General features: G+C 39.7%; 1 protein-coding gene and 3 pseudogenes across 1 annotated transcript; all 4 read right to left on the bottom strand.

The window, feature by feature from the left end:
• Positions 1-2320: 2320 nt before the first annotated feature.
• On the bottom strand, positions 2321-3250 carry LOC113250185 (olfactory receptor 7A17-like; annotated as a pseudogene).
• An 11307-nt stretch (positions 3251-14557) lies between these two features.
• Positions 14558-15511, bottom strand: LOC125283798 (olfactory receptor-like protein OLF4; annotated as a pseudogene).
• Positions 15512-41852: 26341 nt separating this feature from the next.
• Positions 41853-42785, bottom strand: LOC125283770 (olfactory receptor 7A10-like). The gene has a single exon (XM_048226963.1). The coding sequence runs from the start codon at positions 42783-42785 to the stop codon at positions 41853-41855; it is 933 nt and encodes a 310-aa protein (XP_048082920.1).
• A 15056-nt stretch (positions 42786-57841) lies between these two features.
• On the bottom strand, positions 57842-58694 carry LOC125280918 (olfactory receptor 7A10-like; annotated as a pseudogene).
• Positions 58695-72089: the final 13395 nt, after the last annotated feature.

Raw genomic sequence — 72089 nt, 5'->3', positions numbered from 1 at the left:
AGAAATTGCCCTAACTTGGAGATATTTGGCCTCATCAGATGGTACCGCAATTTCCCGGTGCATAAATGTCAATATGGTTCTAATTTTGAGGCCTTTGAGGCATTAAGATAGGAAAAGTAATTCATTATTAAAATTAAGTCACCCAAAATTTTTTTTGTAAAGATTTATTTGCTTGAGAGAGAGTTGGGAGGAGCGGCAGAGGGAGTGAGATAGAAACTCAAGCAGACTCTGTGGTGAGTGTGGAGCCTGACTCGGGGTCAGTCCCAGGATGCTGAGATCTCGACCTGAGCCAAAATCAAGAGTCCGACACTCACTGACAGTGCCACCCAGGTGCCCCACCGTAAAAATTTTGTAAATTAAGTCACTCATTCTACTTTAAATCTTTCTGTCAAAATTTGTACATTTTTTCTATTTCATATTCACGCAAACATTCCTTTTCATTTCAATATTCTGCAACTTTCTCTCAAGTTTTCTTTCAACAACATTGTTGGGATTATAAACCAGTGTGTGAGTGTGTGCACACATGTGTGAGCCTGATTATTTGAAAGAAAGATGTGCACGAGTGCACACACTCACATACACACACACACACTCCTCACTCCCAAGTGTTTTCTTTGGACTTGACAAGGTGTATCCAACACTTTATTTATTCCTTGCAGCATTCATTTCAAGTTCCACATTGTCTTCAGAAATAAGGTAATGGATGTCCAGGTGAATTACATATTTAACAATAACATAAAAATGTAGGTAAAACTTCCTGTGCCTCTTCTCAAGTTCTTACAAAGAGACCCGTACAGTATGTATGCTTGATTCAAGTATGACCCCTTTAATTCAGCAAAATGAATGCTTAATATATGTGCAGCTATTGTATGTAATCACATAATAAGTATGCAATTATACTCCAAAAATTAGTGAGAATTTAAATTCTGGTGGTGTATGACTCATGTCGGACCAAAAGCACATGTAGCTGAGTCCCACCTGACAGGGATCAGAGAAACGTCTTATAATCGGGAAGAAGGCGAAGTGTCACATATGGGTATAGAAATAGCGAAATTCAATTAAGGCAATTTACATTTGGTAAATTATTTTTCTCATAAACTGTAAGATTAACCTTCATATATAAATGGAGTCAAATGTATTAGTTGAAGAAAGCAGTGGACTACAGCTCCACACAACACCATGGATGACCTTTAGAAGCATGAGAGACTATGGACTCTGAGAAACAAACTGAGGGCTTCAGAGGGGAGGGGGGTAGGGGAATGGGATAGGCTGGTGATGGGTAGTAAGGAGGGCACGTATTGCATGGTGCACTGGGTGTTATACGCAACTAATGAATCATCGAACTTTACATCGGAAACCAGAGATGTACTGTATGGTGACTAACATAATGTAATAAAAAAATTAAAATAAAAAAAGACAATGTAGAGACTGTTAAATAGCACAGGATGCATCAGAACAACAGCCCACCAGGCAATCTCTTTCAACAATAAAGGCGTTATATGAAGACACGTGTTTTCAGAATGGCTTATGTACAGTCTTAGGAAATGGATACAATTATAAAAGAGACCAGAACTGAGAACAGGAAGACAGTTCAGTGATAAAACATACAAGACACTAAGCAAACCTTCACCTCAGTGAATATCCCCCTCAGTTGTGGACACCAGTGTTCCATGCTTCAGTTAAGAGACGCACAGCATGAACTGTGATGTAAACACAGAGAAAAGAAAAAGAAATATTTTGGAGCCCAAGACTTAAAGGGAACAGTGTTAGAGTCCACATTATCAGGCAGAGGACTGAAGGTAGTAACGTAAAAAGATGGACAGACTCTAGGTGAAAACTGGGATTTTGTATTTTCATCTATAATAAAGTCATGTGAAGGGCTTAGTGGCCAAGTGTAGATTCTTCCATATGAAGAATACAACTCATGAATATTCCTTTGGGAAATCTAGGGAAAATTTATTTGGCATGATACAAACCATTTGAAATGAAAAGATTTTTAAGAAATCCAACTTGCCCCATGTAAGATATGAAATTTCCAGCCATTTGTGCCCATGTAACTTATGAAATTTCCAGGGTGGGGAAAATACTGGATTAAAACAGATAAGGGGAAACTGTCAATATATCAGAGAGAAGAGAAGTTTAATAAAGTGAATTACATAAATGTACAGAGAAGTTAAATTCAAATGAATAGAAATGCCAGAAAATATATAGAAAGAGCAGATTCTACCTCCACAGCCTGATCGAAGAATGGCAGGTCCAGGCTCTGAGGCTGTGAGCCCTGCAATCATGGGCACTTCTTCAACCCCAGGACGATGGGCCCTCACATCACTGGAACCCCAATGATTCTTTTCAGAGCCCTCTTTATGTCTCTGTTCCTCAGGCTGTAGATGAAGGGGTTCAGCATGGGGGTGACCACCGTGTACATCACCGAGGCCACTGCACTTGCATGGGAGCTCTGGGTAGCAGCAGAGCTAAGGTACACTCCTAAGCCTGTACAAAAAAATGAGACAACGGAGAGGTGAGATGCACAGGTGGAAAATGCTTTGTACTTGCCCTGAGCTGATGACATCCTATGTATGGAGGAACCTATCTTAGAGTAAGAGTAAAGGATCCCAGCCAGAGGACCACCACCCAACAGCACAATTAGAAAATACATCACCATGTCATTAAGAAAGGTGTCAGAACAGGCAAGTTGAATCATCTGATTGGGTTCACAGAAAAAATGGGGGATTTCCACCTCTGTGCAGAAGGACAGCTGTAACACCATTAAGCTCTGTAACAAGGAATTAAGAACACTCATGATCCAGGACACCAGAACCAGCAGTCCACAGAGCCAGGGGTTAATGATGACCGTGTAGTGCAGGGGGTGACACATGGCCACAAAGCGGTCATAGGCCATCACACTCAGGAAAAAGTCATCAGAGCTTGAAAAGAGTAGGAAAAAGTATATCTGAGTGATACAACCTTCATAGGTTATGAGTTTGCTCTGAGTCTGGATGTTCCACAGCATCTTGGGGACGGTGGTGGAGGTGAAACAGATGTCGACAAAGGACAGGTTGGCCAGGAAGAAGTACATGGGGGTGTGGAGGTGGGAGTCAGAGCTGACGGCCAGGATGATGAGCAGGTTTCCAAACACAGTGATCAGGTACATGGAGAGGAAAAGCCCAAATAGCAGGGGCTGCAGTTTGGGGTCCTCTGATAATCCCAGAAGAAGAAACTCTGAAATTCATGTGTCATTGTCTGTTTCCATGTGGTGGTGGAGACTACAAAGAAAGAAAAAAAATAGCATGATAATTTTTCATTTTTTAAATTTTCATTTAAATCCCAGTTAGTTAATATACAGTGTAATATTTCTTTCAGGTGGTCAGTATAGTGACTCAACACTCCATACAACACCCAGCGCTCGTCACAAGTGTCCTTCTTCATCCCCATCACCTATTTCACCCATCCCCCCCACCCACCTATCCTCTGGTAACCAGCAGTGTGTTTTCTGTAGTTAATAGTCTGTTTCTTCATTTGTCTCTCTTTCTCTCATTTTTTCCCCTTTGCTTCTTTGTTTTGTTTCTTTAATTCCACATATGACAGAAATCACGGTATTTGTTTTTCTCTGACTGACTTCGGTGGCTTAGCATAATACACTCTAGCTCCACCCACGTCAGTGCAAATGGCATGATTTCATTTTGCTTCATGAATGATATTCCACAGTATGTGTATGTGTGTGTGTGTATATATACATACACACAAACATATATACAATAACCATACACACACACACACACACACACACACACACACACACACATATCACAATTTTTTATCCATTCATCCATCTATGGTACTTGGGCTGTTTCCAGAGTTTGGCTATTGTAGGTAATGCTGCTAAAAAGATTTGGGTGCATGTATCCCTTTGAATTAGTATTTTTGTAGTCTTTGGGTGACTACATAGCAGTGCAATTGCTGGATCATAAAGCAGTTCTAGCGATAGGCCAGTGATGGGTAGTAAGGAGGGCATGTATTGCATGGTGGCCTGGGTGTTATACACAACTAATGAATCATTGAACTTTACATCAAAAACCAGGGATGTACTGTATGGTGACTAACATAATAAAAAAATATTATTATATAAAAAAATAAAGCAGTTCTATTTTTAACTTTTTGAGGAAACTCCACACTGTTTTCCAGAGTGCCTGCACCAGGCTTTCCCACCAACAGGGCCAGAGTGTTCCCCTTCTCCACACCCTCACCAAAAAATGTTGTTTCTTGTGTTGTTGATTTTAGCCATTCTGACAGGTGTGAGGAGATACTGCATTGTACTTTTGATTTGTGGCAACTGGGCATTATTAACAGAGTGATGGGCTACCATTTCTATTTTGTTATCAAGAAAGAAAAATACATTTTTTAGTATTGATCTGATCTAAGGGAAGTTACCTGACACCTCTGATTAGGAATTCCTGTCCATTCAGCCCTTTCCCTAAGAGGGCAGGTATTACAGTTTAAATGAGAAAAGCTTTCCTGCATTTGAGGAATATATGTTGAGTACTGACATCTTCTAGAGAGAGAGTATAGGACTCTGAGATAGAAAAGTCCATACATCCTTTGGGTAAATACCTAGGTGTTCAGTAGCCAAAATCTGGGAACAACCCAGTGGCCATGAATAGATGAATGGATATAGAAGATATGATATATATGTGATATATATATATCTATATATATATCTATATATATATGAATAGTACTCATTCATAACACAAAATGAAATCATAGGGTAGTTCTATTTTTAACTCTTTGAGGAACCTACATAAGGTTTTCCAGAGGGGCTACACCAGTTGGCATTCCCACCAACATTGCAAGAGGTTTCCCCTTTCTCTGCATCCTCGGCAACACCTGTTGCTTCCTGTGTTGTTAATTTTAGCCATTCTGACAGGTGTGAGGTGATATCTCATTGTACTTTTGGTGTGTATTTCCCAGATAATGAATGATGTTGAGCATCTTTTCATGTGTCTGTTGGCCATCTGTGTATCCTCGGAAAAGTATCTATTCATGTCTTCTGCCCATTTCTAGCTGGATTATTTGTTTTTTGGGGTGTTGAGTTTGATAAGTTCTTTATAGATTTTGGATACTAATCCTTTATCAGATATGTCACTTGCAAATATCTTCTCTCATTCTGAAGGTTGCACTACTAGGTATTTACCCAGGGGACACAAAAATACTAATTTGAGGGGTTACAGGCACCCTGATATTTATAGCAGCAATGTCAACAACAGCCAACCTCTGGAGAGAGCCCAAATGTCCATGACTGATGAATGGATACAGATGTGGATACACAATGCAATATTACTCAGCCATCGAAAGGAATGAAGTCTTGCCATTTGCAATGATGTGGACAGAGTGTGTTATGCTGAGTGAAATAAGTCAAGCAGAGAAGGGCAAACACCATATGATTTCACTCATATGTGGAATTTAAGAAACAAAAAAATGAAAACAGTTGGGGGAAAAAGAGAGGCAAACCAGGAAAAAGAATCTTAACTATGAACAAACTGAGGGTTGCTGGAGGGAGGTGGTGGGGGCTGGGTGAAAATAATGATGGGGATGAAGAAGGGCACTTGCGGTGATGAGCACCTGGTGTTGTCTGTAAGTGTGGAATCACTAAATTCTACCCCCGGAACTAATATTGCACTGTATGTTAGGCAATTGAGATTTAAATAAAAACTTGGAGAAAAGAAGGAAAATCTAACAATCTAATTGTGAAGAAAGTACATCTTTTAAAAATTTTTTTATTATGTTATGTTAGTCACCATACAGTATATCTTTAGTTTTTGATGTAGTGTTCCGTGATTCATTGTTTGCATATAACACCCAGTGCTCCATGCAATACGTGCCCTCCTTAATACCCATCACCAGGCTAGCCCATTCCCCCACCATCCCCCTCTGAAACCCTCAGTTTCTTTCCCCGAGTCCATAGTCTCTCGTGGTTCATTCCCCCTTCTGTTTAACCCCCCTTCATTCTTCCCTTCCTTCTCCTATCGATCTCCCTGTTACTCCTTATGTTCCACAAATGAGTGAAACCATATGATAATTGTCTTTCTCTGCTTGACTTATTTCACTTGGCATAATCTCCTCCAGTTCCATCCATGTTGCTGCAAATGTTGGGTAATCATTCTTTCTGAAGGCTGAGTAATATTCCATTGTATATATGAACCACATCTTCTTTATCCATTTGTCTGTTGAAAGGCATCTCAGCTCCTTCCACAGTTTAGCTATTGTGGACAATGCTGCTATGAACATTGGGGTGTATATGGCCCTTCTCTTCACTACATCTGTATCTTTGGGGTAAATACCCAGTAGTGCAATTCCTGGGTCATAGGGTAGCTCTATTTTTAACTTTTTGAGGGACCTCCACACTGTCTTCCAAAGTGGCTGTACCAACTTGCATTCCCAACAACAGTGTAAGAGGGATCCATTGTCTCCACATCCTCTCCAACATTTGTTGTTTCTTGCCTTGCGGGGATAGCAATTCTCATATCAGACAGATTGGATTTTAAACTAAAGTCTGTAGTTAGAGTTACAGAAGGACACTGTATTACTCTTAAAGGGTGTATCCAACAAGTGGATATGACAATTATAAATATCTATGCCCCCAACAGGGTAGCAGCCAGATACACAAGCCAACTCTTAACCAGAATAAAGAGACATATAGATAATAATACGTTAATAATAGGGGACCTCAACACTCTGCTCTCCGCAATAGATCATCTAAGCAGAAAATCAACAAAGAAACAAGAGCTTTGAATGATCCACTGGACCAGATGGACCTCATAGATAGATACAGAACACTATACCCCAGAACAACAGAATACTCACTCTTTTCAAATTCACATGGAACTTTCTCCAGAATAGACCATATACTGGGTCACAAAACAGGTCTCAACTGATACCAAAAGACTGAAGGAAGTACACATTAAAAATTTTAAAAATCATGTTAGATGGTGACAGCTATTGTGAAGGAAAATAAAAAGTCAGTATAAAGAAGAGTGGGTGGTGAGTGTGCTAAGTTTTAATAGGAGATTAGGAAGTCCTACAAAGAAGGTGACATTTTAACAGATGCTTCAAGAAAGACTGAGCAGGAGGCAGGAGGATATCTGGGGGAGGTGTGTGCCCTGCAGGGAAAGCAGAGCAAAGACCCTGCAGAAGGCACTTACTAAAGATCTGCAGATCTCAACATGCAGTCAGTGCAGTGAGGGAATGAGCAAGAGGGAGAGAGGAGAGGTGGTGGCAAAGAATGTTGAGGACCGAGGCGGCTTTCCTGCCACTGATGGGACTTCAAGACACAGGGAGTCCTTCCTTCACATGGTGTTCTTTGCATCTTATTAACTTTGTTCCTAGTTTCTGGGAATGGAAATAGATCCCTTCCTTATTTAAATCTGTTGGTTAATTAACATTCAGGCATTTAAGGGTCACATACTGGAGTAGATGACCTTGGGTACCATTGATCTGAGGACTGCTCATGCCCCCCCCCCACACACAGAGTGCACTATGATTTCCTGACACTGCATTGCTACCATGCTTTTCTCGCTCTCAACCACAATAACATTGAAATAAATGATACAAGGCAAGCTGTCAATATCAGATTTCCTTTACCCCCAAGACTCTGTGAATAGTACTTAAATTCTACTTGGTAGACCTCCCAAGGACATGGAAACATGGGATTCCATTTTAATATGATCATCTTGTGTCCTGTATTTAAAGAAACATAAGAAAGCAGTTCCAGAAACACAGGACAGAAATAGACACAAGGGGTAAAGGACATCTAATAAGCTCAGGTGGTCCCTGAGAGACTGATGAGCAGAAATCTTCCCTGGTCCTGGCAGCATTCCAGCCCCAGTCCACATCCCCTGATGCCCACAATAATTAACAAAGCAGGAAAAAATAATGTATCTAAACAAGAAAGGAGTGGTATCTTTATGTTGTCAAGACATTTTACTGATTGAATATCCCTCTAAAAAAATGTGCAAAGGGAATAAACCTGCAATCTACAACAGAAAATATACAATGTATGACAATAGAAGGGGAGTTTTAAAGATGAAATAATGAAACACCTTCCAAATGATGTTAAATGCAAAACTTTTGAAATCAGAAATCCAGGTTTAGAATGTCAGATCTACCACATAGAAGCTGTTTGAACCTGGGAGAGACAACCAATCTGTTCCAAATATGAAAATCCATAGTCAAGCAGTGGGGATAGCAGCACCCGTCCTCCTAGGGTGGATGTTACTGTCAGTATATGCAGAAGCTTACGGTACGGTTCCTTCCTGTGTGTAAATATGTGATTCTCACTGGTGAAGGGATTTGGCTGAGTTTTTTCTCCTACCTCACAACTGTCTTCATCCTTTCCACGCATCTTGGTCATGAAGTATTATAAAGTAAAACTAGTTAATGTACTCCTTTTTGCATATTAAATACAATTTTTTATGTGAATACGCACTGTGAGAGAAGATGCTGAGAAACTAATGTCTCAAGAACTGCTTTTATAAGGAAATAGTTACCTGCATGGGTCTGGGTCTTTCTGTAAAAACAGAATGTGCTGAAAAATACTACATCTTAAACAGTTCACTGCACACATCTCCAAGCCAAATACTCTGATTTCCTGCTCCCCTTAGCTGCAAAACTCCTTGGATATGTTCTAATTTCACTGGACCCACTTTAGGTCTCCCATTTCCTTCCTCCTTCTCCTCTAACTGGTCTTCCATTCCCACCACATATTCTCAACAATGATGCCTGTATTGCTGAGACCAATGGACACTTCTCTTTTGAACACATTATATAAATAATTATATATGAGTCTATCTAGTCTCAGATAACTTCAGGAAAAGTTCTCAGCTTCCATTCTCTCTGATCCTTTCCTAAAATACCTTCTGAGCTCTCAGACTCACCTGGGTGGGGTCTATAAGATGAAAGTCTCTGTGAGGAGGTCTCAATTCCTTCCTGGATAGTTGATGTTGGAGACCAAAGCTGTTCCCAGAGAGGACAGCAGGAAGCAGTGAAGCATGGGTCCCCCAGCCAGACTTAGGAACACAAAAGCAACAACCATGCCTTTTTTGCACAAGGATGCAACATGGCAATGGACTGCAGTGGAGGGGATATTTACAGTTCCCTGTGTCTGCTCACTAGGCGCTGCTTCCATTGTTACTCCCACCGCAGAGCACTTCATTCCCCGTGGGCCACTGATGTGGACAGAGAGGAAAATTTTCCTGCTGAGACTCTGGTCCTGGGAGACCAAATTAGAAATTAGGTGAATCCAGTTTTGTATTCCTCATTCTCATGAATTAGTCTGACTTCCAGAGGTCTAACCTCCTTGCACTTTCCCTCAACCTTGATATGATATTGAATATATTTAGTTGAGGGTTTACTTTACCCTTTATAGCTTTGGGGTGATGTTAATAAATGAGCCATGTCTTCCTCTTCGTGTGTGTGTGTGTGTGTGTTTTCCATTGGCAGATTTCTTTCTTTCTTTCTTTCTTTCTTTCTTTCTTTCTTTCTTTCTTTCTTCTTTCTTTTTATTAATAATAATTTTTTATTATGTTATATTAGTCACCATACAATACATCCTTAGTTTTTGATATAGTGTTCCATAATTCACTGTTTGTGTATAACACCCAGTGCTCCATGCAATATGTGCCCTTCTTAATACCCATCACCAGCCTATCCCAATGCACGCCCCCTCCCCTCTGAAGCCCTCAGTTTGTTTCCCAGAGTCCGTAGTCTCTCATGGTTCATTCCCCCTTCTGTTTCCCCCCCTCCATTCCTCCCTTCCTTCTCCTACCAATCTTCCTGCTATTTCTTATATTCCATAAATGAGTGAAACCATGATAATTGTCTTTCTCTGCTTGACTTATTTCACTTAGCATAATCTCCTCTGGTCCCCTCCATGTTGCTGCAAATTTTGGGTAATCCTTCCTTCTGATGGCTGAGTAATATTCCATTGTATATATGGACCACATCTTCTTAATCCAGTGATTTGTTGAGGGGCATCTCAGCTCCTTCCACAATTTCGCTATTGTGCACAATACTGCTATGAACATTGGGGTGCATATGGCCCTTTTCTTCACTCCGTCTGTATCTTTGGGGTAAATACCCAGCAGTGTAATTGCTTGGTCATAAGGTAGCTCAATTTTTAACTTTTTAAGGGACATCCACACTGCTTTCCAAAGTGGCTGTGCCAACTTGCATTCCCACCAACAGTGTAAGAGGGATCCCCTTTCTCCACATCCTCTCCAACATTTGCTGTTTCTTGTCTTGTCAGTTTCCGTCATTCTCACTGGTGTAAGGTGGTATCTCAATGTGGTTTTGGTTTGAATTTCCCTAATGGCTAATGATTTTGAACATTTTTTCATGTGTCTGTTATCCATTTGTATGTCTTCATTGGAAAAGTGTCTGTTCATATCTTCTGCCCATTTTTTGATTTGATTATTTGTTTTCATGTATTGAGTTTGAGAAGTTCTTTGTAGATCTTGGATACCAGTCATTTTTCTGTAGCGTCATTTTCAAATATCTTCTCCCATTCCATGTGCTCACTCTTAGTTGTTTTGACTGTTTCCTTGGCTGTGCAGAAGCTTTTTATTTTGATTGAATTAGTGAATTGGAAGATGGGATGGTAGAAGAGAAAGCTAAAACAGAAATTTGCATGGTGCACTGGGTGTTATACACATCTAATGAATCATCGAACTTTACATCAGAAACCAGGGATGTACTGTATGGTGACTAACATAATATAATAAAAGAACATTAAAATAAAAAAAAATAAAATGAAACAGAAATTTGGCTCAAGAAATCCAATCTCAAGAACGTAGATTAAGGGAGATTACTGACTCAATGAAAACTTCCAATGTCAGAATCATCAGCATCCCTAAGGGGTGGAGAAAGAGAAAGGTCTAGAAGAGATATTTGAATAAATTGTAGCTGAGAACTTCCCTCATCTGGCAAAGGAAACAAGCATTCATGTCCAAGAGGCAGAGAGGACCCCTTCCAAGATCAATGAGAACAGACCTACACCACGTCACATCATAGTGCAATTCACAAATATTAGATCCAAGGATACAGTCTTGAAAACAGCCAGGGGGAAGAAAATCCTCATGTACAGAGGGAGGAAAATCAGAATAATGTCAGACCTGTCTACAGAAACCTGGTGAGCCAGGAAAGGTTGGCAAGGTATTTTCAGAGCTCTAACTGAGAAGAACATGCAGCCAAGGATCCTTTATCCAGCAAGGCTGGTATTCAGAACTGATGGAGAGACAACTAACTTCCAGGACTGGCAGAAACTGGAAGAATATGTGACCACCACACCAGCCCTACAAGAAATATTAAGGGGGTTCTATAAAAGTAAAAAGACCCCAAGAGTGATACAGAACAGAAACTTACAATCTATAGAAACAAAGACTTCACAGACAACATGACATCACTAAAATCATATCTCTCAATAATCACTCTCAATGTGAATGCTCCCATAAAATGCCACAGGGTTGCAGATTGGGTAAAAAGACATGACCCATTCATTTGCTGTCTACAAGAGACTCATTTTGAACCTAAAGATATATCCAGACTGAAAGTGAAGGGATGGAAAAGCATTTTTCATGCCAATGGACCTCAAAAGAAAGCTGGGGTAGCAATTCTCATATCAGACAGATTGGATTTTAAACTAAAGACTGTTGTTAGAGATACAGAAGGACACTATATTATTCTTAAAGGATGTATCCAACAAGTGGATATGACAGTTATAAATATATATGCCCCCAACAGGGGAGCTGCAAGATACACAAGCCAACTCTTAAGCAGAACAAAGAGACATATAGATAATAATACATTAATAATAAGGGACCTCAACACTCTGCTCTCAGCAATAGACAGATCATCTAAGCAGAAAATCAACAAAGAAACAAGAGCTTTGTATGATATACTGGACCAGATGGACCTCATAGATATATACAGAATACTACACACCAGAACAACAGAATACTCATTCTTTTCAAATGCACATGGAACTTTCTCCAGAATAGACCATATACTGGGTCACAAAACAGGTCTCAACAGATACCAAAAGACTGAGATTATCCCCCGCATATTCTCAGACCACAATGCATTGAAACTGGAACTCAATCACAAGGAAAAATTTGGAAGAAACTCAAACACATGGAAACTAAGAGCCATTCTCCTCAAGAATGATTGGGTAAACCAGGGAATGAAAAAGGAGATTAAGCAATTTTTGGAGACCAGTGAAATTGAAAACACATCGGTCCAAAACCTATGGGATACTGCAAAGGCGGTCCTAAGGGGAAAATACATAGCCATCCAAGCCTCACTCAAAAGAATAGAAAAACCTAAAATGCAGTTTTTATATTATCACTTCTAGAAGCTGGAGCTGGAACAGAAGAACACGCCTAACCCATGCACGAGAAGGCAGTTGATCAAGATTAGAGCAGAGATCAATGAATTAGAAACTAGGAGCACAGTAGAGCAGATCAACAGAACTAGAAGCTGGTTCTTTGAAAGAATAAAAAAGATCGATAAGCCACTGGCCAGACGTATTCAAAAGAATAGAGAAAGGACCCAAATTAATAAAATTATGAATGAAAGGGGAGAGATAATGACCAAAACCAATGAAATAAGAAGGAACTTTTATCATTAGAAACATTATATCATTAGATATATTAGATACTTTTATCAACAGCTTTATGCCAATAAATTAAACAACCTGGAAGAAATGGATGCCTTCCTGGAAAAGTTTATACTACCAAGACTGAAACAGGAAGAAATTGATTATTTAAACAGACCAATTAATTATGAAGAGATTGAAGCAGTGATCAAAAACCTCCCCAAAAACAAGAGTCCAGGGCCTGACAGATTCCCCCGGGTATTCTACCAAACATTCAAAGAAATAATACCTATTCTCCTGAAGCTGTTCCAAAAAATAGAAACAGAAGGAAAACTACCAAACTCATTCTATGAGGCCAGTATTACCTTGATCCCCAAACCAGGCAAAGACCCCATCAAAAAGGAGACTTACAGACCGATATCCCTGATGAATATACACACCAAAATTCTCAACAAGATCCTAGCTAATAGGATCCAAAAGTACATTAAAAGGATTATCCATCAAGACTAAGTGGGATTCATCCCTAGGATGCAATGGTGGTTCAACATTTGCAAATCGATCAGTGTGACAGATCACATAAACAAGAAAAGAGTCAAGAACCATATGATTCTCTCAATAGATGCAGAAAAAGCATTTGACAAAATACAGCAGCCTTTCTTGATTAAAACCCTTCAGAGTGTAGGGATAGAGGGTATATTCCTCAATCATAGAAACCATCTATGAAAAGCCTACAGCAAATATCATTCTCAATGGGGAAAAGCTGGAAGCCTTTCCCTTAAGATCACGAACACGACAAGGATGCCCACTCTCGCCATTATTATTCAACATATAACTAAGAAGTCCTTGCAACAGCAATCAGACAACAAAAAGGGATAAAATGTATCCAAAGCTGTGATCACAAAGACAGTATGGTACTGGCACAAAAACAGACACATAGACCAATGGAACAGAATAGAGAACCCAGAAATGGACCCTTGACTTTATTGACAACTAATCTTTGACAAAGCAGGAAAAAACATCCAGTGGAAAAAAGACAGTCTCTTTGATAGATGGTGCTGGGAAAATTGGACAGCTACATGCAAAAGAATGAAACTTGACCACTCTCACACCATATGCAAAGATAAACTCCAAAAGGATGAAAGACCTCGATGTGAGACAGGAATCCATCAAAATCCTAGAGGAGAACATAGGCTTCAAACTCTTTGACATCAGCCACGGCAACTTCTTTCATGACACATCTCCAAAGGCAGAGAAACAAAAGAAAAAAATGAACTTGTGGAGATATGTGTTTTATTATCACTTTTTTTTGCCAGGGACTATGGCAGTCATGATAGACACAAGCTATGTAACAAAAGGATCCCAATGTGTAGAAAAGTCCCCATAATCAGCTATATCAGCCAGTACGTCAAAGTCTGCATTCTCAGGAAAAGCAGTGAAGGTAGTGATATACAAAGGAATGCTGTTCACGAAAGGGAAGCACAGCGGTCTCAGATTGTTCTCTGTTATAAACTTACATAAATAGCTGTGGTGGCCAAGAGTAGATTTTCATAGGAGTAGTATTCAGTCAAACAAAAGAAAAAATACTCACTATGATACATTTTATTTGAGAATAAATTATTCTTAGTAGGTCCATGTAGTCCTTTGAAATAAGCAAGAATATCCAAATATTTCATATGCAGGGTTAGGAATAACATTGAGAGAGTAGGGAAATGACAAAGGGAAAATCTCTTGGGTATCAGAGATATAACAAAGCTTAATCAATGGAGTTATGTATTTTGTAGGAGAGGTCAAAATAAAAAAAAATAGAAATGTCAGGAAAAAAATTAGAAGAGGCACACTCCACTTCTACAATCTTATCAAAGAATCATACATTTGGTTCAGGCTTTGTGCCCTGCAATCGTGGGCACGTCTTCAACCCAGGACTATTGTCCCTTTCAGAGCTGCCATCCCAGAGAATCTCATTAGAGCCTCCTTTATGTCTCTGTTCCTCAGGCTATAGACAAAGGGGTTCAGCATGGGAGTGACCACCGTGTACACCACCGAGGCCACTGCACTTGTGTGGGAGGTCTAGGGAGCAGCAGAGCTAAGGTACACTCCTAGGCTTGTACAATAAAATAAGGAGACAACCGAGAGGTGAGACGCACAGGTGGAAAATGCTTTGTACTTGCCCTGAGCTGATGAGATCCCACATACAGAGGAAACTATCTTAGAGTAAGAGTAAAGGATCCCAATGAAGGGACCACCAGCCAGCAACATAGCTATAAAATACATCACCATGTTATTAAGAAAGGTATCAGAGCAGGCAAGGTGGATCATCTGATTGAGTTCACAGAAAAAGTGGGGGATTTCCACCTCTGTACAGAAGGACAGCCGCAACACCAGTAAGCTTTCTAACAAGGAATTCAGAATGCTCATGATCCAGGACATCAGAACCAACAGTCTACAGAGCCGGGGGTTCATGATGACCATGTAGTGCAGGGAGTGACAGATGGCCACAAAGCAGTCATAGGCCATCACAGTCAGGAGAAAGATGTCTAATCCTGCAAACAGTACAAAAAAGTATATCTGGCATAGGCAGCCTTCATAAGTGATGACATTGCTCTGAACCTGGATGTTCCACAGCATCTTGGGGATGGTGGTGGAGGTGAAACAGATGTCTACAAAGGACAGGTTGGCCAGGAAGAAGTACATGGGGGTGTGGAGGTGGGAGTCAGAGCTGACAGCCAGGATGATGAGCAGGTTTCCACACACAGTGATCAGGTACATGGAGAGGAAAAGCCCAAATATAAGGGGCTGCAGTTCTGGTTCTTCTGATAAGCCGAGAAGAAGAAATTCTGAAATTTGTGTATCATTTCCTGGTTGCATGTGGGGGAGGTCACTACCAGGGAACAAAAACTAACATGACTATTTTTCTCAATAATGAATGTTACTAATATCATTGTAATTCTACAATTTTTATTTTACATTCAAAAAGTCAATATCAATAGTTTTTGTATGGAATGTGTCACCTGTCTGGATCCCCCATGCTTGTTCTGAATAGGAATGTGCATCCCACACTTGGCCTTTTCCCCAAGTACTCATGTATTCTATGCTTTTAATGAGAAATCCTGTCACATGTTTGAGGAATAAACTTGAGTACCTACTTACCTCCAGGAAAAGAGTATAGGTGTCAGAAAACAAGTGTCTGCACATTCAGTGATGGAGAAGATAACCAAATAAAAGATCAGAGAGAATATCAGAAGGTGACAGGTGCAATGAAGGAAAAGCTCGTAAAAGGAAAGAGTGCATGGAGGTTATTTTTTACTGGGTGCTGGGGTAGGCTACACACATTTACACAGAGGCCTCAAGGAGGAGACAGCAGGAGACACAAGGTTATCTGGGTAAATGTGTTCCCATCAGAGGGAAAAACCAGTGCAAGTCTTTGAGAGAAGACTTGAGAGCTTTTATTTTAATTTTTAATTTTTTTCTTCTTCACTCATTTGTGAATTACCATTTCCTTTTTCTAATTTTTTATTTAAATTCAATTATCCAAGATATAGAACATCATTACTTTTTGAAATAATGTTTAATGATTCATTAGTTAATATTTAAAACTTGAGTATGGTTGACACACAATGTTACATTAGTTTTGGGTGTACAACACAGTGACTCAAGAGTTTAAACATTATGCCGTGCTCGTGACCTGAGGAGCTGCCATCTGTCACCACACAACACTATGAGAATATCACAGACTATATTCCTTTGGCTGTGCCTTTTGTTCCCATGACTCATTCATTCTTTAACTGGAAGCCTGTATCTCCCACTCCCCTTCACCATTCTGCTTTACATTTGTTCATTTATTGGTTTAAAAGTCCCTACCAGGCTATTGTCACCTCCACCACAATAATTAGGCAAACAGTGACACATGGCAAGCTACAGATATCCAATTGTCTTTCCCCTAAAAATGTAAAACTGCATCCAAATTCCAGGAGATAAGTCTCCTATGAGCATATAATCATGGGTCTCCATTTTAATAGGATCATTTTGTGTCCAGTATTCAAAGAAACATAAAAAATCAGTTCCAACAACTTTGAGGAAGAAAAGTGGGGACAAAGATCCAATAAGCTCAGGTGGTCCCCAGAGATGGTGAGGAGGAGCAAATGTCATCGGTTCAGGCAACACTCCAACCCGTTACAGCACCTTGATGCCCAGAATAATAAAGCAGCAAAAGGCAATTTATCCAAAAAAAAAAAAAAAAGTAGGGATGTCTTTGCGTTATCAAGATATCTGACTGATTGAATATCCCTTCAGAAGAACAAGCAAAGGGAAGACACCACAATTTGCAAGAGGAAATACACACGGTACAACAAAAGTGGGGGATGTTAAAAGCTGGTTTTCTAAAAGAACTTTCCTAAAGGCTATAAAATGTGAAACTTTCATAATAAAAAGTCAGGGTTTGAATTTTGGATCTACACACATTTGCTATTTGAACTCGGAGTGCCAACTAAACTCTTCCAAATGTTACTATCATCCCCCAAATAGACACTAGAGGCGTGTATCCCCCTAAGGTGGCTGACAGGTTTTGTGAATATATGGAAAAAGCTCAGCATAGTTCCCTCCTACTAATAATGAGTGCTTATCAGTGGTAATGAGATTTGGCTGAGTTTTCTCTTCTCTCCAATGCCCCCATCGCTTCCCAACCTCTGGGTCCCCAGTTCCACCCCCTTATTTCAATCCCTTGTCATCTCTACACCTACCACAGGATGGCGAGCGCCCTGTAGCCAATATTCACATTTACCCATGGAGTTCTTTCTGTATTGCATTTAAGTTACTTTCCAACTCCCCACCTTAACTCCTGCCCTGGGACTCTTCACTGAAGACTGAACCCCAAATTCCATAGCTTCCAAGATTGTCTTACCTCCCCTGACCAACCCACCAGCTTCCCACTCACTCTGCCTTGCCCATGTCCATGTCACAAACACTGAACCCGAGTTGTAGTTTCACCTGAGAACCCAGTCTCCAGGCTCGGAGTCTCCATATACCTGCCGCTTTCTGCTTGGAGTTGCCCACTGGTCTATTAGGGATTATTCACCTCCTGTCTATCTCCCTGGATGGTTGATGATGGAGACTGAAGCTCTGTTCCCAGACAGGACAGCAGGAAGCAGTGAAGCGTGGGTCCTCCAGCAGACAGGAATTCAAATGCAAAAACCATGTCTCCTCCAGCTCAAGGTTAAACATGCCCAGGGGCTGCAGCAGAGGGGATATTTACAGCTCCTGTGTTTGCTGTATCTCTTCCCTATACCTGCTCATTAGACATGTTTCCCATTATTACTCCAACCCCTGAGAACATCTCCCCAAGGGAACTTATCTGGACAGAACAGAATTCTTCCCTGTTGATTCTCTGTTCCCAAGACACCAGGTTAGAATTCAGGCACATCCAATGTTTATTACTCCTCCCTGAACTTGCTGGGTTTCTAGAGCTCTAACATGGAAACGTTCCACAGGCCTCAGTGAAAATTTTTTTCCCCAAAGACTGAGGAACCTGCTTTGACCATCCGCCTTGGTCTCCAAAACATTGACTTGTGGTGGGAGAACAACTCCTGATAGCTCTAGAAAATTGCTCTTTCTGCTTCAACAAGCAAGAGTGTCTTCCTTAGCTAGAAAAGCATGGATATAACAATCGGATTCATAATTCTTTTGACAAATCAATTAGGAGTTTTGTGTTCTTAATACAGGTTAAAAGTTGACATTTAGTCCTTCACTTAGAAAACTTTTGGTAAGTATAAGATATCTACCATATGGTGACTAACATAACATAATAAAAAATTATTATTAAAAAAAGACAAAAAGAAAAAAAAAGATATCTAGTTAGACCTTTTAAGGCACCATGGGCTGAACTTAAAATCTTATCTAGATTGTCTTATTTTTTGCTAAAGACATTCTATGAGGACCACGACGTGCAGGATGAACGTCGCTCAGGAGCTTGTTAGAAACGCTGAACTCCTGGGCCCACCAGCACCTGCTAAAGCAGAATCTGCATTTGAGCCAGAATCCTAGGTGATTCACATGCACTTTGAAGTTGGAGAAGTGCTGGCCTAGAATACATTTTCTCACATTCTCATTTGACCTTTGAGGCAGGGTCATTATCTGTGTTGGGAGCTGTCCTGCTCAGTGGAGGTGTTTAGCAGCGTCCCTCAGACATTGCCAGATGTGCCCAGGGGGAAAGAACCACCGCTGGTTGGGACCACTGGCACAGAGATTGAAAACTGGGAGCATCCTGACAGAATGCAATCAGCACCCATCCCTTTCTGCAGCGATAACTTTGAGAAGCTCACAAAATTCCTCAAGCCCCATTTCTCCATGGGGAATGGACTTCACACAAGTGCTTCCTCACAGAATGAACTTTTATAAAAATTAAATAAGGCAACTCCTATAAGATGCTAAACTCAGAGTATAGTGCATAAAATATCTCAATATATCTCTTACAATTAACAAATATTTTATAATGACATTTCAAGCTCTGAACTTGTGATAGAAGTGTGAAATTCCTCATTGTTTTGGCAAAACTGTCATAAAGCCAAGGAGTGTAGTGTGCAGGGTTTTATATTAAAGGAACAAACTTATCCTCTTTGTTGAAAAGGGAAAAGTAACTTTCTAGAGATATCAGGGTATCATCCACAAGTCAACACTTTGAAGGACCCAAGGGACCTAGTCAGGATCAATTCCTCAGTCTCAAACAGGAGAAAATGTTCACTCAGGAGTGAGATAAGGTGCTGGGAGTTTAGATCTCTGAAAGGCAGAAGAAATCATAGAAAAAGAGTAAGAAAAACTGACTTCACCTAGCTTATCACCCGGTCTCCTAGCAACAAAAACTCAACAGGAAAACTCTCCTATCTGTCCACACTAGTGTCCCGCAGGGAAATCATGTGCCTACAGGTGGGAGGAACAGAGGGAAATGATCCTAATGAGCAGACCGAACCGGCTGTAAATACTCCTCTGTTGCAGTCCCGCAGCACAGGCAACCTCGGGCTGGACAAGTCCAGGTCGTCTCTTGTGCAGTCCTGAGTCTGGATGGGGCACTGGAGTCTGACCCATTCGTGCTCTCTTGTCTGGGGACAGAGCTCTGTCCTCCATCATCGACCAACCAGACAGGTATTTTGATGTCCATGTAGAGACCTTCCTCTCAGAGACCCTATCTAGATGAGTTTTACTGCCCAGTAGGGACTGCAGGAGAAGGTCAAGAGAATGAAAGTCAAGAGCATTTACTTAAGGTCACTTGAGGACCAGTCCAGCCCAGCCCAGACCTGAGAGTTTGCTGAGGTTGTTTCCTGGCTTGATTAAGAAATGTATTGATGGATTCATTTATGTATTGCTGATGCTGAAAATAGAAGTTAATATTGAACTCAGAAATGCAAGGTTCAAACTTAACTACTAAATGATAATAATAGAAACCCAACTGACAGGGGATGGGAAGCATAAAAGTAGAACATGAGCCCAGGGATCTTTGCACTTAACCAGAGTAAAAAAGTGAAGTATTAGCTGTGGAGGGATATACAATGAAGTGAGTGTATGTCTTTTGTCTTTTAAGATGGGACATATTAGACTACGTTTCCATACTGAGGAGAAAATCCAGATGAAAGAATTCTCCGAGGTGCATCCTCCAAGAGCAGTACATGAAACATATCACAGTACCTCCTCTCTCTTGAGTATTCAAATGAAATGTTTTACATGGATTATGTGAAAAAGGGTATGCTAATGAGCTTCCTTTACAATTACTTCATTACCTGTGAGCCTGAACATAACACTCACTTTCTCCATTGAAAATGTCTGTGGGTGTCTTTGGTATTTGCATAGTGGGGTCAGAGTAGTTTTATTCCTGTTTTTTGTTACATTATTTTGAGCAAAGAATTGTTTATTTCACCAATTTAGCTACTTGTCATTTGGCTTTTTTTATGTATGTGTAGACATATTTGTGCAGAATGTGTGAGAGTGTATAAATTTTGTGTGGTAAAGTCTGTGAGTTAATCATAATGTATTCATTCCACTGCTTTTTCTAGTTTTTTTTTCTGAAAAAATTGATCTGTCACCTTAATATGCTTCATTTGTGAATACCAGCTTTCCAAAAAATGAAAGTGAATGTCCTTCTGCATACTTACTGCTCACAAATCACCCATTTTACACATTTCCAACTAGTGTTCACGTCTCTGTAGTCCTTATTGTTCCTTGTGGCCCCTTCTTATTGGATCTATGTGTAAAATACAATGCCATCACCTGGAAGCGAACCTACTTTCGTTTGACCAAGAATCACTTTTACCTTCCATAAGCACACTTGTCCCACATCTCTATGTGAGATGGAAATAAAACTTTAGATTTCACTTTCTCTCCATGTCAAAGGACTTTTTCATATTCTTTTTTTTAAAGATTTTTTATTTATTTATTTGACAGAGATAGCCAGCAAGAGAGGGAACACAAGCAGAGGGAGTGGGAGAGGGAGAAGCAGGCTCCCAGCGGAGGAGCCCGATGTGGGACTCGATCCGGATCGACGGGATCACGCCCTAGCCTAAGGCAGACGCCTAAGGACTGCGCTACCCAGGCATCCCCATATTCTTTTATTCCCAAGTCCTTGGCAATCTAATGTAGATTTGGACCCATGTCGAGTTCACTAAATTATTACTCTTTTATTTTTTATACTTATTTTATATTAATTCAATGAGTTAACATATAGCATATCATTAGTTTCATATGTAGAGTTCAGTGATTCATCAGTTGCGTACAACACCCAGTGCTCATTACATCACATGTCCTCCTTAATGCCCATTGCCCAGTTACCCCATATCTCCACCCAGCTCCTTTAAATCTTTTCTTTCAGAAGTTGGCTTTAGGTCCTCCTTCTATTTCATTTCAGACGGTTGTTTTGAGCCACTCTGCTTCACCTAAGTTCATTTTCACCGTTACTCTTTCTTTCAAAAGCCTAAATATCTTTTAAAACTATTCTGTGCTATGCACGCATACACATTCACACACTTTCAATTTGAATGTATACAAAGACACCTATGCGTATGAAGTACTCTTCATGTTCTGGAACAATCTTTTTTTCTAGCTTTTCTCTCCCAGTCCTTTTGACTCAGGGGTACCTTCTACAGGTCCCTCTAGTCAACCAGTGTAATGCTGATTCATTACTTCAAAGTCTGCATGACATTTCCTGGCGTGGCTGTGTTGTTTACACATTTGATGGTGTTTCCTATTTTTTCTCATTAAATTACTATTTAATGAGAAATACTATTGAATATATATGCTACAAAATACTTTTTAAGTAGTTAAAACTATGTTTTTCAACCTAGGTGATTTTCTCCCAAGGGACATTGAACAATGTTCAAAGAGATTTTGGGCTGTCACTCTGGGAAGGGATGTGTGGAGGGTGGAGAAGCCCTAAACACCCTACAATGCACAGGACACAGCCCCCCACAGAGAAGGCTCTGGCCCAGGATATCCATAGTGCCGAGACTGAGAAACCCTGAGTTAAAGCATATCTGTATTTTTTTAAATATTTATTTTCTAAGTAATCTCTACGCCCAACATGGGGCTTGAACTTACAATGCCAAATTCAAGAGTTGTATGCTCTACTGACTGAGACAGCCAGGCACCCCAAAGAAGATACGTGTTTTTAAAATTCTTAAGTGTCTGCAGAGCCACTCCAAGACGTTGTCGTACTTCACAATTCTGACAGAAAATTAGAGAATACCCGTTTGCTACTTGATTAAAAATACCAACCCCAACCAATGTGAGACCTCTTTAAATGTTTTCTCAGGGTGGTGGGTGTGAAAGAGATTTCTGTTGATTTTTTAAACTATTAGTGAGTCCCAGCAAAGATCCATATATTTGATCACCATGTTCATTTCCTATTATTATTATATGTCCACATATGATATGCCTATTTATAATTAGCAGCATTTCAAATAATTGTTGTAAATCACAGTTTCTCTACTGACTTTCAGTTAAATATTGTTGACCACAAAATAGTTTTAAATTTTATTTAGTTAAATATTTCTGTCTTCTTACTTCTGAATTTTTTGTCTTAATTATGATGGTTTTCTCATCAGGGGATTTTTTATGTAGTTTTCTGGACGTGCACCTAAAATGTGATGGTTACTCTACACTGAGGGTTTACTCTTTCTGATTTTTGTGAGATATGTGATACCAGGAGCCACTGCACTTCCTTCCACGTAGAAAGCTGTTTGCGCCAACTTCCACCAACAATCCAGTCTTTTCCAACTAAACTGAAATGCAGCTTTGTCATGTATTAAATCTCCGTATATAATGAAACCTAATTCCTGATTCATTCAACAAATACTAAAAAAGCATCTGCTAGTGCCAGAAATTTCTAAGAACTTCATATGTTATACTCTTTTATCTCAAGGTCATGGGGAATTTTACTATTCGTCCATGTTGATTTTGTGGAATTACTGCTCTTGTAGATGCTGTTTCAGTTAGTTCTCAAAATGTCCTTCACTATTGGTGAATACGGTTGTACTGAAACAGCTCTCTTTAACCTGGTTTTATCTCCTCTGTTATTCTCTGTGCTTCATAATGTCTCATTTTCTTGAATTTGTTTCCATATAAGTGCATATACATCCACACCCATAAAGAAAAAGATGAACAGCACAGGTGAAGTCCTTGCTCCTTTGGTCCTTATGTCAGAGTGACAGACAAGAGAGCAGTGAGATAATGTGAGTACAAGATAATGTCCTTGGATAAGTCACATGAAGAGTATTCAGAGTTAGAGGATAGATTGCCATGGGGTGTGTAGGATTTTACAGAGTCCGGGGAGGCCTTTGCATGGTGGACAAGGAACAGAACTGTGAGCAGTTGTGCTCATTGGACTTGTCAAGAAAGTGACTAAAACCCAAAGCCTAAGAATAACAAATAAACAAAAAAAGATGTCACATAAGAAAAGTGATAAGAGGGCTCACCTCATCCTCTATTGGACCAAACAAAAACCAACTGGTCAAATAAATATGGAATAGGCACAGGAAAACAAGTCTTCTGTTGTCTGCTTTCTGGTAATAAAAATGCCCAAATTTTGTGAAGCGTTGGTTTATTCTCTTTACTTATTTTTCTCTTGTGATGTCCAATCTGTAAGATATTTCACGCCATAAAGACATCACTACTTTTGTCTTTTGGACAACTTCTTTTTTTTTGTTCTTTTATTATTTTTGATGGGTATAAATGTGATAAAACCAGGATTGGATGCCACCAGCAGAATGGAAGCTTTCCTTCCTCATAGTCTCCAGGACAACTGAGCTTATTAGATCATTTTACTCTTTCTTTCCATCTCATTTCTCCCTCCCTCCACCTCCCTCCCTCCCTCCCTCCCTCCCTCCCTCCCTCCCTCCCTCCCTCCCTCCCTTCCTCCCTCCCTCCCTCTCTTTGTTTCTATTGAACACAATTATTTATGTTTCTTTACGCAGAGGTCAAAAAGTGACCATTCCAAAATGGAGCCCTAAGATAATGTGACCCAGGAGGCTATGAATAGGAATTTCTGGGTATATTTCTACATTCCTTATGGGAAAGGTAATGTAATGTGTATGCATTCATATCCTAAACAGTGCATGGGGGCAGGCAAAGGGTGGAAGGTGAGAAGGACATAGAGTAACACACACCAGGAGGACATGGTGTGCTGTGTTCTGTGTATGTGACAGTGTGTGTGTGTGTGTGTGTGTGTGTGTGTGTGTGTGTGCACGTGTGTGAGGGCACCTTGATGAGTGACAGCATTCCTCAGAGCAGGGATACATGGACTCCTCTATTCCAAGGTGACCCTTCTAATACACAGCCCAAACTCAATCAACAGAAAATACTAAGGAGAGATGTACAATTGACAGGACACTGTTGCAACAAGATCATAAAGTGCAAGACATACATAGTGTGGATGAGGAAGTCGCTGTGTCTTGAAATTTAAGCAGCCATGAGGCCACATGGTTCTTTGAAATTCACTACCACCATATCTCATCCTCTCCCTCTTGTCCATTCCCCTCAACATACTGGCTTCCTTCTGAGCCTTGATTATCTGACAGAAGCGCTTCCTCTAGGCCTTTTCACCAGTTGTTCCCTCTGCCAGGAAGACCTCCTGTCTTCCACCCTCTATTCCTTGAGGTCTCTATTCAAATGTCACCTTCTTAACCAATCTGGACTGCACACTCAACATAACACCCCACCCACTTTCTCCTTTAACATGTTTCTGTTTTTTCATAGCATCTGTCCATTATTTGATCTTTATATCTGCTTATATCCTGTCACCATCAATGAATTATAGGGACTTTGGTTTTTCACAGCCCTCTACTTTCATGACTAGGAAATGCTGGAAGTATAGCCAACACTCTATGTATTCCTCAAATGCATGATATAATTTCTTACTGAAACTTAAAATACCTCACCTTTGGAGGTACATCTGATCTTGGGATGGGGATTGCTAATCAGAGAGAAAGTAGGGTTCCCCTCAAGGGGTCCAGATCCGTTCACAAAATATTAAAGTTAGTTTCTAGCCTGGAAACTACAAATTGTAGCATTTCCACAATGTAAGCAATGTCCATTTGTGTGAAAATTAGTCATGTTATTTTCCCCTGTACTGGTAGTTGCCTCCACCACATGGACCCAGGAAACTATACAGGAATTTCAGAGTTTCTTCTTCTGGGAATTTCAGAGGAACCAGAAGTACAGCCCCTCATATTTGGGCTTTTCCTCTCCATGTACCTGATCACTGTGTTTGGAAACCTGCTCATCATTCTGGCTGTCAGCTCTGACTCCCATCTCCATACACCCATGTACATCTTCCTGGCCAACCTGTCCTTTGTGGACATCTGTTTCACCTCCACCACTGTCCCTAGTATGCTCCAGAATATCCAGATTCAGAGCCATGTCATAACTTATGAAGGGTACCTCACTCAGATATACTTTTTCATACTCTTTCTTGGATTGGATGCCTTTCTCCTGGCTGTGATGGCCTATGACCATTTAGTGGCCATCTGTCACCCTCTACACTACATGGTCATCATGTAGCCCCAGGTCTGTGCACTGCTGGTTCTGGTGTGCTGGATCATGAACATCCTGAATTCCTTGTTACAAAGTTTAATAATATTACAGCTTTCCTTTTGTACACACTTCCATATCCCCCACTTTTTCTGTGAACTCAGATGATCCAACTTGCCTGTTCTGATACCTTTCTCAATAACATGGTGATGGGTTTTGCAGCTATCTTGCTAGGAGGTGGTATGTTCGTTGGGATTATTTACTCTTACTCTAAAAGAGTTTCCTCCATATATGGGATCTCATCAGCTCAGGGCAAGTATAAAACATTTTCCACCTGTGCATTTCACATCTCAGTTGTCTCCTTATTTTATTGTACAAGCCAAGGAGTGTACCTTAGCTCTGCTGTTACCCAGAGCTCCCACGCAAGTGCAGTGGCCTCGGTGATGTACACGGTGGTCACGCCCATGCTGAACCCCTTCATCTACAGCCTGAGGAACAGAGACATAAAGGAGGCTCTGATGAAATTCTCTGGGATGGCAGCACTAAAAGGGCCAATCCTCTTGGGGCTGAAGAAGTGTCCACGATTGCAGGGCCCAAAGGCTGAGCCAAATGTTGAGATACTTTGATCAGATTGTGAAAGTAGAACATACGTCTTCTATTTTTTTCGTGGAATTTCTTTTTTGTTTTATTTGGACCTCTCTGTATAATTTATGTAACACACTTATTAAGCTTTGTGGTATCTCTATAATGCAAGAGATTTTCCCTTTATTCTTCTCTTACTCTGTCAGTTATTCCTAACCTTGGATGTGAAATATTTGGAAATGCTCACTTATTTCAAAGAACGACATGGATCTGCTAAGAATAATTTCTTCTCAAATAAAATATATCACAGTAAGTATTTTATCTTTTGTTTGACTGAATACTACTCCTATGGAAAATCTACTGTTGGCCACCACAGTTATTTATTAAGTTTATAACAGAGAAAAATCTGAGACCACTGTGCTTCACCATTGTGAACATTATTCCTTTGTATATCACTACCTTCACTGCTCTTCCTGAGAATGCAGACTTTGACGTACTGGTGGTTCTAGCTGATCACGGGGACTTTTCTACACATTGGGATCCTTTTGTTGCACAGCTTGTGTCTATCATGACTACCATAGTCACTGGAAAAAAAGTGATAATAAAATACATGTCTCCAGGGGAAATCTATACAGAAAAACAAATATGGAAAAAAGAGATTGACATTAGACTCACAATTGCCTTTAAGGATTATGAAGCAAAATATTAAATCATACATTTATTGTTATGCAAAATATTTCTTCCTCAGGCTCTTCACCTACTCATTGAATTATGGAATATCAGGGTTCATTTGTAAGGTGTATTCATTAAGATGAAAGACTGGTGTCATGTTTGGGGTTTTATTAAATTATTTCCTGGATTCTCATTGAAATTTTCCAGTGCTGCATACAAACATGATTCCTTCCATTTCTCTAAATGAACCATCTCCCACTATTCAAAATGTTGCCCTAACCTCTAACGGGGCAGCAAATGAGCATTAGTATCATCAATTATGTATCATCCTCATAACCAGAGGATGACTCACCAGCAGGCTTGGATTCCTGTTCAGGTGTGTGTTTCAGAGTCACAAGTTGTGGGCACACATGCATGTCCTTCCAACCTCTCCGTGTTACCTCAAAGGGACCTCAATGGAGTCATTTCTTTTTTAACATTTTTTTAAATGATTTTTTATTATATTATGTTAGTCACCATACAGTACATCCCCGGTTTCCGATGTAAGGCTCGATGATTCATTACTTGCGTATAACACCCAGTGCACCATGCAATACGTGCCCTCCTTACTACCCATCACCAGCCTATCCCATTCCCCCACCCACCTCCCCTCTGAAGCCCTCAGTTTGATTCTCATAGTCCATAGTCTCTCATGTTTCATTCCCCCTTCTGATTACCCCCCTTTCTTTATCCCTTTCTTCCCCTACCCATCTTCCTAGTTCCTATGTTCCATAGATGAGAGAAATCATATGATAGTTGTCTTTCTCTGCTTGACTTATTTCACTTAGCATTATCTCCTCCAGTGCTGTCCATGTTGTAGCAAATGTTGAGAACTCGTTCTTTCTGATAGCTGAGTAATATTCCATTGTATATATGGACCACAACTTCTTAATCCAGTCATCTGTAGAAGGGCATCTCGGCTCCTTCCACGATTTAGCTATTGTGGACATTGCTGCTATGAACATTGGGGTGCATATGGCCCTTCTCTTCACTACGTCTGTATCTTTGGGGTAAATACCCAGTAGTGCAATGGCTGGATCATAGGGTAGCTCAATTTTTAACTTTTTAAGGGACCTCCACACGGTTTTCCAGAGTGGCTGTACCAACTTGCATTCCCACCAACAATGTAGGAGGGATCCCCTTTCTCCACATCCTCTCCAACAATTGTTGCCTCTTGCCTTGTCTATTTTTGCCATTCTAACTGGCGTAAGGTGGTATCTCAGTGTGGTTTTGATTTGAATTTCCTTGATGGCTAATGATTTTGAACATTTTTTCATGTGTCTGTTAGCCATTTGTATGTCTTCATTGGAAAAGTGTCTGTTCATATCTTCTGCCCATTTTTTGATTTGTTTATTTGTTTCTCGTGTATTGAGTTTGAGAAGTTCTTTGTAGATCTTGGATACCAGTCCTTTATCTGTAGTGTCATTTGCAAATATATTCTCCCATTCCGTGGGCTGCCTCTTAGTTTTTCTGACTGTTTCCTTGGCTGTGCAGAAACTTTTAATCTTGATGAAGTCCCATGAATTCATTTTATCTTTTGTTTCTCTTGCCTTTGGGGATGTGTCATGAAAAAGGTTGCTTTGGCCGATGTCGTAGAGGTTGCTGCCTATGTTCTCCTCTAGAATTTTGATGGATTCCTGTCTCACATCGAGGTCTTTCATCCATTTGGAGTTTATTTTTGTGTATGGTGTGAGATAGTGGGCAAGTTCCATTCTTTTGCATGTAGCTGTCCAATTTTCCCAGCACCATTTATTGAAGAGACTGTCTTTTTCCCACCGTATGTTTTTTCCTACTTTGTCAAATATTAGTTGCCCAAAGAGCTGAGGGTCCATTTCTGGGCTGTCTATTCTGTTCCATTGGTCTATGTGTCTGTTTTTGTGCCAGTACCATGCTGCCTTTGTGATCACAGCTTTGTAGTACAGCTCGAAATCCGGCATTGCGACGCCCCCAGCTTTGTTTTTCCTTTTCAACAGTTCCTTGAAGATTCGTGGCCTTTTCTGGTTCCATACAAATTTAAGGACTATTTGTTCCAGTTCTTTGAAAAATGTCCTCAGTATTTTGATCGGGATAGCATTGAAAGTGTAGATTGCTCTGGGTAGCATGGACATTTTAACTATGTTAATTCTTCCGATCCATGAGCATGGAATATCTTTCCATCCTTTTATGTCTTCCTCAAAGTCTTTCAAGAGTGATTTATAGTTTCTAGAATATAGGTCCTTTATGTCTCTGGTTAAGTTAATTCCAAGGTAACGTATGGTTTTTGGTGCTATTGTAAATGGGATGGATTCCCTAATTTCTCTTTCTTCGGTCTCGTTATTCGTGTATAGGAATGCAACCGATTTCTGAGCATTGATATGTATCCCGCCACGTTACTGAATTGCTCTATAACTTCTAATAGCTTGGGAGTGGCTTCTTTTGGGTTTTCCATATAGAGCATCATGTCATCTGCGAAAATAGACATTTTGACATCTTCTTTGCATTTGAATACATTTGATCCCTTTTTGTCCTCTGATTGCTGTTGCAAGGACTTCTAGTACTATGTTGAATAATAGTGGCGAGAGTGGGCATCCTTGTCGAGTTTCTGATCTTAAAAGGGAAAGGCTTCCAGCTTTACCCCATTGAGAATAATATTTGCAGTAGGCTTTTCATAGATGGCTTTTATGAGATTGAGAAATGTACCTCCTATTCCTACACTCTGAAGGGTTTTAATCAGGAAAGAATGCTGTATTTTGTCAAATGCTTATTCGGCATCAGTTGAGAGGATCATATGGTTCCTGAGTCTTTTCTTGTTGATATGATGTATCACGCTGATTGATTTGTGAGTATTGAACCACACTTGCATCCCAGGTATGAATCCCTCTTGATCGTGATGGATAATCCTTTTAATGTACTGTTGGATTCTATTAGCAAGTAACTTGTTGAGGATTTTGGTGTCCATATTCATTAGGGAAATCGGTCTGTAATTCTCCTTTTTGAGGGGGTCTTTGCCTGGTTTGGGAATCAAGGTAATATTGGCCTCATAGAATGAGTTTCGTAGCTTTCCTTCTGTTTCTATTTTTTGAAATAGCTTTAGGAGAATAGGTATTATTTCTTCATTGAATGTTTGGTAGAATTCCCCAGGAAAACTGTCCGGGCCTGGAGTTTAGTTATTTGGAAGGTTGTTTATATATATATATATATATATATATATATATATATATATATATATATATATATATATACACACATACACACACACAACACTACACCCCAAAACAACGAATACTCATTCTATTCTAATGCCCATGGAACATTCTCAAGAATAGACCATGTTCTGGGACACAAAACAGGTCTCAACCGATACCAAAAGATTGAAATCATTCCATGTATAGTCTCAGACCACAACGCTCTGAAATTGGAACTCAACCACAAGGAAAAATTTGGAAGAAACTCAAACACTTGGAGACTAAGAACCATCCTGCTCAGGAATGACTTGATAAACTAGGAAATCAAAAATCAAATTAAACAATTTATGGAGACCAATGAGAATGAAAATACAACAGTCCAAAACCTATGGGATACTACAAAGGCAGTCCTAAGGGGGAAATACACAGCCATCCAAGCCTCACTCAAAAGAATAGAAAAATCTAAAATGCAGTTTTTATATTCTCACCTCAAGAAGCTGGAACAGCAACAGAGGGACAGGCCTAATCCACGCACGAAGAAGCAGTTGACCAAAATTAGAGCTGAAATCAATCAAGCAGAAACCAGAAGTACAGTAGAACAGATCAATAGGACTAGAAGCTGGTTCTTTGAGAGAATCAATAAAATTGACAGACCACTGGCAACACTTATCCAAAAGAAAAGAGAAAGGACCCAGATTATTAAAATTATGAATGAAAAAGGAGAGGTCACAACGAACACCATTGAAATTGGAAGGATTATTAGAAATTTTTATCAACAGCTATATGCCAATAAACTAAGCAATCTGGAAGAGATGGAATCCTTCCTGGAAACCTATGAACTACCAAGATTGAAACCGGAAGAAATTGATTTCTTAAACAGGCCAATTAATTATGAAGAAATTGAGTCAGTGATAAACAACCTTCCAAATAACAAAACTCCAGGCCCGGACGGTTTTCCTGGGGAATTCTACCAAACATTCAAAGAAGATATAATACCTATTCTCCTAAAGCTATTTCAAAAAATAGAAACAGAAGGAAAGCTACCAAACTCATACTATGAGACCAAAATTACCTTGATCCCCAAACCAGGCAAAGACCCCCTCAAAAAGGAGAATTACAGACCGATTTACCTAATGAATATGGACGCCAAAATCCTCAACAAGTTACTTGCTAATAGAATCTAACAGTTCATTAAAAGGATTATCCATCACGATCAAGTAGGATTCATACCTGGGATGCAAGCATGGTTCAATACTCGCAAATCAATCAGCGTGATACATCATATCAACAAGAAAAGACTCAGGAACCATATGATCCTCTCAATCGATGCCGAAAAAGCATTTGACAAAATACAGCATCCTTTCCTGATTAAAACCCTTCAGAGTGTAGGAATAGGAGGTACATTTCTCAATCTCATAAAAGCCATCTATGAAAAGCCTACTGCAAATATTATTCTCAATGGGGTAAAGCTGGAAGCCTTTCCCTTTTAAGATCAGAAACTCGACAAGGATGCCCACTCTCGCCACTATTATTCAACATAGTACTAGAAGTCCTTGCAACAGCAATCAGAGGACAAAAAGGGATCAAATGTATTCAAATGCAAAGAAGATGTCAAAATGTCTATTTTCGCAGATGACATGATGCTGTATATGGAAAACCCAAAAGAAGCCACTCCCAAACTATTAGAAGTTATAGAGCAATTCAGTAACGTGGCGGGATACATATCAATGCTCAGAAATCAGTTGCATTCCTATACACGAATAACGAGACCGAAGAAAGAGAAATTAGGGAATCCATCCCATTTACAATAGCACCAAAAACCATACGTTACCTTGGAATTAACTTAACCAGAGACATAAAGGACCTATATTCTAGAAACTATAAATCACTCTTGAAAGACTTTGAGGAAGACATAAAAGGATGGAAAGATATTCCATGCTCATGGATCGGAAGAATTAACATAGTTAAAATGTCCATGCTACCCAGAGCAATCTACACTTTCAATGCTATCCCGATCAAAATACCGAGGACATTTTTCAAAGAACTGGAACAAATAGTCCTTAAATTTGTATGGAACCAGAAAAGGCCACGAATCTCCAAGGAACTGATGAAAAGGAAAAACAAAGCTGGGGGCGTCGCAATGCCGGATTTCGAGCTGTACTACAAAGCTGTGATCACAAAGGCAGCATGGTACTGGCACAAAAACAGACACATAGACCAATGGAACAGAATAGACAGCCCAGAAATGGACCCTCAGCTCTTTGGGCAACTAATATTTGACAAAGTAGGAAAAAACATACGGTGGGAAAAAGACAGTCTCTTCAATAAATGGTGCTGGGAAAATTGGACAGCTACATGCAAAAGAATGGAACTTGCCCACTATCTCACACCATACACAAAAATAAACTCCAAATGGATGAAAGACCTCAATGTGAGACAGGAATCCATCAAAATTCTAGAGGAGAACATAGGCAGCAACCTCTACGACATCGGCCAAAGCAACCTTTTTCATGACACATCCCCAAAGGCAAGAGAAACAAAAGATAAAATGAATTCATGGGACTTCATCAAGATTAAAAGTTTCTGCACAGCCAAGGAAACAGAAAAACTAAGAGGCAGCCCACGGAATGGGAGAATATATTTGCAAATGACACTACAGATAAAGGACTGGTATCCAAGATCTACAAAGAACTTCTCAAACTCAATACACGAGAAACAAATAAACAAATCAAAAAATGGGCAGAAGATATGAACAGACACTTTTCCAATGAAGACATACAAATGGCTAACAGACACATGAAAAAATGTTCAAAATCATTAGCCATCAAGGAAATTCAAATCAAAACCACACTGAGATACCACCTTACGCCAGTTAGAATGGCAAAAATAGACAAGGCAAGAGGCAACAATTGTTGGAGAGGATGTGGAGAAAGGGGATCCCTCCTACATTTTTGGTGGGAATGCAAGTTGGTACAGCCACTCTGGAAAACAGTGTGGAGGTCCCTTAAAAAGTTAAAAATTGAGCTACCCTATGATCCAGCCATTGCACTACTGGGTGTTTACCCCAAAGATACAGACATAGTAAAGAGAAGGGCCATATGCACCCCAATGTTCATAGCAGCAATGTCCACAATAGCTAAATCGTGGAAGGAGCCGAGATGCCCTTCAACAGATGACTGGATTAAGAAGTGTGGTCCATATATACAATGGAATATTACTCAGCTATCAGAAAGAATGAGTTCTCAATATTTGCTACAACACGGACGGCACTGGAGGAGATAATGCTAAGTGAAATAAGTCAAGCAGAGAAAGACAACTATCATATGATTTCTCTCATCTATGGAACATAAGAACTAGGATGATGGGTAGGGGAAGAAAGGGATAAAGAAAGGGGGGGTAATCAGAAGGGGGGATGAAACATGAGAGAATATGGACTATGAGAAACAAACTGAGGGCCTCAGAGGGGAGGGGGGTGGGGGAATGGGATAGACCGGTGATGGGTAGTAAGGAGGGCACGTATTGCATGGTGCACTGGGTGTTATACACAACTAATGAATCATCGAGCCTTACATCGGAAACCAGGGATGTACTGTATGGTGACTAACATAATATAATAAAAAATCATTTAAAAAAATAAATATGAATGTGCCCTCCCCCCCCAAAAAAAAAGTAACGTCTCTATTACCAGCAGCCTGGGGAACAAACCTATAATGACATTCTTTGTGGTTGGAACTTTTAAACTGGTGGCCAAGGGGTTGCTGTGAATTCGCTGGCAGAAAAATAAATTGTTACAAGGTTGAAGGCAGCTGTGTTCCAAATACTGATATTCTCTACCTCAGGGCTTCTCTGTCTCTGCACCATGGACATTCTGGCCAGAGCCCGCCCTGGGGTGGTAGGTGTCCCGTGCATTGTAGGGTGTTTATACATTACCTCCACGCACCCCTCTCCACTATGACAGGCGAAGCTGGCTCCAGACAGTGATCAATGACCCCCCCCCACAGGGGATAAAATCACACCCAATTAGAGCGACAGTTTGAGTTTAACAATCACAACATAGTTTTTCTAGCATTGCTGTAATAGCAATTTAATGATAAAGAATATGAAAGACCTTCAAAAGTGTGAGTAGCGGTCACTCTGTGAAATTGACATTAGCACTGAATAAATTAATTAATCAGTCGACAAATAAACACAGGGATCTTTTGCTCTGGGCTAAGTGGAATTGGCTCTCACGTGATGATCTGTCAATGTTCTTGGCTTCCATTCTCTCTGACCCTGTCATCCATGGTCCACTGGGGTGTTGGACTCACCTGGCTGGGTGTGTGACAGGAAGGTGTCCTTATGGAAGTCTGAATTCCTCCTTGGACAGCAGATGATACAGACTAAAGCTCTAACCTCAGCTGAGACAGCAGGATGGAGTGAATCATTGGCCTCCAGCCAGAATTAGGTAGGACTTGGAACAAACAGACAAGAAGCATGGTCCTTCCCATCTGAGGTTGCACAGGCTGATGCACTGGGGAGGAGGAGTTATTTACAGCGCCTTGTATCTGCTCATTAGGTACATTTCCCTTTTGTGGCTCCAGTCTCCACGCAATTGATTCCCAAGTGGAAAAGTTTTCTGGACAGAAAGGATGTTTTCCTAATGGATCTCAGTTCCCAAAAGACAGGGTTAGAGGTCAAATGAATCCAGTTTTTGGTAATTCTTTTTTTATTCATTTTACTCCCTTTCCCTGAACTTGCCCCCCTCCTGATGTCTGAATCTCCTAGCATCTTATCTCAGCTCCAAGTTACAATTTTCTCCAAGTCTAAGACCTAGTAACTTACCTGGATTAGGTCTCTGTATTTATTTATTTTTTTTTAAATTTTTTATTATGTTATGTTAGTTGCCATACAGTACAACATTAGTTTTTGATGTAGCGTTTCATGATTCATTGTACACCCAGTGTATTAGGTCTCTTTATCTTCAAAGCATTGACATGTGGTGGGGACCCAGCCCTGCTGTCACCAGACAGGGTCTGTTCTTCTTTTCAATAAGGCATAGAAGGGGGTTCTTCTGATAATAAACCTTGGCCACCACACACACTGGCTTCAGACACATTTCATCTTAATTAGGAATTGCTTACTTTATACAAGTCAAGAGCTTCCACGTAGTTTTTTGTCGTAAGATGGTTGTAATTATAACAGACATGTTTAGATCATGTTATGTACTATACCATGAGCTTCCATCTCATAGGGATTGTTTGATTTATTTTTATAAACATCTTATCCCTGAGGAAATACATTTATGGACTCCAGTCTACATTGCAGACATGGTGCTTGGTGCTGTTAGTGATCTGTCCACACTGAATATCCGAGTATGTGGTGGCCTTGAGTGTCATTCTGTCAGGATGCTTCTAGTTCTCAAACTCTGTGGCATTGGTTTCAACCAGAAAATAATTTGCTCCTGGGGATGTCTGGTGATGTCTGAAAGGATGCTGCTGAACACCTACAATCCAAAGGAAAGCACCCCCAACATATTATCATCCTGCCACAAATGTCAACCATAAAACATGAGAAATCCATTTAGACCAGCATCTCTCCAACCTCAATGTGCCTGTGAATCCACACAGGTCCCACTACAAAGGCAGAGTCTGGTCTCAGGGCCTGGGTGGCCCAGAGATTCTGCATTTGTAGCAAACTCTCGGGTGATGTTGATGTGCAGGTCCTGGTGTGTGGAGCACTCTCAGGTTAGATAAGCTGTGATCCCATGTTAGAGGTAGGTGTAGGGAGTTTTAGGCTTTTGTACCAAATATTGTCATTGCATGAAATTTTGAATAAACCAGATATTCACTCATTCTTCAGGCTGTGTAAACTCTGTGTATTGCTTTCTTAAGTGACCAAAATAATAACTTATGAAAAAGACTTTGTAGTAGGCAGAGTAAGGCCCTCCCAAATGTGTCCACATCTTAATCCCCGGTACCTTCATGTTTTTTAGATTTTATTTAAATTCAAGCTAATTAACATATAGTGTATTATTAGTTTCAGGGGTAGTATTTAGTGATTCATCAGTTGTGTACAACACCCAGTGCTTATTACATCACGTGGCCTCCTTAATGCCCATCACCCTGTTACCCCATCTGCCCACCCACCTCCCCTCCAGCAACCCTCAGTTTGTTCCCTATAGTTAAGAGTCTCTTATGTTTTGTCTCCCTCTCTGTTTTTATCTTATTTTTTCCTTCCTTCCCCTATGTACATCAATTTTGTTCCTTAAATTTCACATATAAGTGAAATCATATGGTATTTGTCTTTTTCTGACTGACTTCTGTTACTTAGCATAATGCAGTCTAGTTTCAAATGGCAAGATTTCATTCTTTTGATGGCTGAGTAACGCTCCATTGTATATATGTACCACATCTTCTTTATCCATTCATCAGTTGATGGACATTTGTGTTCTTTCCGTATTTTGGCTATTGTGGACATTGCTGTTATAAACATTGGGGTTCATGTGCCCCTTCAAATCACTATATTTGTATCCTTTGTATAAATCCTTAGTAATCTAAATGCTGGGTAGTAGGGTAGACCCATACCAACAATGAAATTGAATCCATAATCAAAAATCTCCCAACAAATAAGAGTCCAGGGCCAGAGAGTTTCCAGGGAATTCTACCAAACATTAAATAAGAATTAATACCTATCCTTCTGAAACTTTTCCAAAAAATAAAAATAGAAGGAAAACTTCCAAACTCGTTTTATGAGGCCAGCGTTACCTTGATACCAAAATCAGACAAAGATAACATTAAAAATGAGAATTGCATACCAGTATCCCTGATGAACATGGATGTAATAATTCTCAAGATACTAGCTATTCAGATCCATCAGTACATAAAAACAATTATTCACCATGACAAAGTGGGATTTATTCCTAGGTTGCAAGGTGATATACCACATTAATAAAAGAAAAGGTAAGAACCCCTTAATCGATGCAGAAAAAGCATTTGACAAAATATAACATCCATTCTTGATAAAAATGCACAAGACAGTAGGAATGGAAGGAACATACCTCAACATCAAAAAGGCCATATAGGATAGACCCACAGCTAATTTCATCCTCAATGGGGAAAAACAGAGAGCTTCTCCCCTAAGGTCAGGAACATGACAGGGATGTCCACTGTTGTCACTGTTGTTCAACATAGTACTGGAAGTCCTAGTCTGAGCAATCAGAAAACAAAAAGAAATAAAAGGCATCAAGATCAACAAGGAATAAGTCAAAATATCACTCTTTGCAAATGGCCAACAGACACATGAAAAAATACTCAACATCCCTCATCATCAGGAAAATACAAATCAAAACCACAAGGAGATACATCCTCACAACTGTCAGAATGGCTAAAAGTAACAACTCGTGTAAAAGAGGTGTTGGTGAGGATGTGGGAACGGGGAACCCTCTAGCACCAGTGGTGGGAATGCAGGCTGGTGCAGCCACTCTGGAAAACAATATGGAGGTCCCTCAAAAAGTTCAAAGTAGAACTATCCCCAGTACGTTTAAGGTGTTATTTTTTATAGCAAAGAAGGATTAAGGTAGCAGCTCGAACAGGGTTGCTAATCAGCTGCCATTAAGATAAAAAGATTAGCTGTGATTGTCCAGGTGGACAAAGGTAATCACAATGGTCCTCCAAATGTTAATGAGGGAGACAAAAGAATTGATGTCAGACTTTGAAAATGCTGCCCTGCTGGCTCTGAAGGTGGAGGAAGAGCTGTGAGCCAAGAACTCAGGCAGCTCAAAATTGAGACTAGAATTGGAAAGAAATCAGATTCTTCCATGAGTGTCTGGAAGGAATTCAACCCTACAGACATGTCACTGTTAGCAGTGTGAGACTCCTTTCAAGCTTCTGCTTCTAGAAGTGTAAGAGTAGGTATGTGTTTGTTTTAAACAACTAGTGTGGGGATATTTTACAGCACCAGGAGGAATCCATATGGACATCATCAATAAAATTTTTGAGGATATTAAGTTTAATCTTTCCAATTCATTCATAGCTTCCCTTGGATGAGGGCAATTTACACTTAAAGAACCCACATTAATTAGAAAAAAAATAAATCGATTTGGAGATATTCTGCCCCATCAGTTGTTACGGTGAATTCCTTGTGGCTTAAATATGCCTGTGGTCTCTCTATGAGGCCTTTGAAGCTGTGTCATCGGAAAGGAACTCAGGATCAAAATGAAAGTCTCGCATTATAATTTACAGCTTTGTGTCTATATTGCTGCATCCTTTCATTTCATATTGATTCAACCATTCATTCTTTTCAGTGCTATCCTCTCCAACTCTTCCTCAAGTTTCCTTCAACATAAAAGATGAAATCATAAATTGTCTCTGTGTGTACACATGGAGGGAATGTGCTTATTTGAAAGAAAAATGTGTACAAACACACACACACACGTCACAACCACTATACTGTACTGCTTTCTTAGGAGTAAAAAACTAATTTCCATACATTTCATTCTTTTCTTACAAGATTCATTTAACATATATTTAGTAATCCACACTGCCTTGAAAAATGAGGAAAGAGGCTCAGGGAGCTTAAATTTTTAATAATTACCTAACAAAGCAGTCGAAGCTTACCTAACAGTCTTATACACAAATGGAAACTTGTACTATGTACTCTTCACTTTCGTGTAGCTCCTTTAATTCTTCAAATTCTATACTTTAAATATGCAGTTTATTGTGTGTCATTATACTCCAATAATTGAATTAAGTGGAAAATATCTATTGCACATGGCTAAGGGAAGGATCTAGAGCACAGGTAGCTGACTCTCCATTGAAGGTTTGGGAGAGAGCTCTTCTAACATGTAGGAAAGTGGCATGAAATTCAAACAATTCATATAAGTTCATTTAATTTCTAATTGAAGAATACCTTACCTGTAGAAATGTAGCAATAAGACCGTGAATTGGCCGAGACAGAAAAGCACTACAGCCCCATACAACACAGTTGATGAATCTTAGAAACACAATTTAGAGATTCACTCCTGACCACAGACCCCCGAGGAGCCCAGCAGAGATCAGAAATGCTTCCCAGAAATTAATGCCATTTGATTGTAGAGACATTATTGATGAGGAGAACAAAGGCAAGAGAAATGCAGGTAAAAGCCAATCTCCTTACAATCTGCAGCCCCTGATGAATCCCTCAGACATTCAGAGCTTGACACCACCCCAGGAACTCCTGGCTGCCTTGATGTTGGTATTTCATTAGAGACTGACAGCAACCTTATCTTGACAATAGCCAGAGCTCTAAGGTCCTGTAAACTTCACATTCAGCATCCAGAAATTCCTTAGAAACTTATATTATCTCTACAGCCCTCCCTCCACAAACAAAAAGTATAGAATCAGCCATTCTTTATAATCCCAGTGAAGCTCTTCCTGCCCCAGTCCTGTCCCTGTGTTGTAATAAAAACAACTCTTTGCACCAAAATTGTTTCAAGAATTATTTCTTGAGCATCGTGTTCAGTCACCCCACATCAGTATGATATCCCATTTGACAAGGACAACCTGTTACACAGCAAGAGCTGACTGACACAATAATGCAAGTAAACAGACCTGAGGCAATTAGAACATGTGCTGCTTTTTATTTGACACATATGATCTGACAAATGAGGAGAGCAGTCATGATCGATCTATTATTTGAGTTTTTTTCTGATGATTTTATGACCAGGTGACTATGTGTGAGCTTCCTCCTGGGTCACTGGGAAAGTCTGAAAGATGTGCACGTTTGTGCAGAAGAACTGGTGACCCTGAACCACACGACCAGCAGGACATCAAGCTCTCCTGTGACGCCTCCTCTGATCGTGCAGGTGAAGAGATTTCTGAATAGGAAGGAAGTAAAAATGGATGGTACTGATACTGTTCATTTGCCATCCCTTAGCATTAGGAAAAGGGAGTTATTTTGTGTAACCGTAGAGAGAGTCATATTAGCAGGAAGCATTGGATGCTTTCAAGTAGAAACAGGAAGATAATGGGTGATAAAACAGAGAAGACTCTAACCAACCCTTCACCTCAATGAATAAACCTTATCGGTTGTGGACGCCAATCTTCTGTGCTTCAGTAAACAGATTCACAGCATGAACTGAGATGAAAAAAAAAAAAAAAAGAAAGAAAGAAAGAAAGAAAGAAAGAAAGAAAGAAAGAAAAATATTTTGTAACAGAATGAGTGTTCTGAAATTTTGCTTCATCATACTTACATTCATCCTGACACTAAGAACATGGAAGGTCAATCTATTTATTCAAATTGGTCTTTCCATGTCGACTGCCCTGGGAGAATCTTGCTAATCAGTGTTTGCCAGCGGCGATGGTTGGCATTCTGGATACTGAGCTGAATCACAGTAGAAATAAAAGAAGATGAAAATTGAGAGGTAGGCAAACCATAAGAGATGCTGACTCTAGGAAACCAATTGAGGGTCGCTGGAGGGGAGGAGTGTGGGGGATGGGGTAACTGAGAGATGGGCATTAAGGAGGCACGTGATGGGATGAGCACTAGGTGTATGCAACTGATGAATCAGTAAATTCTACCTCTGGGGGCGGGGGGGGGGGGAGGAAGACACTGGTTAGGAAACACAGGAGCATGTTTGTAGATAAGTGTCTGGAATTAAGCTTTGGATTTCTGAGGCATGCAATTCAAGGACAACCATGGTGAATAAACACATTGTCATGTGTGGGACACTATTACCAGATAAGCCCTCAAGCTGCCCCCAGCTGTGAAGTACTTCTTCAGAAAGCCCTGGGTCACCTTGATACTGACACATGAGTGACCCTGCTTTTCCCCTTCACCACCCAAATTCTAACCATATAAAATTCTCCAATAAAGCATGAACCCACAAACCCCTATATACTCTGGCCATGGGCCTTAATAAAGGCAGATCCCTTAGCAGGACTCATTCTTTCTCCCTCTCAATGCCTCTATCCCCCTCTGAGACCTTCCAGAATGGTCTTTGGGCATCCCATGTGCCCTCCAGGACCTATGAGGAATAGACCTGGTTTTGTTAGAGTTCTCCAATGGGTGCTGCTGAGGCCTGTCTTGCAGTCACAGTGAGAACCCAAGGGCTGGTGCAGCCACAGCAGAGGCTCTGGTCAGGGAAACATCTGTGGGAATGTCCACAAGCACAGGGGTGCAGGGGGTGCCCGGGCTTTCCTAGCCTGAGCATCCCTGTCAGGAGCCTGAGACTTAACCAGAACAGTGTTAGAGTCCACATGATCAGGAAGAGGAGTAATGGTAGTGATGTGAAAAGACTGACAGACTCTAGATGAAAACTGGAGTTTTGTATTCTCCTCTATAATAAAGTTATGTGAAAGGCTTGTTGGTTAAAGTAGTGTCTTCCAAATGGGGAATACAACTCATGAGTATTCTTTTGGGAAACCAAGGGAAAATTTACTTGGCATGGTATACGTTATTAAAAATGAAATTAGTTTGAAGAAGTCCAACTTGTCCCTTGGAAGATAGAGAAATTTCCAGGCACTTGTGATAAAAGGTTTGTGAAAGCATTAGGAATATATGAAGATGGACAAAGGGGAAAACTGTGTGTGTGTATCAGACAGAGCAGAAGCCTAATAAAGTGAGTTACTTAAATGCGTGGAAAAGTTGAATTCGAACAAATGGAAATTCCAGGAAATAAATAGAAGGAGCAGATTCTACTTCCACAGTTTGATCAAAGAATAGCAGTTGCTGGCTCTGGGACTGTGAGTCCTACAATCATGGGCACTTCTTCAAGCCAGGACTATTGGCCCTCACATCACTGGAACCCCAAGGATTCTTTTCAGAGCCCCCTTTATGTCCTTGTTCCTCAGGCTGTAGATGAAGGGGTTCAGCATGGGGGTGACCACCGTGTACATCACCGAGGCCACTGCACTTGCGTGGGAGCTCTGGGGAGCAGCAGAGCTCAGGTACACTCCTAGGCCCGTATAATAAAATAAGGAGATAACTGAGAGGTGGGATGCACAGGTGGAAAATGCTTTATACTTGCCCTGAGCTGATGATATTCGACATATGGAGGAAACTATCTTAGAGTAAGAATAAAGGATCCCAGGCAGGGGAGCACCACCCAGGAGCACAGTTGCAAAATACATCACTATATCATTAAGAAACTTGTCAGAACAGGCATGCCCGACTACCTGATTGAGGTCACAGAAAAAATGGGGGATTTCCACCTCTGTGCAGAAGGACAGCTGCAATGCCATTAAACTTTGTAATAAGGAATTCAGAACACTGATGATCCAAGACACCAGAACCAGGAGTCCACAGAGCTGGGGGTTCATGATGACCGTGTAGTGCAGGGGGTGACAGATGGCCACAAAGCGGTCATAGGCCATTGCAGTCAGGAGAAAATCATCCCAGCCTGCAAAGAGTAGGACAAAGTATATCTGAGTGATACAACCTTCATAGGTTATGACTTTGCTTTGAGTCTGGATGTTCCACAGCATCTTGGGGATGGTGGTGGAGGTGAAACAGATGTCTGCCAAGGACAGGTTGGCCAGGAAGAAGTACATGGGGGTGTGGAGGTGAGAGTCAGAGCTGACGGCCAGGATGATGAGCAGGTTTCCTAGCACAGTGATCAGGTACATGGAGAGGAGAAGCCCAAATAGGAGGGGCTGCAGTTCTGGTTCCTCTGATAGTCCCAGAAGGTGAAACTCTGAAATTTGTGTATCATTCCCTGGTTCCATGTGGCGGTGGAGACTATGAGAAAAGAAAAAAAATAAGATAATTTCCAAGCAAATGGACCTTATTTATGTATTTATTACTCCTCATTTAAAATTTTTGTTTTTATTTAAATTCCAGTTAATTAACCTACAGTGTAATATTCATTTCGCGTGTACAATATCGTGAATACAACACTTCATATAACACGTGGTGCTCATCACATGTCCCCTCCTTCAACCCCATCACCTATTTCCTCCATCTCCCCCACCTCCCCTCTGGTAACCATCAGTGTGTTCTCTATAGTTAAGAGTCTGTTTCTTGGTTTGTCTCTCTCTGTTTTTTTTTTTTTTTCCCCTTTTTGCTCATTTGTTTTGTTTCTTAAATTCCACATCTGAGTGAAATCATTTGGCTTTCTCTGACTGACTCGTTTCATTTAGCATATTACTCTCTACCTCCATCATGTTGATGCAAATGGCAAGATTTCATTTTGTTTTATGATTGAGAAATTTTCCATTCTACATATATACACACCACATCTTTATCCATTCATCTATTGAGGGACACTTGAGCTGTTTCCATAGTTTGGCTATTGTAGGTAATGCTGCTAAAAACATAAGGGTGCATGTATCCCTTTGAATTTGTATTTCTGTATTCTTTAGGTAAATATCTAGTAGTTCAATTGCTGCGTCATAGGTCAGTTCTATTTTTAACTTTTTTTTAAAGGTTTTATTTATTTATTTGAGAGATGGAGAGTGAGTGAGAGAGCGCACACACACAAGCAGGGGGAGGAGCAGAGGGAGAGAGAGTAGCAGGATCCCTGCTGGGCAGGGAGCCTGATGTGGGTCTCAATCCCAGGACCCTGAGCCAAAGGCAGATGCTTAAGTGACTGAGCCACCCAGGTGTCCCTATTTTTAACTTTTTGAGGAGCCTCTATACTGTTTTGCAAAGTGGCTCCACCAGTTTGCATTCTCATTGAGTAAGGAAAGGGTTAAGGTACAGGCAGGAAGTGGTAGGAACCCCCCCCCCCAATCCCCTGACTAGGTTCTTCCAGGGCTACTTAACCTGGTTCACAGAAATCCCAGATGCAGAGAAAAGTTATAGATAAGATATTAACCAGAGAGAAGGGAACATAAAGGATCCACCCTGTTTGTCCCAAATATAGATGGGATATTCACATGATAGTTACCAATTCACTTTGTTTGTCTTAAATGTTATAGATAAGATATTTACCAAGTTCCCTGGTCAATTTTCTGTTAAAGTCAGAAAATAAAAGCCCTTAGTGTCAACCTGTCCCAAACCCCTCTCACTCTAGACAGCTTTTTTTTTTTTCCTTTCCTTTCTGTTCTCACCTTCCCTTAATAAGCTTTCACTTTACTTAACATTTTTGTGTCCATGAGATTCATTCTTTGGCTCCATGAGACAAGAACCCTGTGACCCTGCAACCATACCATCAGGGCAAAGCATTCCTGCTTCTCCACATCCTCACAAACAACAGTTGCTCTTTGTGTGGCTGATTTTAGCCATTCTGACAGCTGTGAGGTGATAGTGCATTGTGTTTTTTTTTTTTATATAATGATTTTTTATTATGTTAGTCACCATACAGTACATCCCCGGTTTTGATTTGTAGCAAATACGCATTATTAACAGAGTGACATGCTACAATATATATTTTGCTATCAAAAAAGAAATATATATTTTTTGTATTGATCCGATCCCATTTAGGGGAAGTTACCTGATATCTCTGATTAGGAACTCCTGTCCATTCAGCCTTTTCTCCAAGAGGGCAAGTATTACAGTTTTAATGAGAAATGCCTTCCTGCATTTGAATAATATATGATGAGCACTGACATCTTCTAGACAAAGAGCATAAGGTGCTGAGAAAGAAAAGTCTATACATCTTTTGGGTAAATATCTAAGAGTGAAATTGCTGGATCATAGGGTAGCTTTATTTTTAACTTTTTGAAGAACCCCCATACTGGTTTCCGGAGTGGCTGTATCAATTTTTACTCCCACCGATAATGCAAGATGGTTCTCCTTTCTCTGCATCCTCGACAACACCTGTTAGTTCCTAGGTTGTCAATTTTAGCCTTTCTAACTGGCACGAGGTGATATCTCATTGTGCTTTTGATGTGTATTTCCCTGGTGATGAGTGATGTTGAACATCTCTTCTTGTGTTCGTTAGTCATCTGTATGTCTTCTTTGGAAAAGTATCTACTCACGTTTTCTGCTTTTTTCATACAAGGATTATTTGGTTTTTGGGATTTTTTGGGGGGGTGTTGAGTTTGATAAGTTCTTTATATATTTTGGACACTAGTCCTTTATCAGATATGTCATTTGCAAATCTCTTCCCCCATTCTGTAGGTTGCACTACTAGGTATTTACCCAAAGGTTACAAAAATACTAATTCGAAGGGGGTTCATGGCACCCTGATGTTATAGCAGCATTATCAACAATAGCTTAACCATGGAGATAGCCCAAATGTCCATCGACTGATGAATGGATAAAGAAGATGTGGTATATATACAGACACACAATGGAATTTTACTCTGACATCAAAACGTAGGAAATCTTGCATTTGCAATGATGTGGATGGAGCTAGAGTGTACAATGCTTAGAGAAATAAGTCAGTCTGAGTAAGCCAAATACCATATGATTTCATTCAAGTGTGGAATTTAAGAAACAAAACAAGTGAACATGGTAGGGGAAAAAAAGAGAGGAAACCAGGAAACAGACTCTTAAGTATAGAGAAGAAACTGAAGGTCGCTGGAGGGGAGGTGGGGGATGAGTGAAATAGATGATGGGAATCAAGGAGGGCTCTTGTGATGAGTACCCACAATTGTATGGAAGCGCTGAATTACTAAATTCTTAACCTGAAACTAACTTTGAATTGTATGTTAACTAACTGCAATTTAAATAAAAAATTAGGGAAAATAAGTCCTTACAACCCAATGACGGGGAAGGAACATAAATGTATAAGAAGAAAAAATCATATATCATGTCAGATGGTGACGGGTGTTATGAAGGAAAAAAAAAGTTGGTTTAAAAAGGGATGGATGGGGAGCGTGGTGCTAAGTTTTAATAGGAGTTCAGGAAGACCTGTAAAGCAGGTGACATTTTAACAGGGGTTCCATAAAGACTGAGCAGGAGGCAGGAGGATATCTGGGGGAGGTGGGTGCCCTGCAGGGAAAGCAGAGCAAAGGCCCTGCAGAAGGCACTTACTGCAGATCTGCAGATCTCAACATGCAGTCAGTGCGGTGAGGGAATGAGCAAGAGGGAGAGAGATGAGAGGTGGTGGCAGAGAACGTTGAGGACCGAGGGGGCTTTCCTGCCACTGATGGGACTTGTAGACACAGGGAATCCTTCCTTCACATGGTGTTCTTTGCATCTTATTAATTGTGTTCCAAGGTATTCTGTGAATAGAGATAGATCCCTTCCTTATTTCCACCTGTTGGTGAACATTCTGCATTTAAGGGTCCCATATTGGAGTATATGAACTCGGGTACCATTGCCCTGAGGACTGCTCATGCCCCACAACACACACACACACACACACACACACACACACACACACAGTGAACTCTGGCCTCCTGGCACTGCATTACTATCATGTTTTTCTCACCCTCCAGCCACAAGAATTTTGAAATAAATGATAGAAGTCAGCAGTCAACATCAGATTACCTTTACCCTGATGAATGTGTAAATAGCACTTAAATTCTAGTTTTTAAGTCTCCTGTGGACATGGAAACATGGGCTCCATTTTCATAGATCACCTTGTGTCCTGTGTTTAAAGAAACATAAAAAAGCAGTTCCAAAAACACTGAAAGGAAAGAAATAGACACAAGGGGGAAATGAGATCTAATAAGCTCCGGGGGGTCCCTGAGAGACTGATGAGCAGAAAGCTTTCCTGGTTCTGGCAGCATTCCAGCCCCAGTCCACATCCCCTTGCCGCCCAGAATAATTAACAAAGCAGGAAAATACCAATGTATCTAAACAAGAAAGGAGTGGTATTTTTATGTTGTCAAGACATTTTACTGATTGAATATCCCTCTAGAAAAATGTGCAAAGGGAACAAACCTGCAATTTACAATAGAAAATATACAATGTATGACAATAGAAGGGGATTTTTAAAGATGAAATAATAAAAGACTTTTCTGAATGCTTTAAATGCAAGACTTTTGGAATCAGAAAACCAGGTTTTGAATGTCAGATCTACCACATATATGCTGTTTGAACTTGGGAGAGACAAGCAATCCATTCCAAATGTGAATATCCTCGCTCAGATAGTGGGTATAGCAGCATCCACCCCTCCTGGGGTGGCAGACAGCAGTCGTCGGTATATGCAAAAGCTTACAGTACAGTTTCTTCCTGTGAGTAGATGAATGATTATCATTGGCGAAGAGATTTGGCTGAGATTTTTCTTCTACCTCACAAAGGTCTCCATCATTTCCACGTCTCTTCGTAATGAAGTATTACAAAGTAAAGCTAGTTAGCATACCCCTTTTTGTATACGAAGCACTCCTTTGTGTGTGTGTGTGTGTGTGTGTGTGTGTGTGTGTGTGTGTGTGTGTGTGTGAATACTCACTGTGAGAGAAGATGCTGAGAAGTGTATGTCTCAGGAACTGCTGTTGCAAGGGAAGAGCTACCTGCATGGCTCTGGGGCTTTCTATAAATACAGAACACGCTCAAAGCCACCACATCTTAAAAAATTCATTGCACACACCTCCTAGCTGATACTCTGTTTTCCTAGTTCCCTTAGCTGCAAGACTCAACATGTTCTCATTTCACTGGAACCACTTTATGTCCCCCATTTCCTTCCTCTGTTGCACCCGACTGGACTTCCACTCCTACCAGGTATTGATGACAATGAGGCCTGTATTGCTGAGTCCAATGGACACTTCTCTCTTGAACACATTACATAAAATAATTGTAAATGAGTCTATCTCATCTCAGGTGACCTCGGGTAAAAGTTCTCAGCTTCCATTCTCTCTGATCCTTTCCTGAAATACCTGCTGAGCTCTGAGACTCACCTGGGTGGGGTCTATAAGATGAAAGTCTCTGTGTGGATGTCTGAATTCATCCCTTGGTGGTTGATGATGGAGACCGAAGCTCTGTTCCCAGACAGGACAGCAGGAAGGAGTGAAGCATGGGTCCCCCAGCCAGACTTAGGAACACAAACCTGTAACAACCATGTCCTGGCCAGTCCAAGGTTCCAGATACTGAAGTTCTGCAGTAGAGGAGATATTTACAGCTCAGTATATCTGCTCATTAAGCACTGTTTCCATTGTTACCCCCACCTCAGAGCACTTCATTCCCCATGGGCCACTGGTCTGGACAGAATGAAAAATTTTCCTGCTGAGACTCTGTTCCTGGGAGACCAGAGTAGAAGTCAGGTGAATCCAGTTTTGTATTCCTCATTCTCCTGAACTAGGCTGCCTTCCAGAGGTCTAACCTCCTTGCGCTTTTCCTTAACCTTGAGATGATATTGAATTTATTTAGTTGATGGTTTACTTTACCATTTGTAGCTTTGGGGTGATGTTAATGAATAAGCCATGTGATCCTCTTCATGTGTGGTTTTGAATGAAAAATCTAAGTACTCACTTTGGAGTCTGAAATAAATTCTGTGTGTGATTCTTCAACGGGAGGGCCCCTGAGGTGACATTAAATATACCTCTGAAAAAGACATTTAGTAGGCACAATAATGTCCCCCAAATATTTCCACATCTTAATCTACAGAACTTTGGATACCTCTTGTGTCATGGCAAGGGAGAATTTAGGTTGCAAATGGTATTAACATTGCTAGTCATTTGACCCTAGAAAAAAGTTATTCTGATAATCCAGCTTGGCTCAATAGATCACAAGGGTCTTCCAATTGTGGAAGAGGGAGACAGAAGACTTGGAGTCAGAGAGAGATTTTGTGATGCTATTTTGCTGGCCTTGAAGATAAAGGGAGGGCACAAGAGCCAGGGAGTACAGGTGGCTCTAAAGCTGGAATAGGCAAGAAAACCTATTTTCCGCAGACCTTCAGAATGAACTCTTCTCTGCAGACAGTGAATTTAGCCCAGGGAGACCTATTTCAGTCTTCTCACTTCCAGAACTATCAGAAAATAAATTGATTCCTTTTAAGACAACAACATGGTAATTTGTTGCAACCACAATAAAAATCTAATCCAGACTTTTAACCAATAGCACTTTGGTCGGGGAAATAAATTCAGCCTGTCTCTTATTCATTTATATTCTCTTGGATAAGTGTATTCGGTAGTGTAATCCTACTTCAAGTAGACAAAGAAATCTGAAGTCAGTTTGGAGCTATTCAGCCCCAACAGCTGGTACAGAAAATCTACCATGCCATGAGTTGTACTGACTTGCAGACACTAAGGTATAAAAATTGAATCATTAAAGCCACTTATCTTAAATGTTTGTGTCCAAATTTTTACATCTTTTTACTTTCAAGTTAATCCAAATGTTCATTCTTTTCATTCTTATCGTCCCCCTCTTTCTCTCAAGTGTACTTATGACATGAAAGATCACCTAATAATGAGTCTCTCTGTGTGCTTATGAGCACCCATGTTACTTCAAAAGAAAGTTGTGTATAGACACACACACACAACCACACCCTCCCCCCCATCATACCCCTCAGCATTGAACATTTTCTTAGAGATCTACAAAATATGATCACAGATTTGTTTACCCCCACAACAGCCTTCTGAAATTAGTTTTATTATCCTGTGTTATCTTCAGGAATCAGAAAACAGAGGCTCGGGGGAATTGAATTTTAATAAGTTACAGAACAAAGTAGTTAAAGCCTATTGTGCACTTTCTGGAATTACATAGAAATGGAATCACTCAGAACGTGCTCTGAAATTCTACAACTCTTTTAATGCTGCAAACTGTAACTTACTTACCTTTTTAAATTAAAGTATAGTTGACAATGTTACATTAGTTTCTGAACATAAAGATTCAACCCACAACTCTTTATGTTACATTGTGCTCACCACAATTGCCGAACTATATATTTTAAGTACGTACAGTTTATTATATATAATTATACTTCAATGATACAGTTAAAAGGAAAAAGTCCAGAGGAGCATGGCTGAAGGTAGGAGCTAGAGCGCTGGTATAGCTGATTCACACCAAACAGGAATGGATGATATCTCTTCTAACTAGAAAGAAAGCAAAGTGTCTATATGGATATAGGATCAATGAAATTAAATTTAGGCAATTCACATTTGGTATTCCTGCTCTAAATCACTATCAGGTACTGATTTTCTATTCAAAATACTCTTTCCCAAAGAACAAACAAAGCCCACCATGAATAAAAGAAAGGAAATAATAAAGATCAGAGCAGAAATACATAACATAGAGCATGGAGACTACGAAAGGCAATGGAAAAAAATAAAAAAACCAAGAGATGGTCCTATAAAGTTAAACAAAATTGACAAACCCTTAGCTGCACTTATGCAGGAAAAAAAATGACACAAATAATAATATAAAAATTGAGAAAGAAGAGGGGGAGGCAAGATGGCAGAGGAGGAGGGGACCCCGTTTCAACTGGTCCCTTGAATTTAGCAGGATATCCAGCAAACCATTTTGAACACCCACAAAATCACCCTGAGATGTAAGAATATGTATCTGGATCTCTACAAGCAGAAAAGTGACTGCTTTTGTCAAGGCAGGACATGTTGAGACGTGAATCTGCAGGGAAATGTTGGAAGATAAACAGAATGGTGAGGGATCCTCCATAAGCTGGACCCTGGAAAGTGATATAACATCAGAGCACAGATTCAGAACCCTGAGAAATCTGCTCTAGTGAGAGACATCTCTCTCTGAAGGGGGCTCTGGAAATGAAAAGGCAGAATTCTTGGTAAGGCGTTGTGGTCTCAGGTCAGGAGGGACCACAGAGCAAAGGGGGATTCCTGAAATGGTAGAGGTTCCTGAATATTGTAGCCAGAAAGCAGGTTATGGTCACTGAGCCCGGGAAGGGACTCTCAGCTTGGATCACTAAAAACCGCGAGCTGGGCCGTCGATAACCGCTCTTTCCTTGAATGGCCTGAAAAAATCTGGAACCTGTGCCCGCAACCAGGCAAAAACTCACAGAGCTGCAGTGGTTGGGAATGGGCTTTAGAGGGGAACCCAGACCTGATTCAGAGCTTGGGGTGCACTCTTGGAAACCTGCAGCCGCTTGAGGTTTTAGAGTCACAAAGGGCAGAGGCACTCCTGGGCCTCTGGGACTACCTCCAAGAGAGTTGCTGTGGGCATGCACCATGGCATGCAGTTTTCACTGGCGCCTGGAGCAGTGGAGACTGTTTGTCCTGGAGGGTTTATTAAAGAGCACAGATTGCAAATTTTCTGCTCTGGGCCAGAGGCTGGCTGTGGCCATTTTGGCTCTGATCCTTTGTAGAGGTGCAGAAAGCCCCCAGGGAACAAGAGCCACACAGAAGACCAATTCCCCTGAGCCCACCCCCCTGACAAGGGGTGGGGCAACTTCACCCAGGCCAGGATACCTGAGATACAGCACGGGAGACCTCTCCCCCAGAAGACAGGCTGGAAGAACACGTGAATGACAATCCTATGGATCCTATCAGACTGTAAAATCCCAACGCCAGAGGAAAAGAGTATATTGAGCTCTAGGGGTTGCTTCACAACTTGTTTATTTTTCAGATATAATTCTCCTTTTCTTTTTTCTTTCCTTTTCTCATGCTTTCTCTCTGTTGTAATTTTCTTTTTACCTTCTCCTCATTTCATCTACATGTCTATTATATCAGTTTATTTTTCACAGTCGCTTTTTAACTTGTATTTTTACACACCTATATTTTTATAGACATATGCTTTATTTTAACCCTTTTTCCATTCTATTTGGCTTTACCATTTTATATACACAAGTTTTACTTTCCTTGTAATTTTGGGAAGTAGTGTCCTCTAACACACAGACCAAAGTACACCCAGGAAGAACTGAAACACCCTGTTTGTCTACACTGAGAGAGTATAGTCCCCCTGCCTCTCAGGGCCTTTTTGAATTTTTTTTTTTAATTTTTAAATTTTATAAATTTTATTCTTGTCTTTCCTTTGGCTTTGTTTTTTTGGTGGTGTCTTCCAACTGCTCCAGATTTTCCTAAGGTGCACCTTGCTTGGGTCATGGTTGATATTTTGGATTCTTTTTTTTTAATATAATAATTTTTTTTTAATTATATTACATTAGTCACCATACAGCACATCCCTGGTTTTTATATAAAGTTCCATGATTCATTAATTGTGTATAACACTCAGTGCACCATGCAATACGTGCCCTCCTTACTACCCAGCACCAGCCTATCCCATTCCCCCAGCCCCTCTCCTCTGAAGCCCTCAGTTTGTTTCTCAGAGTCCATAGTCTCTCATGCTTCATTCCCCCTTCTGATTACCCCCCTTTCTTTATCCCTTTTCCCCCTACCGATCTTCCTAGTTCTTATGTTCCATAGATGAGAGAAATCATATGATAATTGTCTTTCTCTGCCTGACTTATTTCACTTAGCATTATCTCCTCCAGTGCCGTCCATGTTGCAGCAAATGTTGAGAACTCGTTCTTTCTGATAGCTGAGTAATATTCCCTTGTGTATATGGACCACAACTTCTTAATACAGTCATCTGTTGAAGGGCATCTCGGTTCCTTCCACGATTTAGCTATTGTGGACAATGCTGCTATGAACATTGGGGTGCATATGGCCCTTCTCTTCACTATGTCTGTATCTTTGGGGTAAATGCCCAGTATTGCAATGGTGGGTCATAGGGTAGCTCAATTTTTAACTTTTTAAGGGACTCCCCACTGTTTTCCAGAGTGGCTGTACCAACTTGCATTCCCACCAACAATTTAGGAGGTATCCCCTTTCTTCACATCCTCTCCAACAATTGTTGTTTCTTGCCTTGTCAATGTTACCATTCTAACGGGTGTAAGGTGGTATCTCAGTGTGGTTTTGATTTGAATTTCCCTGATGGCTAATGATTTTGAACATTTTTTCATGTGTCTGTTACCCAGAGCAATCTACACTTCCAATGCTATCCCGATCAAAATACCAATGACATTTTTCAAAGAACTGGAACAAACAGCCCTTAAATTTGTGTGGAACTAGAAAAGGCCACGAATCACCAAGGAACTGTTGAAAAGGAAAAACAAAGCTGGGGGCATCACAATGCCCGATTTCGAGCTGTACTACAAAGCTGTGATCACAAAGGCAGCATGGTACTGGCACAAAAACAGACACATAGACCAATGGAACAGAATAGACAGCCCAGAAATGGACCCTCAGCTCTTTGGGCAACTAATATTTGACAAAGTAGGAAAAAACATACGGTGGGAAAAAGACAGTCTCTTCAATAAATGGTGCTGGGAAAATTGGGCAGCTACATGCAAAAGAATGGAACTTGCCCACTATCTCACACCATACACAAAAATAAACTCCAAATGGATGAAAGACCTCGATGTGAGACAGGAATCCATCAAAATTCTAGAGGAGAACATAGGCAGCAACCTCTACGACATCGGCCAAAGCAACCTTTTTCATGATACATCCCCAAAGGCAAGAGAAACAAATGATAAAATGAATTCATGGGACTTCATCAAGATTAAAAGTTTCTGCACATCCAAGGAAACAGTCAGAAAAACTAAGAGGCAGCCCACGGAATGGGAGAATATATTTGCAAATGACACTACAGATAAAGGACTGGTATCCAAGATCTACAAAGAACTTCTCAAACTCAATACACGAGAAACAAATAAACAAATCAAAAAATGGGCAGAAGATATGAACAGACACTTTTCCAATGAAGACATACAAATGGCTAACACACACATGAAAAAATGTTCAAAATCATTAGCCATCAAGGAAATTCAAATCAAAACCACACTGAGATACCACCTTACGCCAGTTAGAATGGCAAAAATAGACAAGGCAAGAAACAACAATTGTTGGAGAGGATGTGGAGAAAGGGGATCCCTCCTACATTGTTGGTGGGAATGCAAGTTGGTACAGCCACTCTGGAAAACCGTGTGGAGGTCCCTTAAAAAGTTAAAAATTGAGCTACCCTATGATCCAGCCATTGCACTACTGGGTGTTTACCCCAAAGATACAGACGTAGTGAAGAGAAGGGCCATATGCACCCCAATGTTCATAGCAGCAATGTCCACAATAGCTAAATCGTGGAAGGAGCCGAGATGCCCTGCAACAGATGACTGGATTAAGAAGTTGTGGTCCATATATACAATGGAATATTACTCAGCAATCAGAAAGAATGAGTTCTCAACATTTGCTACAACATGGACGGCACTGGAGGAGATAATGCTTAGTGAAATAAGTCAAGCAGAGAAAGACAACTATCATATGATTTCTCTCATCTATGGAACATAAGAACTAGAATGATCAGTAGGGGAAGAAAGGGATAAAGAAAGGGGGGGTAATCAGAAGGGGGAATGAAACATGAGAGACTATGGACTATGAGAAACAAACTGAGGGCTACAGAGGGGAGGGGGGTGGGGGAATGGGATAGACCGGTGATGGGTAGTAAGGAGGGCACATATTGCATGGTGCACTGGGTGTTATACACAACTAATGAATCATCGAGCCTTACATCGAAAACCGGGGATGTACTGTATGGTGACTAACATAATATAATAAAAAATCATTATTAATAAAAAAAAATAAAAAAAAATAAAATTATTCTTGAAATAAAATTATTAGAAGAAAACTAGAAAATAAAGCCAAAGAAATAAAAAAAAAAAAAAAAGAAATCAGGTCTCGAATGATACCAAAAGACTGAGATTATTCCCTGCATATTCTTAAACCACAATGCTTTGGAACTGTAACTCAATCACAAAAAAAAAACAAACAAACAAACAAAAAAAAAACAAAAAAAAACCACATTTGGAAGAAATTCAAACACTTGGAAGTTAAAGAGCACCCTGCTACAGAATGATTGGGTCAACCAGGAAATTAAAGAACCTAAACAATTTATGGAAGCTAATGAGAACAAAAACACATTGGTCCAAAACCTATGGGATACTACAAAGGCGGTCCTAGGGGGACATAGATAGCCATACAAGCCTCTCACAAAAAAATTAGAAAAATCCTAAATGCTCAAGCTACCATTACACCTAAATGGAGCTGGAGAAAGAACAGCAAATAAAACCTAAACCAAGCAGGAGAAGAGAAATAATAAAGATTAGAGCAGAGATCAATGATTTAGAAACCAGAAAAACAGTAGAACGGATCAACGAAACTAGAAGGTGGTTCTTTGAAGGAATTAATAAAATTGATAAACCTCTGGCCAGACTTATCCAAAACAAAAGGGAAAGGACCCAAATCAATAAAATCATGAATGAAAAGGAAGAGATTATGACTAACAGCAAGGAAATAGAAACAATAATTAGAAATTATTACCAGCAACTATATGCCAACCAATTAAGCAACCTGGGAGAAATTCAAGCCAAAACCACAATGAGGTCCTACCTTACACCAGTTAGAATGGCAACAATTAATAAGGCAGGAAACAGCAAATGTTGGCAAGGGTGTGGAGAAAGGGGAACCCTCTGATACTATTGGTGGAAATGCAAACTGGTACAGTCACTTTGGAAAACAGTATGGAGGTTCCTCAAAAAGTTAAAACTAGAGCTACCTTACAACCCAAAATTGCACTACTAGGTATTTACCCCAAAGATACAGGTATAGTGAAAAGAAGGGGCACATGCACCCTAATGTTTATAGCAGTAATGTACACAATAACCAAACTGTGAAAGGAGCCGAGATGGCCTTCAACAGATGAATGGATAAAGAGGATGCGGTCCATATATACAATGGGATATTATTCAGCCATCAAAAAGGATGAATACTTACCATTTACATAAATGTGGGTGGAACTGGAGGGGATTATGCTAAGTTAAATAAGTCAAGCAGAGAAAGACAATTATCATATGGTTTCACTTATATGTGGAACATAAGGATTAGCACAGAGGACCATAGAGGAAGGGAGGGAAAACTGCAGAGGAAGGAATCAGAGGGGGAGACAAACCATGAGAAACTATGGACTGGGAGACACAAATTGAGGGTTTCAGGGGGGGCGCAGGGGGATGGGGTAGCCAGGTGATGGATATTAAGGAGGGTGTGTGCTGTGATGAGCACTGGGTGTTATATGCAACTAATGAATCCTTGAACACTGCATCAAAAACTAATGATGTACTATATGTTGGCTAGCTCGACATAATAAAAAAATAGCCTTAATGTTAAAAAAAAAAGTATTTTTCAGAACAGCCGTTAAAGGGCCATTTTTCAACAAATACCTGTGCTTGTAGACTTAATGCCTAATAGCTTGAAATTGTGATTTTTTAATCATATCATGAAGTAGATTTATATTCTATTTATATCCTGGAGTTTCAGCTTTTCTAAGGTTCAACCGCTTTATCAATTTTAATTAAGTTCATTTGTTGAACTTTCTGCTCCTTTTGAAGACCAACAATGTTCATTTTGTTTTTCAAACTTCCAAAGTTAGTCCCAACCTTGAATCAGAAGCAATTTGGAGATTCCCATAGTTCATATAGTGATGAACTGTGCTAGTTTTAAGAAATAAACGACATTGACAACTGAGGACGTTTTTACAATCTTATTGTAGAGGAAATTCTGAGATCATAGTTTCTTAAACCTTTCTATGTTAATACCTTAAATGCTCTTCTCAATAACATAAATTTAACCTACTAGTTTGTTTTTAGCTAGTCATGGGGCTGTATGATCCTCATTAGACTCCGTTCTCTTAGCTCAGCATCCATAGCATCCCTGGCACAGAATAGTAAGGCAAAAATTGCATATGAAAAACACACTCCAAGTGTAATCTACAGAAAGAAAAATGTGCATAAACCAATGGACTTATAATGGACTTTGTATCAGAGAAGACCTGAAATATGGTGAAGTAAAATTTTCACACCATATTTTTTTGTGGAAAATGTGTTTTTTTGATGAACATCTACTCATTGAAGTGCAGGATATTTGGTGTCCATGTTTAAAGGGTTTTATTAATTGGAGTGAAGAATTTAGTAGCAGATTTTATATTATTTAATTGGATGATTTACTGTTTCTATTTGAAAGTTTCCAGTGCTGCCTACAAATATTATTCCTTCCCTTGCTCTAAACTCTTCCCCTTAAAAAATGTTGTCATGAACATTATTGTGTGAGTGAGCGGACAATTGGCATGTTCACTCCGTCATTAATTTCATTATGTTTATTATGCTCTAAACTCTCTTCCATCCTATGATCAAAGGATGACTCAGACAAGAGCTGGAATTCCTGCCCAGTAATGCTCTGGGAATGGAAACTTGTGACTGAAGGTCCCACAATTTATTCCCGCAAAAACATGCAGGTCGTTCCAACCTCTACCAGTTACCTGGATGGGAATCTCAGTGGTAGTCACTTTTAGTACAGTTATTTGAAATAAATGTGAATAACCAGGTCATTATGAATACTCCTTTCAAATATCAGAACAAACGTCAAAAATAAGAAGCAGTTGGTTATTCTTAATAGACTCAGTTCTGTTTACATTGAGTATTGTATCAGTCAGCTATTGCTGCGTGACAAGCCATGCCAAACATTAAAGACATAAGATAATGCTTCTGTGAAGGAGTGATGCTCACAAAATGAAGCGCTGTGGTCTCAGACTTTTCTATTATGAACTTAAATAAACAGCTGTGGTGGCCAAGAGTAGATTTTCCATAGGAGTATTATTCAGTCAAACAAAAGAAAAAATACTCAGTATGAGATATTTTATTTGAGAAGAAATTACTCTTAACTGATTCATACAGTCCTTTGAATAAGTGAGAATGTCCAACTATTTCACATCAGAGGTTAGGAACGACATTGAGGAAGTAGGAAATGCCAAAGGGAAAATCTCTTGGATATCAGAGTTATTACCAAGTTTTAAAAAAGTGATTTACATAAATTATGCAGAGAGGTAAAAAAATAGAAATTACAGGAAAAAAAATAGAGGAGGTATGTTCCACTTCCACAATCTGATCAAAGTATCTCAACATTTGGCTCAGGCATTGGGCCCTGCAATCGTGGGCACATCTTCAGCTACAGGACAATTGGCCCTTTTAGAGCTGTCAGCCCAGAGAATCTCATCAGAGCCTCCTTTATGTCTCTGTTCCTCAGGCTGTAGATGAAGGGGTTCAGCATGGGCGTGACCACCGTGTACATCACCGAGGCCACTGCACCTGTGTGGGAGCTCTGGGTAGCAGCAGAGCTAAGGTACACTCCCAGGACTGTGCAATAAAATAAGGAGACAACTGAGAGGTGAGATGAACAGGTGGAAAATGCTTTATGCTTGCCCTGAGCTGATGAGATCTCACATATGGAAGAAACTATCTTAGAGTAAGAGTAAAGGATGCCAATGAAGGGACCGACAGCCAACAACGTGGCTGCAAAATATATCACCATGTTATTCAGAAAGGTGTCAGAACAAGCAAGTTGTAAAATCTGACTGACCACAGAAGAAGTGGGGAATTTCCACCTCTGTAAGAAGGACAGCCGCAACACCATGCAAGTGTGTAACAAGGAATGCAAGACACTCAGGATCCAGGATACCAGAGCCAGCAGTCCACAGAGCCAGGGGTTCATGATGACCGTGTAGTGCAGGGGGTGACAGATGGCCACAAAGCGGTCATAAGCCATCACAGTCAGGAGGAACATGTCTAATCCTGTAAATAGTATGAAAAAATACATCTGTGTGATGCAGCCTGCAAAGGTTATGACTTTGCTCTTAGTCTGGATGTTCCACAGCATCTTGGGGATGGTGGTGGAAGTGAAACAGATGTCTACAAAGGACAGGTTGGCCAGGAAGAAGTACATGGGGGTGTGGAGGTGGGAGTCTGAATTGACGGCCAGGATGATGAGCAGGTTTCCAAATGCAGTGATCAGGTACATGGAGAGGAAAAGCCCAAATAGGAGGGGCTGCTGTTCTGGTTCCTCTGAAAATCCCAGAAGCTGGAACTCTGAAATTCCTGTATAGTTTCCTGGGTCCATGTGTTGGGGGTGACTAGCATCACAAGGGAAAATAAGAGACTAATTTTCACACATTGCTTACAATGACATTGCTACTCACTGCTCACTTTGTGGAAAAGCAACAATTTATATTTTCCAGTCAAGAAACTAATTGAAATATTTGTGAATGGATTTGGGCCCCTTGAGAAGATCCCAGTTCCTCTCTGATTAGGCATTTTCATCACAACGTCAGGTGTTCTCTAAATGGTTGTGTATTGTACAGTTTTAGTAAGGAATGATTTCATGCATTTGAGGAATATACAGAATGTAGAGCATGTTTTGGAAATTCTATCATAAACCAGAGAGTGCTGAAAAGCAAAAATCCCTGCAATTCAATGATGGTGATAGGGTTGATGCGTATATAAAGATTAAATAATCATGAGAAGGGGCAGATGGTATGAGCAAAACACAAGCAGATTAAGGGAGAGTATGGGTGAGGTATTATGTTGGGTGTTTATTCAAGGTTGGGTAAGAAGGTGACATTTGAACAGAGACCTCATGGAAGAGGGTGTGGAAGACAGGAGGTTTGCTGGTAGAGGGACTGGCTGGTGCAAAGGCCCTGAAATAGAGGAGGCTGTGTATCTCAGCTCTGAGGACTGCTGTCACTCATCAAGGTGCCCCCCTCCCCCGCACTGTGACTTAAACACAACACAGCACACCATGTCCTCCTGGTGTGTGTTACTTCTATGTCCTTCTCACCTCTCCCCCATCTGCTCCAACACACTGTTTAAGATATGAATGCATACACATCATATTATCTTTCCCATAAGGAATGTAGAAATAGTACCCAGAAATTCCTATTTATAGCTTCCCAGGGACAAATCATCTTGGGGCTCCATTTTGGAATGGCCACATTTTGACCTGTGTGCAAAGAAACATAAAAAATTGTGTTCAACACTCGGTGTCTTTTCTGGTTTCATACAAATTTTAGATTGTTCATTCCAGCTCTGTGAAAAATGCTGGTGGTATTTTGATAAATATTGCAATGTGTAGATTGCTTTGGATAGCATAGACATTTTAATAATATTTGTTCTTCCAATCCATAAGCATAGAGTATTTTTCAATTTCTTTGTGCCTTCCTCAGTTTCTTTCATAAGTGTTCTACAATTTTCAGAGTACAGATCTTTTACCTCTTCGGATGGGTTTCTTCCTAGATATCTTATAGTTTTTGGTACAATTGTAAAACGGCTAAGAGACACGTGAAGATATGGTTACATCACTCATCATCAGGGAGATACAAATCAAAACCACAATGAGATACCACCTCACACCAGTCAGAATGGCTAAAATTAACAACATAGGCAACAACAGATGGTGGCCCAGATGCAGAGAAAGGGGAACCCTTGCACACTGTTGGTGGGAATGCAAACTGGTGCAGCCACTCTGGAGAACAATAGGGAGTTCCCCAAAAAATGAAAAAAAAAGAGCTTCTCTACCATGCAGTAATTGCACTGCATGGTATTTATCCAAAGGATACAAACATAGTGATCGCAAGGGCCACCTGCCCCTCAATGTTTATAGCAGCAAAGTCCACAACAGCCAAACTATGGAAAGATCCCAGATGTCCATTCACAGATGAATGGATAAAGAAGATGTGGTATATTTATACAATGCAATATTAGTCAGCCATTAAAGAATGAAATCTTGCCATTTGCAATGATGTGGATGGATCTAGCATGTATTATGCTAAGCAACATAAATCAGAGAAAGACAAATACTATATGATTTCATTCATATGTGGAATTAAATGTTTTTTTTTTATTATGTTACATGGAATTTAAGGAGCAGAACTGATGAACATAGGGGAAGGGAAGGAAAATAATAAGATAATAGAGAGGGAGGGAAACCATAATAGACTCTTGATTATAGGACACAAAGGGAGGGTTGCTGGAGGGGAGGTGAATGGAAGGATGGGGTAATTGGGTGATAGGCATTAAGGAGGGCACTTGATAGAATGAGCACTGGGTGTTATAAGTAATTGATGAGTCAATAAATTCTACCTTTGAGACTAATAATACACTATATGTTAATTAAATTGAGCTTAAATAAACATTTTTAAAAATAAAAGCAGTTTTTTATGTTCAATAAACAGACAGAGGGAGGGTGAAATGAGATGGACATAAAGAATAAAATCATCTAATAAGCTCAGTTGTCCTGAGAGACTTTGAGGAAGGAAAGCTTCCTTGGTGCTAGTGGTGTCCAGTCCTGGTTATATCCCATTGAACCCAGCAAAAATAATAAAAGAGCAAAATTAAATTTGTCCACAACACAAAGTGGTGACATTTTTATGGTGTGAAACACCGTACAGATTGAACATCACAAAAGAAAAATGAGTAAGGAGAATAAACTGAAATCTCACAAAATTTGGGCATTTTTATTACCAGATAGCAGACAACAGAAGACTTGCTTTTCCTTTGCCTATTCCATATTTATTTGACCAGTTGGTTTTTGTTCGGTCCAATAAAGGATGAGGTGAGCTCATTCATCACTTTTCTTATGTGGCATCTTTTTGTGTTTATTTGTTATTCTTAGTCTTTGGGTTTTAGTCACTTTCTTGACAAGTCTGATGAGCACAACTGCTCATGGTTCTGTTCCTTGTCCAACATACAAAGGCCTCCCTAGACTCTGTGAAATCCTACACACCGTATGGCAATCTATCCTCTTACTCGAATACTCTTCATGTGACTTATCTGAGGACATTATCTCGACTCACATTTATTTTACCACGCTCTTTTCCGTCACTCTGATGTAAGGACCAAAAGAGCCTGGAATTCACCTGTGTTGTTCATTTTTTTTCTTTATGGGTGTGAATGTATATGCACTTACATAGAAACAAATTCAAGTAAATGAGACATTATGAAATACAAAGAATGACAGAGGAGATAAAACCATGTTAAAGAGAGCAGTTTTAGTAACTGTATTCAACAACATTGAAGGGAGTTTTGAGGACTAACTGAAACATGACCTTCAGAAGCAGTAATTCCACAAAATCAGCATGGATGAATAATGAAATTTCCCAAACCTTGAAATAAAAGGGCATAAGATATAAAGTTCTTAGAAATTTCTGGCACATAGTAGGTGCTTTTTTTAGTATTTGTTGAATGAATCAGGAATTAGGTCTCATTATATACGACATTTAATACATGACAAAGCTGCATTTGGATGTAGTTAGAAAAGATTGGATTGCTGAATGGAAGTTGGCACAAATGGCTTTCTCTGTGGAAGGAAGTGCAGCTGTTCCTTATCTCACACACCTCACAAAAATCAGGAGTAAACCCTCAGTGTAAGTGTAACCATTCCATTTCAGATGCACATCTAGAAAATACATATAAAATCCACAGGTGGGCAAACCACCATAATTAAGGCAAAAATCTCAGAAGTAAAAAGATTGATATATTTAACTAAATAAAATTTAGAACTATTTAAAAAATTATTTATTTGTTTGACAGAAAGACAAGCGGGGGAATGGTGGGGATAGGGAGAAGAAGGCTCACACTGAGTGGAGAGCCCAACGTAGGGCTGGATCCCAGGACTCTGGGAACATGACTTGAGTGGAAGGCAGACGCTTAGCCAATTGAGCCATTCAGGTACCCCTAAAATTTAAAACTATTTTATGGCCAACAATGTCTAACTAAAGGTCAATACAGAAACTGTGATTTACAACAATTATTTGAAATGCTGATAAGTAGGCATATAATATGTGGATATATAATAATAACAGGTAAATGAACATGGTGATCAAATATATGACTCCTGTTGGGGCTCACTAATAGCTTAAAAAATCAACAGAAATCTCTTTCACACCCATCACCCTGAGAAAACACTCAACAAGCTGTCATACTGGTTGGGGTTGATATTTTTAATCAAGTAGCAAATGGGTACTCTCTAATTTTGTTGTCAGAATTGTGAAGTGTTACAACATCTTGGAGAGGCTCTGAAGACAGCTACAAATATTAAAAATACAGATGTACTTTGGGGTGCCTGGCTGGCTCAGTCAGTAGAGCGTGGGACTCCTGAGCTTGGGGTTGTAAGTTCAAGCCCCATGTTGGGTGAAGAGATTACTTAAAAAATTAAATATTAAAAAAATATTGATATGCTTTAACTCAGGGTTTCTCAGCCTCTGCACTACGGACATTTGGGGCCAGAGCCTTCTCTGTGGTGGGCTGTGTCCTGCAAACTGTGGGCTGTTTAGACCATCCCTGGCTTCCAAACACCCCTTTACAGTGTGACAGCCCAAAATGTGTTTGAACATTGCTCAACGGCCCCTGGGCTCAATGGCCCCTGGCGCCCTCACCTTTGGTAGAGAAATATAGTTTTAAATACTTAAAAAATATTTTTATAACATATATATTCAATAGTATTACTCCTCATTCAATAATAACTTAATGAAAAAATACAAAAGATCATCAAAAGTGTAAATGGCACAGCCACACCATGAAATGTCATGCAGGCATTGAAATAATGACCTAGGATCACACTGGTTGACTGTGTAAGATACTCCTGAGTCAGAAGTCTGGGGGAGAAAAGCTAGAAAAAAAGATGTGCCAGCATGTAAAGAGTACTTAAAATATGCATAGGTGTCTTTTCATACATTCAAATTGAAAGGGTGTGAATGTGTATGTGTGCACAACACAGAATAGTCTAAAAAGAAATGAAGACTTTTGAAAGAAAGAAGAACACATGAAATTAAAATAGAAGACATAAAATAAAAAAAGGAAAGAAGAGTGAAAATGCATTTACGTTAAGCAGAGTGGCTCAAAACAACTGTCAGAAATGAAATTGAAGGAAGACCCCAAACCAACTTCTGAGTAAAAAGATTTAAAAGAGTAATAATTCACATGGGTCTAAATCTAAATTAGATTGTCAAGGACTCGGGAATAAAAGAATTTGAAAAAGTCTTTCAATGTGGACAGAAGCAGTATCTAAAGTTTTAGTGTCATCTCACATAAAGAGATATGGGACAAGTGTGCTTATGGAAAGTAAAGGTAATTCTTAGTCAAACGTAAAGTAGAATCCCTTCCAAGTGATGGCATTTTATTTTACAAATATATTCAATAATAAAGGGCCACAAGGAACAGTAAGGTATTCGGAGATGTGAACACTAGTTGGAATATATGTATAAAGGGTGATTTGTGAGTGATAAGTATGCAGAAGGACATGCACTTTCAGGGTTTGGAAAACAGGAATCAACAAGTGAAGAATATTAAGGTGACAGATCAATTCTTTCAGCAAAACAAACAAACAAACGAAAAAGTAGAAAATTAGTGGAGGGAATATATTATGAGTAACTCACAGACTTGACCACACAAAATTTATACACTCTCAGACATTCTGCGCAAATACATCTACACAAATATAAAAAAGAAAAATGGCAAGTAGCTAAATTGGTGAAATAAACAACAATACTTTGCTTGAAAGAATGCAATAAAAAAGGGAATAAAATCATTCTGACCCCACTATGCAAACACCAAGAACTCCCACAGACATTTTTCAATGGAGAGAGTGGGCGGCGAGCTAAGCCAGGACACATTGAGGCTCACATATGAGGTAATTGTAAAGGAAGCTCATTAGCATACTTTTCCATATAATAACACATAAAAAATTTCATTCGAATACTCAAGAGAGAGGAGGTACTGTGATATGTATGTTTCATGGACTGCTCTTGCATAGATGCACCTGCCAGAATTCTTTCATCTGGATTTTCCTCCTTAGTACAGAAATGTAGTCTAATATGTCCCATTTTAAACACGAAAGGCATATCCTCACTTCACTGTATGTCCCTCCACAGCTAATACTTGACTCTTCTACTCTGGTTAATTGCAAAGGTCCTTGGTCTCATGTTCTACTTTCATGCTTCCCACCCCTCATAGGATTGGGTCCACTGTTATAATTTACTTGTTAACATTGAATCTTGCCTTTCTGAGTTCAATGTACAATTCACCTCTATTTTTAACGTCATAAATACATAAGTGAATCAATCAATAAATTTCTTAATCAGGCTAGCAAACAGCCACAGCAAACTCTCAGCTCTGGGCTGGGCAAGATTGGCCCTCAGGTGACCTCAGCTAAATGTTCTTGACTTCCATTCTCTTGACCTTCTCCTGCCCTGTACCTACTGGGCAATAAAAATCATCTAGATGGGGTCTCTGAGAAGAAGGTCACTACATGGAAATCAAAATACCTGTCTGGTTCATAGATGATGAAGGATGAAGCTCTGTCTCCAGACAAGAGAGCAGGAATGAGTCAGACTCCAGTACCCCATCCAAACATAGGACTGCACAAGAAATGACCAGGCCTTGTCCAGTCCGAGTTACCCGAGCTGCAGGACTGCAACAGAGGAAGTATTTACAACTGCTTTGGTCTGCTCATTAAGCGCATTTCCCTCTTGTTCCATCTTCAGGCACATGATTTCCCTTTGGGATGCTAGTGTGGACAGAAAGGACATTTTTCCTGTTGAATTTCTGTTCCTCGGAGACTGGTGAGAAGCCAGGTGTAGTCAGATGTGTGTGTGTGTGTGTGTGTGTGTGTGTGTGTGTGTGTGTGTGTGTTTACTCTTTTTTCTATGACGTCTTTTGCCTTTCAGAGATCTAAATTCCCAACACCTTATCCCACTCTTGAGTGAACATTTTCTCCTGTTTAAGACTGAGGAATCAATCCTGACTAGGTCCATTGGTTCCTTCAGAGCATTGACTTAGGGTAGATGATACCTCTGATATGTCTAGAATGTTACTTTCCCCTTTTTCAACAAAGATGATTAGTGTGTTCTTTTAATATAAACACCTGGGCACTATGTTCTTTGGCTTCATGACAATTTTGCCAAAACAGTTAAGAATTTCACAATTCTATCACAAGTTCAGAGCTATTACAACATTGTTATAAAATGTTTTTTAATTGTAAGATATATATTGAGATATTTTATGCACTATAATCCAAGTTTAGCACTTTATAGGAATTGTCTTATTTGATTTTTATGAAAGTCCATTCTGTGAGGAAGCACTAGTGTGAACTCCATTCCCTATGGAGAAATGGGGCTTGAAGAATTTAGTGAGCTTCTCAAACTTATCATTGCAGAAAGGGATGGGTGTTGATTTCGTTCTGTCAGGATGCTCTCACTTTTCAAACTCTGTGCCAGTGGTCCCAACTAGAGGTGGTTCTTTCCCCCGGGGCACATCTGGCAATGTCTGAGGGATGCTGCTAAACACCTCCACTGAGCAGGACAGCTCCCAACACAGATAATGACCCTGCCTCACAGGTCATATTGAGACTGTGAGATAATATACTCTAGACCATCACTTCTCCAACTTCAAGTTGCATAGGAATCACCTAGGATTCTGGCTCAAATGCAGAGTCTGCTTTAGCAGGTGCTGGTGGGCCCAGGAGTTCAGCATTTCTAACAAGCTCCTGAGTGATGTCGATGCTGTAGGTGGTGGTCTGTGGACCACTCTTTGGAGTAGCAAGGCTGTCATCTTGTGAAAGAGTAAGTGCAGGTGGTTGTAGATCTTCTTCACAAAAAAGGCATTTTTGCATAAAATTCTGAATAAATAGTGTGTGCAGTCATTCTAGGGGCTGTCATAAATTCTGGGTTTATTTCTTTTATGTAACATCCCTTGATTGGCACCAAATAAAATACTTTAAGAAAAGACTTTCTGGCAGGCAGAATAAGAGCTTCCTGAAGTTGTCCACCTTCTAGTCCATGGAAACTTTGAATAGGAAGAGGGAGTTTAAAGTAGCAAATGAAATAAGGCTGCTAACCAGCTGACCTTAAACTAAGACTGGCCAAGATTACGAAGATGGAATTAATGTAATCACCATGCTCCTCTGAATGTGGGAGAGGAAGTCAGAATAGTTGGATCAGAGAGAGATGTGAAGATGCCACATCACTGGCTTTCAAGATGGAGAAAGGATTGTGAACCAAGAAATGCTTATTGTCACTAGAAATGGCAATAGGAAAGAAAAGAGACTCTCCTGGAGTATCTAGAAGGAACCAGGTACTGCAGACATCTTGATTTTAGCCCACTGAGTCTTACTTCAGGCTTCTGACTCCCAAACAGTAAGAACATAAATTTGTTTCTTTGAAGCCTCTAGTGTGGCAATTTGTTACAGCAGAGATAGGAATGCAATATAGATATTTATCCAATAAAACTGTTTTGGAGAAAGTAAATTTTAGTCTCTCAATTTATTCATTTCTCTTTTTGTGGGTAAGGGCATTTTGTGTTTAAAATCCAATTTCAACTATAAAAAATTAATAAAAAGTCAATTTGGACCTTTTGCTCCATTGTTGGAATGCAAAAAGTGAATTCTCCATTTCTAGAATATAAATGTGAGTTACTATTTTTATTTATTTATTTATTTATTTATTTATTTATTTATTTATTTATTTATTTTTAAATAGGTATTGCATTGAATGTGTAGATTGCTTTGGGTAGCATCGACATTTTAACACTATTTGTTCTTCCACTCCATGACACAATCTAATCTTACAACTGAAGGAGCTGGAAAAAGAACAGCAAATAAAGCCTAAATCCTGCGGAGAAGAGAAATAATAAAGATTAGAGCAAAAATCAATGATATAGAAATAAAAAAGTAGTACAACAGGTCAATGAACCTAGGAGCTGGTTATTTATTTATTTTTAAGGAAATCTCTACACCCAATGTGGGGCTTGTACTCATAACCCTGAGATTAAGAGTTGCATGCCCAGGTTGCCTGGCTGGCTCAGTTGGTGGAATGCATGGCTCTTGAGCTCAGGATTGTGGGTTTGAGCCCCATGTTGGAAGTAGAGATCACTTAAAAATAAAATCTTAAAAAAAAAAAAAAAGGGAGTTGCTTGCTCCACTGACTGAGCCAGCCAGGTGCCCTGTGACTTTAGATTTAAATATAAGTTCTTTTTTTAAAAAAAATATAAGTTCTGATTTGGAGCTCTTTGTGCATTAAGATTAAGAAAGGTAATTTATGTGGACCTTTAGATATGAATTACTTCTTTAGATCTTAATGCACAAAGGGCTCAAAGTCAGAATTCATATTTTTTGAGAAACCTATTGCCAAATAAAGCACTTATATGTCTGAAAAAAAGTAATTCATTACTAAAATTAAGTTTGCCCATTGTACTTTAAATCTTGGTGTCTAAATATGTATATTCTTTTAATTTCATGCTTTTTCAAACATTTGGTCTCTTGATTTCTGTCCTCTCCAAATTTCTTTCAAATTTACTTTCAACATAAAAGGTGGGATTATTGAATCTGTGTTGTACATACATGTGTAAGAGTTTATTTGTATGAAATAATGTACAAATGCATGCATACGTATATGTGCATATGCTCCTTACCCATGAAAGACTTCTTGGACTCACCAAGTATTTCCAAACATTACATTTATTCCTAAAAACATCCACCTGAATTAGATATAAGGAAGCAGAGGTTTCAGGTTGATTATATTTTTTACAATTACATAACAAATCTTCAAAGCTTTTGTGCACTTTCTTGAATTATATATAATGGACTCATGCAGTATGTGCTCTTAATTTTTGTATGATTACTTTACTTCAGAAAATTTTGCATTTACATATGTTTACTTTATTGTATGTTATTGTATTTCAATGAATTATTTAGAAGAAAAAAATAAATTATCATTAATTGATGAATTCAGCATGATATAAAGTCAATATACAAAAATTGGTCACCACTCTGTACACTAATAAGAAACTCTCAGAAAAAAATTAAGAAAACAATCTGATTTACAACTGCATCAACAGGAATTTGATGAGCACTGGGTGGTATATTTGAATAATGAATCATTGAACATTATATCAAAAACTAATGATGTACTATACCTTGGCTAATTAAATTTAAATAAAAAATAAAAGAAAACACTGAGCAAGAAAAAAAAAACAGGAATAAAATACTAAGAATAAATTTAAACAGGGAGGTGAAAAACCTGTACATTGAAAACTCTAAGGCATTGCTGAAAGAAATTGAAGATGACACAAAGAAATGAAAATTTATTCCATGTTCATCGATTAGAAGAATTAATACTGTTAAAATGTAGTTAATTTATACTGTAGTAATTAATACTACCCAAAGCAATCTGTGGACTCAGTGTAATCACTGTCAAAATACCGATGACATATTTTATAGAAATGGAACCAATACTCCTACATTTTTTTTAAAAAAGATTTTATTTCTTTATTGAGAGAGAGAGAGAGAAAGAGAGAGAGAACGAGCAGGGGGAGGAGCAGAGGGAGAGGCAGACTCCCCACTGAGTAGGGAGCTGGACGATGAGCTCAATCACAGGACCCTGGGATCAGAACTTGAGCTGGAGGCAGATGCTTAACTAACTGAGCCACCCAGGCATTGCCATTCCTACAATTTTTATGAATCACAAATACTCTAACTAGCCAAAGCAATCTTGAGAAAGAAGAACAAAACTAAGGCATCATGCTACCTGATTTCAAACTATATCACAAAGCTGTGGTACCCACAAGAACATGATATGGGCATAAAAAACACAGATCAATGGAATGGACTGGAGAGCCCAGAAATAAACCCACCGATATGTGATTAATTAGTTTACAACAAAGGAGGCAAGAATGTACAATAAGGAAGGAACAGTCTCATCAATAAATGGTGTTTGGTAAACTGGAAAGCCATGTGCAACGGAATTCAACCGACCACTATCTTATACCATAGGCAAAAAATGAACTCAAAATGGATTAAATACCTGAATGTAAGACCTGAAGCCATTAAACTCCTAGAAGAGGGGTGCCTGGGTGGCTCAGTCAGTTAAGCATCTGCCTTTGGCTCAGGTCATGATATTGGGGTCCTGGGATCGAGCTCTGTATCAGGCTCCCCGCTCAGCAGGGAGCCGGCTTCTCCCTGTCCCTCTACCTGCTGCTCCCCCTGCTTGTGCTCTCTCTCTCTCTCTCTCTCTCTGTCAAATAGGTGAATAAAATCTTAAAAAAAAAAAAAAACTCCTAGAAGAAATATATTGCTCTTGCAATGATTTTTAGGATTTGGCATCAAAAGCAAGGGAACAAAAGTAGAAATAAACAGGGTCTCCCTGTTTACAAAAAACTGCACAGCAAAGGAAACCATCAAAAAATGAAAGGGCAACTTCCTGAATAGCAGAGAAAATTTGCAATCATATATCTGAGAAGGGGTAAATATCCCAAATATATAAAAAACTCATACAACTCAATAGTAACAAACAAACCAACAAACAAAACCAAACAATCTGATTAAACAATGGGCAGAGGATCCGAATAGACATTTTTCCAATGAAGACGTACAGATGGCTAAAAAGTCCATGAAAAGATGCTCTGTCAAGAAATGGGCAGAAGACATGAACAGACACTTCTCCAAAGGACACACAAATGGCCAACAAACACATGAAAAAATGCTCAACATCACTCAGCATCAGGGAAATACAAATCAAAACCACAATCAGTCAGAATGGCTAAAATTAACAAGTCAGGAAATGACAGATGCTGGTGAGGATATGGAGAAAGAGGAGAAAGAGGAACCCACTACAATGTTTGTGGGAATGCAAACTGATACAGCCACTCTGGAAAACAGCATGGAAGTTCCTCACAAAGTTACAAATAGAGGTACCCTATGACCTAGTAATTTCACTACTCTGTCTTTACCCAAAGTATACAAGTGTTGTGATCCCAAAGGGCACCTGTATCCCAATATTTATAGCAGCAATGTACACAATAGGCAAAGGATGAAAAGAGTCCAGACGTCCATTGATAGATAAATGGATAGAGCATATGTGGGAGATATATATCTATATCTGTATCTATATCTACATCTATATATAAAATGGGATATTACTCAGCTATCAGAAAGGATTAAACCTTACCATTACATTGATGTGGTTGGAACTGGAGGGTATTTTGTTGAGTGAAATAAGTCAATTGGAGAAAGACAATTATCATATGGTTTCGCTAATATGTGGAATTTAAGAAACCAAACAGATCATAGGGGAAGGGAGGGAAAAATAAGTTAAATGAATTCAGAGAGGCAGACAAACCATAAGAGGCTCTTAATTACAGTAAACTGATTGAGGGTGTTGGAGGGGAGGTGGGTGGGGGATGCGATAACTGGGTGATGGGCGTTAAGGAGGGCACTTGATGGAATGAGCACTAAGTATTATATGCAACTGATGAATTGCTGAATTCTACATCTGAAAATTTGATACACTGTATGTTAACTAATCAAATTTAAATAAAATAAGTTACCCTTGCCTTTGGAGATGTGTCTTAAAGAAGTTGCTGTGACCAATGTCGAAGAGGTTACTGCCTATGTTCTCCTCTAGGATTTTGATGGATTCCTGTCTCACATTGAGGTCTTTCATCCATTTTGAGTTTATCTTTGTGTATGATGTAAGAGAATGGTCCAGTTTCATTCTTCTGTATGCAGCTGTCCAATTTCCCCAGCACCATTTATTGGAGAGACTGTTTTTTTCCATTGGATATTTTTTCCTACTTTGTTGAAGATGAGTTGACCATAGAGTTGAGGGTCCATTTCTGGGTTCTCTATTCTGTTTCATTGATCTGTGTGTCTGTTTTTGTGCCAGGACCATGCTTTCTTGGTTATCATAGCTTTGTAGTATAGGTTGAAATCAGGCAACGTGATGCCCCCAACTTTGGCTTTCTTTTTCAACATTTCCTTGACAATTCAGGGTCTTTTCTGGTTCCATACAAATTTTAGGATTCTTGGTTCCAGCTCTTTGAAAAATGCCATTGGTAATTTTGCTCAGGATGGCATTGAAAGTGTAAATTGCTTTGGGCAGCATAGACATTTTCACAATGTTTATTTTTCCAATCCTTGAGCATGGAATGTTTTTCCATCTTTTTGTGTCTTCTTCAATGTCTTTCTTCAGTGTTCTGTAGTTTCTAGAGTATAACTCCTTTACCTCTTTGGTTAGGTTTATTCCAGGGTATCTTATGATTTTTGGTGCTATTATAAATGGAATCGATTCCCTAATTTCTCTTTCTACAGTTACATTGTTCATGTATAGAAAAGCAACTGATTTCTGTGCATTGATTTTGTATCCTGTCACATTACTGAATTGCTGTATGAATTCTAGTAATTTGAGGGTGTAGTATTTTGGGTTTTCCACATAAAGTATCATGTCATCTGTGAAGAGGGAGAGTTTTACTTCTTCTTTGCCAATTTGGATACCTTTTATTTCTTTCTGTTGTCTGATTGCTGATGCTAGAATTTCTTGTATGATGTTGAACAATAGTGGTGAGAGTGGCCATCCCAGTCATGTTCCTG

This window comes from Ursus arctos, unplaced genomic scaffold, assembly GCF_023065955.2.
Source record: "Ursus arctos isolate Adak ecotype North America unplaced genomic scaffold, UrsArc2.0 scaffold_14, whole genome shotgun sequence".
Classification (NCBI taxonomy): Eukaryota; Metazoa; Chordata; class Mammalia; order Carnivora; family Ursidae; genus Ursus; species Ursus arctos.
Note: the sequence above shows the minus strand (reverse complement) of the source record. Positions and strands in the feature narration are given on the sequence as shown.

Coding starts and splice junctions, on each gene's coding strand:
- LOC125283770 (XM_048226963.1), bottom strand. CDS start 42,785: ATGGAACCAGGGAATGATACACAAATTTCAGAGTTTCACCTTCTGGGA.